This window comes from Urocampus carinirostris, chromosome 5, assembly GCF_059441175.1.
Source record: "Urocampus carinirostris isolate Australia breed hairy pipefish chromosome 5, RoL_Ucar_1.0, whole genome shotgun sequence".
NCBI classification, from domain to species: Eukaryota; Metazoa; Chordata; class Actinopteri; order Syngnathiformes; family Syngnathidae; genus Urocampus; species Urocampus carinirostris.
The window spans coordinates 43,086,317-43,157,255 of record NC_142353.1 but is presented as its reverse complement, the minus strand read 5'-3'; the positions used below and the strand labels follow the sequence as shown (position 1 = coordinate 43,157,255).

At 40.8% G+C, this 70,939-nt stretch overlaps 3 protein-coding genes across 4 annotated transcripts in view; all 3 read right to left on the bottom strand.

The window, feature by feature from the left end:
- rab35b (RAB35, member RAS oncogene family b) overlaps positions 1-5,765 on the bottom strand; it is a 16,207-nt gene extending 10,442 nt beyond the window's left edge. Inside the window, exons 1-2 of the mRNA XM_088336915.1 lie at positions 5,484-5,765; positions 74-124 (exon numbers count right to left, since the gene is read on the bottom strand). Of these exons, the coding sequence (XP_088193041.1) occupies positions 74-124; positions 5,484-5,535 (103 nt within the window). The 5' untranslated portion in view covers positions 5,536-5,765. The remainder of the gene's footprint in view (positions 1-73; positions 125-5,483) is intronic.
- Positions 5,766-10,216: 4,451 nt separating this feature from the next.
- On the bottom strand, positions 10,217-44,687 carry gcn1 (GCN1 activator of EIF2AK4). Its single transcript, XM_088336914.1, has 57 exons — positions 44,627-44,687; positions 41,004-41,106; positions 36,710-36,773; positions 36,499-36,630; positions 36,251-36,359; positions 35,330-35,428; positions 35,122-35,256; positions 34,867-35,044; positions 34,508-34,582; positions 34,269-34,397; positions 34,144-34,194; positions 33,968-34,066; positions 33,007-33,180; positions 32,761-32,913; positions 32,582-32,674; positions 32,423-32,498; positions 32,181-32,340; positions 31,903-32,092; positions 31,696-31,820; positions 31,388-31,566; positions 31,215-31,308; positions 31,025-31,138; positions 30,680-30,869; positions 30,467-30,619; positions 30,196-30,374; positions 30,006-30,086; positions 29,677-29,820; positions 29,404-29,528; positions 29,056-29,245; positions 28,895-28,965; positions 28,614-28,779; positions 28,345-28,539; positions 27,946-28,192; positions 27,656-27,777; positions 27,447-27,561; positions 27,180-27,359; positions 26,828-27,048; positions 26,653-26,721; positions 26,438-26,576; positions 26,162-26,358; positions 25,910-26,052; positions 25,712-25,829; positions 25,358-25,573; positions 25,039-25,203; positions 24,778-24,939; positions 24,600-24,692; positions 24,390-24,533; positions 24,034-24,303; positions 23,847-23,960; positions 23,385-23,615; positions 23,110-23,303; positions 19,860-19,974; positions 18,417-18,513; positions 16,870-17,018; positions 14,047-14,157; positions 11,931-12,152; positions 10,217-11,002 (listed from the first exon to the last, which is right to left on the bottom strand). Exons 1-57 carry the CDS (start codon positions 44,642-44,644, stop codon positions 10,877-10,879), a joined length of 8,004 nt encoding a protein of 2,667 aa, XP_088193040.1. The 5' UTR covers positions 44,645-44,687; the 3' UTR covers positions 10,217-10,876.
- Positions 44,688-49,645: 4,958 nt separating this feature from the next.
- vamp5 (vesicle-associated membrane protein 5) lies at positions 49,646-62,610 on the bottom strand. 2 transcript variants are annotated; one of them, XM_088335238.1, is made up of 3 exons: positions 62,356-62,610; positions 51,988-52,128; positions 49,646-50,157 (listed from the first exon to the last, which is right to left on the bottom strand). In XM_088335238.1, exons 1-3 carry the CDS (start codon positions 62,356-62,358, stop codon positions 50,017-50,019), a joined length of 285 nt encoding a protein of 94 aa, XP_088191364.1. In that variant the 5' UTR covers positions 62,359-62,610; the 3' UTR covers positions 49,646-50,016. The 2 variants fall into 2 exon arrangements, with proteins under 2 accessions (XP_088191364.1, XP_088191363.1); XM_088335237.1 differs by lacking the exon at positions 62,356-62,610 and having other exon boundaries at positions 51,988-52,134.
- Between the last annotated feature and the right edge of the window lie 8,329 nt (positions 62,611-70,939).

Below are 70,939 nucleotides of genomic sequence, written 5' to 3'. Positions count from 1 at the left end.
GGGTCACTATAGAATACACAGTGGATCTTTAACAGTCATCTTTGGATGTTTATCAAAAGTCAAAAATACCCACCTGAAAAAGTGTTGTCTGCAAAACGAAGCAGGAGACTGCTCTTCCCCACTCCTGCCAAAAACAGAAAGACAGCATTATGCTTGAGCCCGTCAACGGTGCCGTTTTTGCAAAGTAAAAACATCCATTTTAATTCCATTCGAATTTGCTGGGAATTAAAGCACGAGGCTCAAAAACAAACCCAACGCAGAATGTGAGTTTTCATCCCTTGGATTAATGCTATTCAAAAAAAAGGGTATTTTTATAGAGTTGTCGATTTTTTTTTTTGTAAATGATGAAAATCAGAATTATAAAAACAATTCAAACTAACACAACCAGTATAATCTTTTACTGGGTTTTGTACAGCCTATTCGTGGCCAAATTCAAGCACTTTTTAAGGACTTTCAAACTCTATTTTCCATTTTCTCCAGTACCATTAAAAGAAGAAATTCAGTGTGAATTGTGTATTTTGCAGAACCACAAAGATAACTGTGATTTGCACATGTGTTTTTTTTTTATCTTGCTTGTGGTGATTTTTTTTATCTTGAGTAAATATTTTTTTAAAGAGAAATCGGTGTTGGGTAAAAATGACACTAATATGTCGCTTACATTTTCAGCTGCAGGAAGTTCTTCCCATTACAATTTATTACAGGGAAAACACTACCTTAATGTCTTGCTTGGCCCGTATTAAATGTCTATAATTGATACATAATTACATCCACTACACAGCATCATCTCCAAACAGAAGAGCAGCTTCAGCGACAAACTGCTGTCACAGTCTTGTTCCACGGACAGACTGAGGAGATCATTTTTTCCTCATGCCATGAGGCTCTTTAACTCTACCCGGGGGAGTAAAAGCCCACATTAAACCCCACCCCCACATTTCCATATTACCCTATTTTTATTACAGTGTGTATTTTATGTAGCACTATTAAAATACTCTATAGCAAAACGTTATATTGAGTATTTTTGTATTCCATATCTTTATCTTATTATTTTATTTTTCAACACAAAGATACTGCTAAGTGTGAATTTCCCTACGGCGATGAATTAAGTGTCTATCCATCTAAAACTTGCAGTAGTCCACATTTCATAGTACCCTGCTCCGGTGTAGCATGCATCGGGGGCAACGACGCTTCATAGGACAATGCATTACAAACTAATGCCAGCTGCAGTACATCGCGAGGGAAGGATAAATGCAACGACAAAGCGAAGCCACCAGAGAGCAGTGTCGGGTGTCGTTTTTAAGCAGACTTGTTTGAGAAACGTGTCGACAATTTCAAGCATTTACAAGCACTTTTCAATCCTTGAAAACACAACTTTACATTTCAAGCACTTTCAAACTGATGTACAAACTGATGTACAAAATACAAATTGATTATGAGGCAAGGTCGTGATCTGTTGCAACCAAGGTAAGTTAGCGTACAAGTAAGTACGGAGTAGGACACTAGGATATCACCAATCAAACGCTATTGTTGAATTTTGGGTGGAGCCTTAACTATCTACTATGCACTGTCAGCTGGTGCTTTATTGCTCTGTTCTATAGAAAGGTATCAGCTTCCTTTATGGTCTCCAATTATTTGGCCAGTAAGAGCGGTTTTTGACTAGAGGCAGATTTTTGGGGGAGTAACGTCTCAAAATGTTTGACTAGGTGCCAATGAAAAATTCTCATATTTAAAAAGAAATACTTTACAACAATAAGTATTTAAACATACAAGACTGAAACTGAACATTCACCAATCACCAGTGATTTGTATGTCCTAAATCAACACTAGGATGCAGTTGAATAACCCCCTAGTATCTGGCAGACACTAACAAGCGTGTGTTTATGCATAGAAAATTGGCAGAAGTCATTGAATTTAGGTCTTTCAGTTGCACGCCATAGCGATAGTCACTCGTGGTTCTGAAGTGCAGCTGATGGAACACTGGCATCAGTGTGCTGATGGTTAGTGGGCTTGTGCCAGTTTCAGGATGGACAATGAATGTGGGGATCCCAGCCCACAAAACACTTCAGTACTGATTCTCTGTGGATTTTTTGTTGTGTCTTCCTAATTTAGATTTACTTGAGAGGTGCAAGGTATTATTTTGGGTGACTTACAGGAGAGGTAAAAACCGTATTTTAGTATATTTTACATCCCAGACCCTATATGGTGCTATGTTTTTTTTAGTTTGGGGAATAGAGATTAATGAAGAAAAAAATCAATACTTAAAACATGGTTTGGATGATATTTCTTACCTATTTGGAAATAAAAATCTACGACAAAAATAGTTATATATATATATATATATATAGTTTGTAAACACAAATCGAAAAACACCACACATGTCCTGAAACTGAAAATAATTCTGCTCTTCTGGCTGAGTCCAAAATAATTTAAGTAGTTTTCACTTTGAATATGAAACCGATATTGTTGCTCGGAGTATTGTCTGATACGGATATTATTCAATGCAACAATAGAGGAAAATATCCATTCTGTCATTTTTTTTGTTTTGTTTTGTTTTTAAACACGGACGCTCCCCTAACTTTTTTTTCGGGATGTCGAAAAATATCCGGACATTGCAGTAGATTTTGTATTGTGTGCTCCTTTTTCCGAGTACAGGATATTACTGTAGTGCTTCTTTCCACCACTACTGGCGTGTGGCGCTGTGAGAGGTCACCCAGCATCCACCCTGAAGAAGAAATCCGCTTCCTCTTCCTAGTTCGTGTGTAAACATTCTATACTGTATCTCCACAGCGCTAAGAACTTTGACATTTTTACTTTTTTTAATATCTTAATATGGTTGGTGTAAAGTGTAAAGAAGAGGCGAGCCGTTTCTTTTGAAATGAAAGTGAAATAAGAACGCTTGATGCGGTTGAGAAAATGCTTGGATCGCTTTTTTTGGCCATTTTTTACCACGGAGGAGGAAGTCGCCTAACTTTTGAAGCTCATCTTCCAAAAGTAAGTTAAACTAAATTTATTTATCTTTGAAATGTTTATTTTTTTCGTACAAAACAATATGTTACCTATAAAAGCCTAAACATGCTTATTTAAACCTTAAACTTACAAAATATAGCACTGAAGCAACTTACGAACGCTCGTAGGTACAGTATCTTGCAGGGAATACTTACAATACCCACTGAAAACTATATATTTCAGCCCAGAATCGGTTTCGCTAACACCTCCCATTAAATTAAAACTTAAAGAAACTCTTACTGTATTATTTTCTTTAGTCAAATTTCGGGTTCTCCATGTCCAACACAAAGAGTAAAGAATTCCTGCAGACCCAAGAGTTGTGTTGATCACACAAGCAAAGGAGGAAACAAGCTGCTTCTAAATAAGTGCCAGTATTGGAAATTGTGGCTGAAATCCAATAGCTTTGGGTGATAAGTTCAGGGTTGGGTAGGGTTACTTGAACTGGATTACTTTCAATTACTTTTGGATTACTCCAATACCAAATATGCTAATAAAAGACATAAGAAACTAAATATGAATAAAATGATGACTCACAACATGTGGTAAGCTTTCTCTCCTGGCTTTGATCGCCGGCAAAACGAACATAAAATGCGACAGAAACAAAATGAAAATAAATCCAAACAGTTTGACAACATCACTTTTGCCGTTCCATGTATTCCGTTACTCCCCAAGCCTGCACAAAATTTAGTAATTTTATTCGTATTTAGTTTCTTTAGTCTTTTATTAGCATATTTGGTATTGGAGTAATCCAAAAGTAATTGAAAGTAATCCAGGTAAAGTAACCCTACCCAACCTTGGATAAGTTACATTTGAAATATCGTTTAGAATCAATCTTAAAAACAAACTTTTTGATTTTCCACAATTCCCAAATCAATAACACGAATTAATAATTACTTGGAGGTGATTTTAACACAAGGGGCTTTTTTAAAATTTATTCTAATAATCAAAATTACAGGGCAGCAAAGCGGGGCAGTGGTTATCGCTTGTGCAGCACAGTTCTGAGGTCGTGAGATCGAACCTCCTGTGTGGAGTTTGCATGTTCTCCCCGTGTTTGCGTGGGTTTCCTCCCACATTCCAAAAACATGCATTTCAGGTTAACGGCCGCTAGCGGCGCTCGAGTGTTGCTACCATTAACTGCCCTGTCAAAGCTATATTATTATTATTAAAGCTTTGCAAACTCTCTCGGTGTACCGTCTTTCTTTGAAAATATGTGTAACCCATATATAATGTGTATTTGCATCTGTATATTTTTGTAATGTATTTATTTGTATTTATTTTAGACACTTATTCTGATATGTTTTGCACGGATGAACGAAAAATGAGGGGCGGAACGAACGCGGGGTGCCGAGTTTAAGTGGGGACCGCTAAAGGTGAGGGACGGACAAGGAAAGAAGAGGGGGTAAAAAGTTGGTTAAAGAAAAACGAGTTCCGTGAGTAAATGTGTTCATCTGATATATTTTTCCCACCCTTATCTTTGGAAATATACACTTTTTTCCTTGGATTACTTTCAACGGGACCCGGACTCTGCAGGTCCGCATCAAACCTTAAGTACCGGTATCATTTTCCGTTCATTTTGCCGGCTGTGGTTTTTGGACTGTGGACTTTAATGAAGGACATTTAATTTCAATCGCGGGACTTGAAGTGGGGTTTGGGTTAATTTTCTGTTTGTTGTTTAAATGTGGGCGCATGCAGCTTATTTACAGGTGGGGCTTGTGTATGTACAAAATCGGTTTTCCTCTTAAAATGTGGTGGGTGCGACTTATGATCAGGTGCGCTCTATAGTCCGGAATTTACGGTATTTGGAAAATCACCGACATATTGAACATGCACCCACCAGAAAATTAATCGACTGAAATGTAATTCAAAAGTTAAATCACGAAGTTAGTTAGTTTCCTTAATAGTGTATAGGAGACTTTCTTTGAATAGTACCTGCCTACAGATACTTAAGACTGCAATGCAGTATTCCTTTTCTAATCTACTTATTATTAGCAAATACTATTCCTGATGACAAAAAAATATAATAAATATCCTTGTTGTATTCTATTATGACTTGCTAGCTTCATGACCCAATGCAAAACATGCTAGCCTCAATTCATGCTAGCCACGGCTAACGACGCATAAAAAAAACAAGCTAAAACGCTTAAATTGGCTTTTAAAACATGTATTTGATACATTTAGTATCACTTTAACGTATTTAGGTTGTAAGCACGCAAATATTGGAGGGCCAAACGGGTCTGTTATGGAGGCGACATCCGGCCTCATCGACAGACATGCCCAGCCCGGACACTCAACCTCCGCCCTGTCACTAACATGGCGGCGGCCTGCTTAACACTCCATAAATTCAAACTAAAAGCTCTTCATAAAGGGTAGGGAACGATGAAGGTGGAATATATGGCCCGGGAGGTTTTTGTGGAGTATCCCCCCGCGTGTTCTAAGAGGAGAGGCCCACTTCCCGTGCCGCATCCCCGACGTCGCCTTACCGCTGTCACCGATGATGAGCAGCTTGAAGAGGTAATCGTAGTCCCTGGCCATGCCGGTGGTTCGAGGCTCGCTCCCGCCTCTTTTCCCGTTTTATCGTTCAAGTCCCTCGCTTGTTGAAAACACCACCCGGGCCCCCCAGTTTGGTAAGAAAACACGGTTACCCCCAGCCGGCCTTTTTGGTATTTTCTCGGGGGTTCGGTAGTCGCTGGCAGCGGCCGGAAACTCAGCTTCCTCCAATGCGCCCAAGCCGACAGCCCGCTCCGGTGCACACTGCGCAGGCTCACTAGCACCCCGGATCTCCCGACACTTTTCCGAAAAGAAGCAAATAAAAATCACGTTTTGAAAAACTGGATGAAATTATGAAATGTTTCTAATAATTTTGACCCAACATACTTTTTTTTTGTAAAAGAACAATTCAAGGCCAGGGGTTTTGAATTCGCGGCCCGGGGGGCCAAGTGCGGCCTCCAGGATAGTAGTTTGAGGTCCCCGCCTTAATATGAAAGTTAAAGGAACAGTGTGTATTATTTTCCCCACTGTGTGTCGCTGTGTTATGTCGTGCCACCGAAAACAGAAGAAGACAAAATATGGCGACTCAGTGACCAAAAGAAGAGAAGTAGGAAAATGAAATGATCTGCATTTATAAAGCGCTTTTCAATGTGCTTCACATTTACCCATTCACACACACTCACACACCAATAGCGACCGTGCAGCCATGCAAGGCGTCAACCTGCTCATTGGGGGCATTAGGGGTTCAGTGTCTTACCCAAGGACACTTCAACATGTAACACGGAGGAGCTGGGATTCAAACCTGCGATCTCTTGATCCCAAGAGGAGCGCTTTATCTCCTGAGCTAATGCCGCCCCAAGAAAAAAAGAAAAAAGAAGCAGAAAAGAATAGGATGAAAAACGAATAAGACAAAATTAAAACTCAGAAAGAAAATAGAAAAATCAAAAAATGTAAAGAAAAAAGAGAAAATTGCCTTTTCCCCTCTTTTTGTCTTTCTCTTTGATTCCTCTTTTTTCACCTTCTTTATTTTTTCTTTCGTTTTCATCAATTTTCCTTGTTTGCTCAATTTCCCTCACTTTTCTTTTTCACCCTGTTTTCCTCTTTTGCTTCCTTTTCTTCTTCCTTTCTTAACTATTTTTTGTTCCTTTATTAAAATTATTTCTTCACTTATTTTTGTCTTTCTTTGTGAAAGGCTGGGTAAAAAAGAAACCCAAAGGTTGCTTTTTGCTCTCACTTAGTATTTGTATTTTGTAGTCTTCCTTGGACTCAGTTTTGGTTGTCCTACACATTACAGCGACATCTAGTGGACAAATATCAAGCAGTGTCCCTTTAAGAACAGCAGGATGTTTTTCTTATCGTTGTTTATGTGGAAAACATTTGGCCCAACCTCACCTGGATTCTAGCTTCAGAGACCCCCAACTCAATTGAGTTAGAGGCCCCTACTTTAGGCACAATGTCCGATGAAAATGTAAAAAATATTTTTCAATATTTTTTAAAGGGACAGTGTGTAGTATTTGGGTGATTCTGTTTGGAGCGACATTTCCTGTCTGTATCTTCCTCTTACGCAATTTTTTCTCTAAAATCTGCAAAATGTATATAAAACTACTTTAATGATTTACTTTAAGTGCTTGCAATCATTTAACCCTCTTTGAAATGCATTTCAAATATTATTTAGTATTTTAGATAACTTTTGGGTGAGGCACACGCTCAATTTTATTGTGTCCGCAGTGCAATGTAATCAACTTCTTCAAGAGGTGTTTGGCCATGAAATGCCACCTTTCTTCAAGCATTCAGCAGTACAACCATCCAACCCAGGCGCCTTCCCCCTTTCATTTTGGTAATAATTTGATGAACAACAGTTAAGTTAATTTTATCATCTTATCAACAGTTAAGAATTGATATTTTTAACTGCTATTTTCATCAAATACTCCATGTCCCAGCAATAATTTTCCATCCTGTTAGAATGTGCTCAGTTCCCCCCCAAAAAGACTACAATTCCACAAAAGCCATTAACAGGAAGTGACATTATTTGATTTTGGTGGGATTTCAACTGTCCCAAGGACTAGGATTACCCTCCTTACTTTTTATTTTACTTTAAATGTGTTATAATTGTATCAGGCACTCTAAAATTTCTACCCTGTTATGGCAAATAATGGAAAATGTTTGAGTACAATTTTTTGAAAAAACATCAGATTTAGTCATTTAAATTTCGTTATTCTGTTAAATATTAACTGGCTATGAGGTTGATCCGCTAAAGCACTAATGCTAAACATTTTATTTTAAAATCTACCCCGATAGGTCTATTAACAGGTTCGAGTGGGGACTTAACAGAGGGAAATACGGTTGGAGATTGATAATATTCTGTATTATTAATAGAATAATTATGAACAAAATATTTTAACAAATTAGCTTTGTTGGTTCAATGATTTCATGTTTGTTAAGAAGTAACAGGGAGGAAAAAAAAAATCATAGAAAACAAATTTTAATAAAATAGTATCCATCCTGGAACTTGACCTCTATGTATTTCTAAGTGTAAAACACAGTGTTGTAATAAAATTATGAGACACTCCCCAAATTTTTGCTGGAAACAAAATATCACCAATTTACCACCGCACATTGGTACAATTTCTCTATTATGTATGTGTTAACAATGCCCACCCGTATAAGAGCCCTAATAATTTGTTTTCCGCCAAGCCTATCCACTTTTAGCAGAGCTGTTCGGGGCGGAACACATAACAATAGGAGGAACGAAGAATGGGGGATAGGGGGAGTGCTAAAGAGTAATCTCATGCTTGTCCCCGCTATTTTGTATTTGTCAGTCTACTCTAGCATGAAAATTGTGAAAGAAGAGGCTAGCTTCATGTTAAGTCCAAGTCTAAGAAATTCTCGTACTTGCACATGCATCACCAAGGCTGCAATGATGAGACGAGCCAGGAGATGGCGGCTGCGAGTGAAAAAATTTGCGAATTCCATATGTACGGCTTTTAAGCTAAAATGGTCATGTTTTAACCAGGGTTGGGTAGGGTTACTTTAACTGGATTACTTTTGGATTACTCCAATACCAAATATGCTAATAAAAGACAAAAGAAACTAAATATGAATAAAATGATGACTCACAACACGTGGTAAGCTTTCTCTCCTGGCTTTGATCTCCGGCAAAACGAACATCAAATGCGACAGAAACAAAATGAAAATAAATCCAAACAGCTTGCCAACATCCTTTTTGCCGTTCCATGTATTCCGTTACTCCCCAAGCCTGCACAAAATTCAGTCATTTTATTCATATTTAGTTTCTTTTGTCTTTTATTGGCATATTAGATATTGGAGTAATCCAAAAGTATTAGAAAGTAATCAAGTTAAAGTAACCCTACCCAACTCTGGTTTTGACGCTATAAAGGTATCATGTTTTGTTGTCACTGTGGATCAGGAGGTAATATATGGAGGGCTGATCATGTCACAGTAGAAATAAATGTATACATACTTACAAATATAAGCCATATAAATAAACACACACACAAAATCACAATATGGTACCTATATATTACATAAATGCAATGTACTTCTATATCAATGCCTCTTGATTTAATTATTTTGCTGTGACAAAAAAAGTACACAAAAAAAGTAAATGGCAAAATAAGTACCAAGATAAATCCGATGAATAAATGAAAAAAAAATGCATTAAAAAGGATCGCGTTCATGCCATATATTTCGGTTTTACACAATGTGTTGAATTATAAGGCCCACGGACTGGTTCTAAAAATATCACATGGGTCATTGTGATTTTCTAGGGAATTGATTTCCACCTGGTATGATGTTTAGGTTAACTAAGCCTATTTTAACCTCTAATAATTACAACATGGAAATAACAGTAACATAGTAATAGAGCTGTTGTTAACAACTGAAATAAATTATATTGAAATGCATATACAAATGCATATGATAAATGTTTTTGGTCATTATTATTAGTTAACTGCAGTGTCTGAAAGTCATGACAAAAAGTTACCGGAAACCAGGCCATAAAGTTGCCTGCCCCATTTTTCACAACTTGAAACACAATAAGACGACTCATCACAAAAAAAACCATTGTTGCAAAGGATTAAAGATTGATAATCAGAATATGTAACAGAACAACACTTTAAGTTTATTATAAATCTACTTATAACATTCATTGCATGTATATGACATCGCTGTTTTCCATCTTCTTTCCACGATACTTTTAATGTACGTTTACGTTTTGTAGCGTCATCAATTTTGTTAGCTTCTTTTGAATCTTTCTTCTGGGGCTCAGGTTTTGGATCGATTCCTAACCACTTATCCTTTTCTTGTGTTCTCTGTGCGTCTACTTTGGAAAATGATAGGCAAATGCACAACCTTATAACGCTTGGGAGAGCCCGGAAGCACTAAGTTATCCGATGCAGGCTTCTGATAGGCAAATGCCAAACGCAATTCCCAAACCGAACAAAGATTTCAAAATCGGAATAAAGCAGACGTTTGATTTGGGGAAAAAAAAGGTAAAAATTGAAAACATTTTTTTCTTGTCTGTCACCCGGGCGGACACGTTTCGTAAGTTGTACGCCCGACGTAAAAGATGCACGCCCTGGGCGTCCGGGCAGACGTTTATTTCAGACTTTTTACTGCTCTGGTTAAAAAGGCAATCTCCTGTTGTAATGTTTTCAATTTTTTTGTGCACTCATCCACAAGAGCTTAAAAAAACTTAAAAAATAGGTTGACTCAATCCCCAAAGGGGTTTTATTTGCATTAAACAGAGACTACCAATTTGTACTAACAAAAATGTACCAAAATTCATTGTACAGTATGAAATCAAGCCGTTTATTTTGGATCGCATTTTTACATCAACATGATAAGAATCTTTGCCGACATGAACCCCCCGCTCACGATGTCTAACACAAATCAAGATCTCCAAAGTCATACTGTTAATGTGTATAATATCCCAATCGCAAATAATTACGGGTAAAAAAAAAATTTGGGACAAGAAGCAAAAAAATCTGAACGTAATCTGTAATACTGAAATAAAAATGATAAATTAAAACGTTTGACTTTAGAGTTTTAAAAAAAGGGATGCAAATTGCTGGGGTGGGGGTGGGGGTGATTGATCAGGATATGAACCTGTAGCATATTTAAAAAACGTCCATATATGGATGGCACTGGCTGGAAAATATGAGCAGTTGCACGGCACGAAAGCTATGCTACCAAATTGTGACACATTTTGAAAGCTAAATAACAGCGCTTGAGAACAGAAAACAAAAAGTGAGAGAAAATTGAGGCCGTTGTAAAATAATGTTTTGGAATTGTAAATTTAGGGAGGCGCTAAAACGACGGTGTGAAATACACGTCCGACATTATCCAATAGCTGGGTCCGGATCCATCACGTGAGTATGGTATCATCGATTTCTTCATTGGAGTCTTGCTGACTGGCAATCTTCTTCAAAGAACGGCGATGACACTCCGACAGGAGGTCTTTACTGGCGGTGTCCAAAATGGCCGTCATGGTCTGAAACGTGATACATACAAGATGAGCGTCAATGTATTCCATAGATAGATATTTTATTCACCCCCGTAGGGATATTCACACTTCCGGCAGTCTTCTTTGTTGTTTATTAACAGATTAACAGGATGGCCTCGGGGTGCTGTGTTGTAGTTTAGCCACAGTTATCACTTAAGTGTAGCTTAAGATGTGATTTTAAGGTTCTGTTGGTAGTATAACAAAATCATGCATGGACTTGCTCCCTCATATCATTCAGATTTAATTTCCCCCTATGTTCCTGTCCGGAGCCTTCGCTCTGAAAACGCTGGTCTAATAGTGATCCCAAGATCCAAGAAGAAATCAGCTGGTTCCAGAGCATTCTCCAATTGGGCTCCGGTGCTCTTCCCATGAGATTCCATCTGCAACCTCAATGCAAATGGTTAAATCTAAGCTTAAACCACACTTCTACTCTATAGCATATGAATAACCTATATTTTATGTTGACAATATGTGTATCATTTGCCCTCTTGTAAGTTTTAGATCAGGGGATGGTGTCATAATAGTCTGTAGTTTGCAATAATCTGTAGTCTGTGCAGCCCTTTGAGACTTCTTGTGATTAAGAGCGTCACAAATAATCATGACTTGACTTGAGGTGTTTGAGTTTTTCCTTGCCCTCATGTAGGTTTTAGATCAGGGGATGCTGTCATAATAGTGTGTGGTTTGCAATAATCTGTGCAGCCCTTTGAGACTCTTTGTGATTAAGGGCGTCACAAATAAACATGACTTGACATGAGGTGTTTGAGTTTTTCCTTGCCCTCATGTAAGATTTAGATCAGGGGATGCTGTCATAATAGTGTGTGGTTTGCAATAATCTGTGCAGCCCTTTGAGACTCTTTGTGATTAAGAGCTATACAAATAAACATGACTTGACATATCCTGTCAGTTGGGGTCTGACCTGCAAGCATTCGTCTCCCTGGCGGAGTCGTAAAAGGTTGACGATGGTGTGCTCGCTTTGGGCTCGGACGCTGGTGTTTTTGTCTTTGGTGTTATCCAAGAGCGCCTTCAACAAAGGCTTCATGTGATTTGGTTCCATGGTAGGTGCCGCTGGCTCTTTGAAGACCCACCACAGCACTTGTTCGGACACCAGTCGAATGTCGCTGGACTGGTTCTGAAGACACTGTGGAAGGGCGGAGAAGACAAATCTTAGTGTTTCCAAAACCAGATCAAAACTGGTATTAAAAAATAAATAAAAAGAGAATAATTAAAAAAAAAACGGTGGATGGGGGAGGGGGTTGATATCTTCTCATTCACTTTTGGGGAATTGGTTAATATGAGTGGTTTTGTTCCCTGAGCAAAGGAGGGATGGGGTTCTGCTGCAGCAGCACATTGAGCACAGGAACGGTTCGAGAAATTGCAATACAGAGGGACGAAAAATAGTTTGTTTAATAATACTTTTAAATTATTGATGATGTGTTGTTGTTTCAGGGATTCTTTGTTGCTTGACTTTAGTTTTAGCAGTGTCTGAAATAACGATGCCCGGACGCCCGGGGCGTGCATCTTTTACGTCGGGCGTACAACTTACAAAACGTCTACGCCCGGGTGGCCGAACACTTTTTCAAGAAACAAAACCCGACATTTTTTTATTTAAACATTTGTATTAAGATTTCAAAATCTTCGTTCGGTTAGGAAATTTCGGAATTTCGGTCCGTTTGGCAATATGCATGCTCAGCAGCCAATCAGGAGACAAGAAAAATAAAAAACTTTTGGGGGCGGCAGTAGCTCAGGAGGTAGAGCGCTCGTCTTGGGATCAAGGGAACCCAGTTCGAATCCCGGCTCGTCCGTGTTACATGTCGAAGTGTCCTTGGGTAAGACACTGATACCCCCAATAAGCAGCAGGTTATCGCCTTACATGGCTCCAAGGCCGCTATTGGGAAATGTGGAGCACATTGTAAAGCGCTTTGGGAAGTCATTGACTTGAAAAGCGCTATATAAATGCAAATCATTTCATTTTATTTCATTATTTTTTAAGTTTTCTTTCAAATCAAACGCTTGCTTCATTCCGATTTCGAAATCTTGGTTTAGTTTGGAAATTTCGGAATTTCGTTTGGCAATGTGCATACTCTGCAGCCAATCAGAAGCCTGCATCGAATAACTTCGTGCTTCCGTACTTTCTCGAGCCTTATAAGGTCGTGCATTTGCATATCATTTTCCAAAGTAGACGCACAGAGAACACAAGAAAAATGGAGAAGTGGTTAGGGATCAAGCCAAAACCTCAGCCCCAGAAGAAAGATTCAAAAGAAGCTAACAAAATGTATGACGCTACAAAACGTAAACATAGATTAAAAGCATTGTGGAAAGAGGAGTTCACGTGTCTTGTAGCAGAAGACGCAACGCAAACATTGCATGAATGAAGATGAGTAAATAAAGGTACATACAGATGGAAAACAGCGATGTCATATACATGCAATGGGTGTTATAAGTAGATTTATAATAAACTTCATTTTAAAGTCTTCTTCTGTTATATATTCCGATTATCAATCCTTAATACTTTGCAACAATGTTTTTTTGCGATTAGTTGCCTTATTGTGTTTCAAGTTGTGAAAAATGGGGCAGGCAACTAATGTCCGTTAACTTTTTGTCACAAATTTCAGACACTTATCAGTTGTAGTATATCGGTTAAAGCAACAAAAAGTCTGAAGAACCGTTTGGAAGCTGTGCTGGAAAAAGCCTGTTCTCTAAAAAGAACTGGAATTCCAATCAGTGATAGGTTGCAATTTACAATTACATACCAGTCAACTTATACAATTTCCCCCGGTTTGATGTATTTTAATCATTTCAAATTATGTACGTCGTATAACAACTTTTGTTGTATGCACCGCCCCCTGACATGCCACCCGACCCCCCTGGACCCTCCAGACTGTCCATCCACCAGGGTCTCACAAAATTCTAAGGGAAACACTGCTACTACAATTACATACCGTCACTTCTTTTCATTTAGTGAGTGAATTTTAAGACTGGAATCATGACTTCATTGCCGGTTCATTATCTTTCAATTGTGATGCATCACAAACCTTGACGAACTGTGTTATAAGGCGCTGGCAAACATTGCTGCCCCCATCCTTGCCGAGTTGATGTCGCATTAGGAATCCCATTCCTCTGATTCCACTGCTTGCAATGGGGATCTGCAAGAGGAGCCAGATTAAAATCACCTACTCACTCCTTAGAGTTGGATGTAAAACAATTCAGATTTACAATATTTTCAAAATGGGGTTTGCACACTTTAAAAGGGACACCAGATGTCACTGTATTGCAAATTAAAACGTGCGCTACTGTAAAGTAGGCTTAATCGTATTTGCTCAAGGTGTGTATTTCTAATCAGTTTGATGTTCACTTTTGGCGTCTCACTCAGTCTCCCTGTCTTTGTTTGATGGTAACTTTCCAGGGAGGGGAGTGATCTTTTATCTTTTTTCTTTTGTCTTGGGATCTCAATAAAACACAAAGGCAGGCAGAGGGGGGGCTGTGTTATAGTCAGAAGGAGGGTGGCCAGCGAGTAAATTATCCATTCCTTTCGGTCCTTTTCCAACTGCAGTTGTAAAAATCCAAAACAAGTCTTTGCCTGAATTTCCTTCTACGGTTAGCCAATCTTTCTTTTTTTTTTTTTAGCCCTCCCACACTTCAGTGGTCGTTTTACACCCAACAGCTGCAAAGGAAGAATACAAGTACAAAACACGCATCGTTTTACTCTTTTTTTGTTTAGCAAGGTTTTTCGAAGTACTCTTAGCAGGAAGATAGAAGACAATCATCTCATCTGTGTAAAATACAAACAAACAAGGTTTTTAAAGCACCTTTATATACTAATTCATGTATTTGTGCTTATCATTTAAATTACTATTGTTTTTTGAATGACGGTTTTTATCACTAATACACACTGTCCTTTAAGCATTGATGATGAATGTAAGTCAGAGCTAGCAATACTGGTGAATGGTACAACACTGACATTTGTACATCACACATGTATGCTTAAATCTCAATCCGGAACAGGCTTTTGTTCCGGGCCTTTATAAATGGATTGACGGGCTAAGGATTGCAAAGTCTGACTCCAGGAAAATGCACCATCTGGAGTTAACTTGTTGTTAAATATGTCATACTTGCAATCAACTGATTTTTTTGATTCCATAAGCCAGTGGTCAAAGTTTTGTTTTTATTTATTTATTTGAGGACCACGGATGAGAGGGTGAGTTCACACCAGGGCTCCACAATCCATCCCTACTCCAGTCCATCATACATCATTTTTCGAGTCTGGAAAACACTAAGTGCCGTGAGCCGCTGAAAAATGTATTGCATCAGTGCCAGAAAATGTCTTAAACCCTGTAATCTCGCACACAATTAAAACAAGACAATCAACATGCCGTATTCCTCATTTATGATAGTAACACATCTGCCAAAGACAATATGAAATGAGCCCGAATGGGTGTCTTTACTCACATGTTACGACAGTTCTTGCCTTATAGGCAGCTGCTGGTTGCATTACACAATTACCGTAAATTCCGGACTATAAGCCGCTACTTTTTTCCCAAACTTTCAACTCTGCGGCTTATTCAGTGATGCGGCCAATTTATGTAATTTTTCTAACGGCCGCCAGCGGCGCTCGAGTACAAAAGGTAAGACTTAGAACGGTGGAATATATGCGCCGAGGAAGACTGCAACTTCTTGGCTTGTGCATAAATTAAATTAGCGTAAACATACCCTCATCAAGCAAAATGCAAAAAGAAAGGCACATGACGCAGCTTTCAAGCTAAAACCAATCGAGCAGTCCGGACGGTTTACCGTGATTTTTACAAGTACGCTATGTTTTTTTTACAAGACCCGTTTACTGTGTTGCGAGCATGTTGCTAGCGTGTTTTGGAATAAGGGAGCGTGGGACTATGTCTATATGACAAAGTTTCTTTCCGACACTGAGGAAGATGACTTTGATGGCTTCAGTTCTAAGGAGGAAGATGAGGACGGTTTACCGTGATTTTTACAAGTACGGTATTTTTTTTTTTTTTTTTTTTACCAGACCCTTTTACTGTGTTGCGAGCGTGTTGCTACCATTAATTGCCCTGTCACAGGCACGGTTTGGGATGAAAGTTATTTTTTTATTATGAAAGCTTTGAAAACTCTCTCGGTGTACCGTCTTTCTCTGTAAATATGTATAACCCATGTATAATATCTATTTGCAACTGTATATTTTTGTAATGTATTTATTTTAGACACTTATTCTGATGTTTTGCACGGGCGAATGAAAAAGGAGGGGCGGAAAAAACGGGGGGGTGGCGGGAAGTGGGGTAAAGGTGAGGAATAGACAGACCTGTTTGTGGACGCGGCGGACAATAGTGGATAGATATTTTTCCCAGCCTTACCTTTGGAAATATACACTTTTTTCCTTGGATTACTTTCAACGGGACCCGGACTCTGCAGGTCTTCATCAAACCTTAAGTACCGTTATCATTTTCCGTTTATTTTGCCGGCTGTGATTTTTGGACTGTGTACTTTAATGAAGGACATTTAGTTTCAATCGCGGGACTTAAAGTTGGTTTTGGGTTCGCATGCCGCTTATATACAGGTGCGGCTTGTGTAAGTACAAAATCGGTTTTCCTCTTAAAATGTGGTGGGTGCGGCTTATAATCAGGTGCGCTCTATAGTCCAGAATTTACGGTACATAAGGAGCAAAATGCTAATGAGTCAAATTTAAATGCAAAAATATACTTATTTCGAGTCTTAAAAAAGACTTAACTCGATATAAGATAAAAAAAGATATTACTGTTTTACTGATGACACAAAAAAAACATATCAGCAATAAGCAAAGAGCTTAAGTCCAGTAAATATCAAAATGCAGCAAAACGTCTGCTCACCCTATCAGCCGTGGCGTTGGCCAAAATGGTCTCTGTCACATTGCTGCAGTATTCCTTCCCACACAGCTTTTCAGGCGCAGACTTAACAGCTATGGCTAAAGCCAAGCTCCGGCCGTGACGCACCATCCAGTCCACACCCGACATATCCGCTGAATCCAAAGACAAACAGTTATTCATTTGCTTGAACAACAGATTCCTGATTAAGACACCAAAAATTCATACACGCACGCCTATTGGCATCAGATAAGGTAAGGTAGAATCGGTATTCTTGAAGAGAAAGCTGGCTTAAGTGGAAAGACCAATAGCTCATTCAGTGCCATAACATATAAATGTTTTCAGAAGCATTAGTTCTAAAAGTCAAAACATTTTGCTTTTGTTTTATTTTAGAAAACTATTACAAAGGTTTTGGTGCTGCTCATCAGTCAGTATCAAGCCTTTGGGAATGATTTCAGTATGATAAATCACCACTAGATGACGGGAATGACTTTGATGGGATTTCAATGTAGCCCAACTGCCTAGTTATTCAGCATATTTGTCAGCTCATATGGAGAGTACGGGCAGCAAAGCACTGTAGTGAGCAACGCGAAGCTATAAGTACAGATAGTTAACGCTTCAATGCTTATTCTTTCTAAAAATGATGACCTTCGTCCTCGTATGGGGCGGGGAAGGAAAACGTTCAGTGTATGTCCACAAATCATGCGATCACTTTGCCGGAAACATCAGGCGCTGGAAAATTCTTGCAAAGTTAATGCATAAGTTCAGTCTTGCAATACAATTTATTTTTGCAGGCAAAGTTCCCTTGTGTGTATGGAAAGTATTGTTTAGATAATGGGCAGCACGGCGGCGCGTGTGCGGCACAGTTCTGAGGTCATGAGATTGAACCTCCTGTGTGGAGTTTGCATGTTCTCCCCGTGCTTGCCTGAGTGTCCTCCGGTTTCCTCCCACATTCCAAAAACATGCATGTTAAGTTAATTGGCCAGTCCAAATCGTCCCTAGGTGCGGATGAGCAGGTGAATTGTCTGTCTCTGTGTGCCCTGCGACTGGCTGGCAACCAGTTCAGGGTGTCCCCTGCCCACTGCCCGAAGATGGCTGGGATAAGCGGTGCAGATAATGGATGAATGGATGGCTGTTTAGATAATGGAGGCATCACAAAACAAAAAAATATTCGGTGAAAGATTTGCCTGAAATGCACCTTTTTACCAAAATACATTTTTCTCTAAAGTTTTTTTGTTATGAAATAAGTATTTTCAAGAAACTTAGTATGGTTCTACCTGTTACAATTTTTTAGTAAACAGTTGAACATTGCAATTTTTTCTAATGAAATGTGAGAGTTCAAGCTTTCTTTTGATATGTCCGATGCCCATATAGCTACACAACGAAATTTTCTGTAGGCCTTCAAAAATTAGTCGGCAACGACCCTTCCCATTTGAGGGAAACATCTGTCACTGATTAAGATGATAGCAAGAAATATCTAACACACTTAAATGGATACAATACAGAGGAAGTGAAGTGGTGAATATGCATTCAAATTTGTATAAGAAACCAACCTAAGATGTGTTGAAGTAAAACACATTTCAACTCCTCCTCAGACAGAAAAGGGCAGAGCACTCCGATACAGCCGGCTGAAGCCATCCGAGTAGCATCCTATTTTAAAGATGAGAAGGGACACAGGCAAGCAGGTTAAACATATGCTAAGCTTAACTCAACAAACATGACATTATAATCCACCTATTCTGCATTGTATCTGATTTCCGCACACTTCTAGTGATAGCTTCTTCAAGATGGCATGTGAGAGGTCAGGATGATGTGGTGCAAAGGGTGACCAGATCCCTGAGCACAAATAATCTCCGCGGGTTCCACATCCTTGCACCCTTTAAACTTAAGATAAGGTGCTCCTTTACACTCATTGACAGATACTTAAAACCTTTTTGCTGTAAAACACAATCTTAATAGACTCTCAGGGTTCATACACCTTTTTAATGGCCAAATTCAAGTACTTTTCTTGGACTTTGAAAGACCATCCATCCATTGTCTTCCGCTTATCCGAGGTCGGGTCGCGGGGGCAGCAGCGTTAAAAGGGAAACCCAGACGTCCCTATCCCCAGCCACCTCCTCCAGCTCATCCGACGGGACCCCGAGGCGTTCCCAAGCCAGCCGAGAGACATAGTCTCTCCAACGTGTCCTGGGTCGCCCCCGGGGCCTCCTGCCGGTGGGACATGCCCGGAACACCACCCGAGGGAGGCGTCCAGGAGGCATCCTTATTAGATGCCCGAGCCACCTCAACTGGCTCCTCTCAACGCGGAGGAGCAGTGGCTCTACACCGAGTCCCTCCCGGATGACTGAGCTTCTCACCTTATCTCTAAGGTAGAACTTTCAAAGACCATTTTCTAATTTTCTCAGTACCAGTAAAAGAATTTCAGTGCCGATCAAAAGAATGGTAGCCTAAACCTTTGTTATAAACCCTAACTCTAGCCCCAACCTTATTTCAGAACCCTAAAATGGGTTTAAAACCCTAACTTACAGACAAACTCTAGCTCCTAACCCTGCTTCGAACCATAACCCTAGCTCTAAACCTATCTTGGGACAGTTTAGAACCCCAACATGGAGCCCAAACTCTAGTTCCTAACCCTAAACCTACACTTTACTCCAGCTGCAACACTCGCCCCAACCCCATTTCAGACATTAAATTCAGTTTAATACACCAATAAAAGGCCTAAACCTTCGTTTATAACTCTAGCACCAAATCCATTTTGGAGCCATGAAACATAGGAACAATTTCAAGCACTTCACCTAAATTTCTAGCATTTATTCAAACCTTGAAACACAACAGTAAAATTCAAGCTTTTTCAAGTATTCCAAGCACCTGAACGAACCCTGCAGATGATAAAAACATACTGTTCTGAAAACAGTCCAGTTGTTAGAAAGAAAAGACTTGTCATGATAGAAAGATATTCTCAACCCCGGTAAAGTTTTCCGCTCTCAATGTCATACCTCGTCATGTCCCAGCATGCCGAGTAATGCAGTGGTGATGTTCTTGCGGATGTTTGGGTCTACCTTGGACCCGGCCCCTTGAATGACAAACCTTAACGCTTGAAGCATAGTCTCCCTGTCAAAGAAAAAGTGAGAGTGATATAGAACATACTATCAGAATATTAAAAAACACAAAGTTAGTTGGTTGTGACGGTTAGTGTGGAATGCAGTTGTATTCATTCATTCATTCATTCAATTAATCCATGTAAGAGAGAAGGGGGGGAAAAAAAACCAAAATGTCAGCTCATGGGCTCATTCGAGTTTTAAATCTCAGTTTAATGCGCTGTTGTATTAAGTGCTGAGTGCTTTCCAAGTGTCTACAACAAGTACTTGTTGTCATTGCTGAATAATCCAGCAGCGTGTAGCAGCATTGCAGCACAAAACATGCAAAGACATTTACTGACTGAATGGTAATCCAAGTATTGTAAGAGTTCAAATAATAAAATAAAGGTCAGATGTGAGCGTTGATGACAAATTTGTACTGTTACAGATTATATTAAACAGTAGTTGGGGATGTCAATGTTCTCCTTGAAATAAAAGGGTTTTAAGTGTTTTTAATAGACATGAACACTGTCACTAATCCATTTACTTGTGCCAATTTAATATTCTATCGATCCATCTACCTTGGTCATATCCCTCAAGAGGGGTGACCGACAGTAAGACAAACACATACAATAAGAAAACAAATAAAAAAAAGGAAAAAATAGCAAAAATAAATAAATAAAAACAACACACATGGACCATGGCCAACCCAAATGCCCAAACACCCAAACAAGTTAGGCACCTCGGCATCCAAATTGGTCATGCTTTCCCTCCAGATGAAACGGGACACAACAAAACGGCCATGTCACTCGGGTCAGGGTGACACAATACACTCTTCTCTTCAACAGCAGGGCCCAACAGCTTTCACTGGTTTACCCCTGCCGCATCATACAGGTCCCCAGCCCATCCTTAGAACGCATCCAAACATCCCACTATCCTTTTACAACATCTCTCCACACATTCCTTTCACCAACAAGAGCTCTAGCTTCCACTAGATTTAGACCTCTTTCCTGCAGTGCACTCATAACACAATCCATCCGCGTCAATCGCAGTCTTCCTCTTGGTCTCCTTCCATTTACTTCTGCTCAATTTATTAAAAAAAAAACAAAATATGATACAACTTTCTGATTAGAGCCTCATGTTCCTTTAAGTTCATAGAGCAATAAAACAATAATCCTCACAAAAAGTTTCATATCAGCAGTGTTGGGAATAACACCATTCTAAAAACGTAGACGTTACATAACGGTGTAATTTGTTTAGTAACAGGCTAATCTAAATTTTCCCGGCTCTACCGCGCAGTTACCATTATTGATGGTCAAAAGCTGTGCATTACTTTGGCTGCTGAATGCCACTGGCGGTGCACTCACCAACCCGACGGCGTGTACAGCGACGCGGTTTTCCGCTTGCCTCAGAGTAGTATTACGTCACGTATTTTTGGACCATGTCACCATTTAAAATAGCGACGACCACATAGTTAGATAACAATTACAAATATAGTACTTACTAATCAATCTATAAGGGGACCAGTGCGCCAAGGACCCCTACTTTGCCTGCTACCCAGCACTCTACGCGCTAGAACCCTTTGGCCTCTTCCACAAGTGGTGAGTCCATGGGAAGAGGGACCCACGTCGTTCCCTTGAGCTTTGCCCGGCCGGACACCATTAGCAAAGACCAGGCACTCGCCAGTGGACCCCACTTCCAGGCCTGGCTCCAGAAGGGGGCCCCAGTCACACTCGTCCGGGAGAGGGAAATCGCGAACCAAAGTTTTTTGTCGTCATAAGTAGGTGGCATTAGCTCAGGTAAAGCACTCGTCTTGGGATCAAGACGTTGCAGGTTCGATTCCCGACTCATCCGTGTTATATGTCAAAGTGTCCTTGGGCAAGACACTGAATCCCTAATGCCCTCGATAGCAGGTAGTTGCCTTGCATGTCTGATCCTGCTATCAGTTAGTTAATGTGTAAATGGGAAAAGTGTGAAGCACATTGTAAAGCGCTTTGGGAGGTCTTCATTGATTTGAAAAGCGCTATATAAAATGCAGACCATTTACATTTAGTCTATGATCTGCGCTTTGTCTGGCCCCTCACCTAGAAACTGTTAGGCTTCTGGTAGGGTCATGGGTGACCCTACCAGGGGCTTAAAGCCCCCAGACAACATAGCTCCTAGGATCATTTGAACCCACAAACTCTTCACCACAGTAAGGTAGCAAATCGGGAGGAACAGTGTAATATGTTTACATAAAAATGTGAAGTTTATTCTTTTCTCTCTATGTTTTTGTATTTTTATTTTTTCCTTTGTTGTATTTTATTTATCCCCCTTTAAGTCATTCATACATACATAATAATTGGTAATGTCGGAAATAAAGCAACAAAAAAAAAAAAAAACACCAAGAAACGTCTGGGACCATAAAGAGCCCAGATGAAAAACACGGTTGCTAAAAATAGTCAGAATTCTCACCTCTACAAGAAAAAGCTGTGTTTTTTATTTGCTCAGAAAATTTCTAATTATTTGACATACAACTTTTTTTAAAAGTAACAGAAATAGTTACTCTTCCTGTAACTAGTTACTTTTGCCATTGAGTGATTCAACACATTTTTTGAAGAAGTATTGAGTAACTTTAACATATTACTTTTTAAAAGTAACGTGCCCAACACTGCATACCAGTAAAATTATTATTATTGAGGTGCGTGGGCCAGTGAAAACAGTTATGATTAATTAGAATATTTTTGTTATGCCTCCACAAGTCTGAACAAGACATTCGGTAGCTCTGGTGACAAAGAATCATGGCTCAGGTGGTTGACAGTGACCCTAAACAGGTGTAGAGTTTACTACTTTACATATTTATTAGAACTGCAGTTGGAAGAGCACGTAAAACAATCTCGTAAAACTAAAATTAGGGTGACGTTTAGCTATTGTTCATGCTGCACCGTGCTTTAATACTTTCTGAAATATTTTGAAAGGTTGATATCAGTGAAGCAGTGCCACCTGGCGGGCAGGCCAAAGAATTATTTTAAATTTACCTATCATTTTTGGTCAAGATCTTTTCTTACGATCCTGGTATCCAAAATACTTATGAACACATCTTACATTGTAGCTTGAAAACATGAATTAATTAATAGAACATTACCATCACAATCAAAATCAAAGCATAGTTTAGTCAGCAATAACAAACCTGACTCCAGAGTCCTCAGCATTGCGAATGGCGGATAGTTGTTCTGTGAAAAGTGGATCAACCTTGCTGTGTATAGAAACCAGTTGGCCCAAGGCTTCAGCAGCCCTTAACCTCACTGCACGGCTTGAGTCTTGCAAGGCCTTTAGAAAGGTGGTCTGCAGCTGTGGCAGGAAAGGCTTCAGTGCGATACCCACCTGAGAAATGGAACACCGTGTTTTTGAACATCCCTCTGCAATTCAACCTGGCAAAGCGATTTAAAAAAAAAAATCACAGACCTTGGCCAGCAGAAGGGTAAGAGTCTCCAACAGAGCAGTCTTCACTGTCCAGGCAAAGCGGTCACCTAAGATACGAATGAGGGGCCCGGTGATGTTGATCACGGATGGCCGCAGAGCCTCTGGTGATGTCAATTTAATAACCCCTCCTAATGCTTTGGCTGCTTCCTCTTTCTGCTCGGGACTACCAGTAAGAACGCCTTCTCTCAAGACAGGCAGGATGCAGGTTACACCCTGTGTGGCAAGTATTGTATCATTTCTAAGTAACTGTTCCCTTAATCAGTCATATATATATATGAAAACTACTTGTTCTTAAGACAGTATTTTTCTTTAACATATTCAAAATGTTTTAATCAATAAATTATTGTGTCTTGGAAGCATAGGAACAAAGTATTACAATACAATTTGAAACATCAACCAACTAATCTACTTGATAATTATTCCAAGAACACAAATCAGTCTTACCTTTTTGGGCAGACAGAAACCTGGTAGGTGTTGACCCTTCACATCAGCAGCTGCGGATCTAATATCTCGATGGAGGTCATCAATTAAAGCCAGCTGGCTGCATGCATCCAATTTCTTTAGGGAAAACGATATAAAATCAGTCTCTAGATAACTAGTAGCAGAATATACCGCAAAATATCACTCCGACCTTGGTAATGGAGTTAATTGTGTCCCAACTCTGAGACAAAACCTCTGTGTTGGTGTCATTCAGGAGGTGGATGAGGCCTGACAGCAAGTCTCGTGTATGTGCACCATAGTCCAAGCGTGTGCGAGCAAAGTAGGCATTGAGCATAGTAACCGCCGCCTGCCTGAGCCTAGTGTCTGTGCTTCTAGTTGCCTCCAAGAGATCATCTATTATGATGCGCTGGCCCACTTCGTCATCCACAGAGAGGATCACTGTTTGACAATTGCACAATTCCTGATGCAAAGTATATGACATTCATCAGCGATGAGGGAAGCAATAAACATCAGCATCACCAGATAAAACATTACATAAAGAGTTACCTGTGGTTCATCCTCTGTTCCTAATTTTCCTTTGAGTGAAGACAGAAGGGCAGGTAGAATGACGCCTAAGTGGCGGGTGAGGGCGTCACCAGCCACAGCTGACAGGAAGGCCAATACACGAGTGTTCACAGGAGGAGCAGTAAGCTGAAAACACAGGATTGATTTTAGTAAAGCAAAATAATGTACTAATGTATTATTTTCAATTGTTACCTTTGGCACCAAATAAGGCAGCACAGATCGACTCTTCACTGCCATGACTTGCTTCAAGCCATCTAAAGCAAACTCTGCAGTCTCTTCATCATCCTGGGAAAATATTTAACACAGCTTTTGTTTTAAAACAAATCTTTCAGAGCAAGTCAACTTTAGAGAAAAAAATACATCAACTTACAAGCTGTTTTAGTAAAGTGGGCAGGATGTCATCCAGTGCCTGGTGACCAATAGTGGCATGGAGCTGCTCAAATGTTTTGGCAGCAGCCTCTCTGACTTCTTCCAGTGGGTCACAAAGAGCCTTCCTAACAGTGGGCACTAAAGACTCAGAAAAGACCAGAACCTATGCAAAGAAAATAACATAAGCAGTCAGAAATAATAGTAATAGTCAACCAAAAGAGGGGTAACTTGTTTTGTGGAAAAAAACATTAGCATGACTGACCGCATCTTTGCTGGTAGACTTCATGATTTCGCTGAGGCCAATGCAGACCCCCTGCCTTTCATCACTTTTGTCAGAGCGCAGACCTTGTTCCAGGATGGGAATGATCTCGGGAAGAATTTTCTCACCTAACTTTCTCACCAAATCACCCAGTGTCCGGGCAGCGATCTGAAATCACATAGAGGCATTGAGTTGAAAAATGAACAAGAATACAAGTCCCTTTTGCATATCAGATTCAGATTCAGATCTACTTTATTGTCATTCTAGTACACGTGTATACAGAACGAAATGTCGAAAATAAGAGTCATCATCGAGGACGTACTGTTCTCTTGTCAGGACAGGTGGATGCCAAGAAGCCGAGCAGGAGACTGAAGAGAGTTGGGAGTATTTCTCTGAGAGTTCTTGGGGTATTGGACACCACAATCTTCCAAACGTGGAGAGATGCTTGTCGAACTACAAGCTGGGTGTCAGAGCGTCCCATGTAGAGGCCGGAAAGTACACGGTTACGACGCTCAGCCCCGAGAGCTGAAATGATAGCCTGTAACAGACAACTAGGATCATCTCATGTCAAAGAAAAAGATGGTCCCCTTTTTGTCCAAAACACATTACTGTGCTTTGAATATTTCTCAAGAGGGCTATTATCAGAAGAAAAATCTCAATAAACACGTGGTCTTACTCTATTCGATGCAGCGGTTCCAAAGTTGTCATCCTCTGATGCAGTCTCTGTAGTCATCTTCCCTGTCACTCCAGAGATATGGAACAAGAGATCACCAAGAAGCTGGACAGAACTGAACCTGTAAATCCACACAGTCAAACAGGTATTAAAGACACAAACATCGAATCTACACTTTGAATAATAGTAAGTTTTGCTGACCTGATTCTCCAGAGGTCATCAAACAACCCCTGCTCGAGTTCAGGAAGCAAGAGTGCAATCGCAGTCTCTGCATACATGCTGATGATGCGCTGGCCAGCTCGCAGTGCCGTATCTCTCACATATTCATTTTCATCAGCCAAAGCCTGAAAGGCAAGGCCAAAAACGTTGATTGACTCCAATAACAATATCAGGTAGCAGAACATAGACAGGTGAACGTATAAGGGAGGTGGTTTGAACCATATAATTGATTACCTTCAGGATACAAGGGATGATGGGCCCAACATAGGGGGTAAATTTGTCTCCGAATGTGAGAGGCAAGTAGATGAACATCATGATGTAGCCATCTCTCACATGAGATGCTATATCCACTTTACTCGCAGTCTGCACCACATCAGGCATCAGTTTGTCAAGCTTTTCAACTCCAAGCCCAGCCATTACTTCAGCCAGTCCTGAATACATCCAAAAATAAAATTTGTCAGCAGTCGAGCCACCTTTACTAACAACCAAATAATCAGCAATGTTAGCGACCTTGGGCTGCTCCAGAACGATCTACTGAGCTCTGCTCAGAGGCTAGTGTCTCCATGAGCCAAGGCAAAAGATCGTCAAAGCAGGATTCACCCATTCCTTTGACCATGGCGCCCAGAGCCTTGGCTGACACTGTACGAACCTGGGGAGAAGGCGCATCAGCATGAACTTTGAACATTCAAACATGTGAAGCTCAGTTTCTTTATCATTGAACCCACCTCTGGAACTGGGTCCAACAAGGAACTCTTCAGTCCAGGAATGACACTTGGCAGGTATGGTGATAGGTCCTACAACACAACATTAACAGATTAAATCGGTTAGTTGCTTCACAGAATATAGTACTCAACATATATTAAGTGTTATGCATGGTTTTTGTGTGGCTAGAGATGATACCTTCTGGTCTGTAAGAGAGTACATATTGCCAATAATCTGAGCGGCCATCTTGCGAGTGTCAGTGGAACGATCCTGGAAAGCTCTCTGAACGATCGGCATGATCAGAGCTAAGGAAGGGGCATCAATAAAGTGAACGAACTTGGTCTCCAGAAGGTTTTGGAGACATGTGTGGGTCCTTCGGGATGGATCAGTGAGAGCATCCAGCAGGACAGGCGTTATAGCTGGTAAAAGAAAAATACCAGTCATCGGAAACGTAAAGAAAATATTTTAATATGATGCTGCAAAACAACAGGCGTCAATTCTGAAATGAGAACTGAATTAACTAAAGTAAATTTGAATGCTTCATTCTTACCCAAAATTTCAGGGTTTCGGATGACTGAGCCAATTTGCCGTAAAGCCTGCTGACCAGCTTTCTGCACCTTCACATGGGAGTCAGTCAATACTTCAGTAAGTTTGGGAACAATGCTTGGCAGACAGGAAGACAACTGCTTTGGTGCACAGAAAGCCATAGCGCCAAGTAACTCCACAGACCCTGAAAGGGCAAAGCAGGAAGATAAAAAAGGATGACATTAGTCACTTTCATTACACTCATGGCTGGTTTTTGGGTTGCAGTACAGACCTGCTTTAGTCCGCCACGACTCCTCTTCCAAGGCCACAAGCAGTGAAGGTAGTACTAGTTTCACACCATGAGCACTCAGGTTCCTCATCACTGCCTTAGCACAATCATCAGCAGCCTGGAAAATTGATGAGGAAATTTCAAACACATTCACCAAAAAAGCATTTGAAATGGGTCGAGAAAGTTAGGAAAAATAATAAACTTTTTTTTACCTCTCTTACATATTGATTTCCATCTCCAAAGCACAACAGCAGGTGTGGCAGTACATGGACTACATAAGGCTCAAAGAGTTTACCTAACATGTTGCACAGCATCTCAAAGGCAAAAAGTGCCCCTGGAAGAGATAGAATATACATGTTCAGAAAGGTGCAACAATACATATTGATTATTTGACAACTAACCTATCAACAAGTACTCTAGTCATTTTTGTGAAGAACATCTTAAGTTTTATTGAGGTTTTAGCGGTTTGAGTAGCAAGGTTGATTCAGTGCTTTCTACTGACCTTCCCTCCGCCTGAAGTTTTTCTTGTCCTGAATAGCATCAGTTAACGTTGCCATGATCTCCTGCTGCTTGAGAGCCAAAATCCCAAGCCCTTTGACCAGGCCAGCAAGTCCGTATGCAGCACCCTTCCTCTCAGCATACTTGTCACTCTCCAGCAAAAGCTGCAACAGATTTCTTACTATCCCTGCAGCGTCTTCTTTGATGGCAGGCACTAGAGGAGGCAAACAGCTGGCCACGGACTCTTGAACCTACGCAAGGAAAGACAGCAAAAACATTTTGTCCTTGAAGCAAGTAAAAGGAGGCAAACGATCAGTCACTCTGGTTAAATTCTTAACATAACAGCAATACAAAATGTTGATCAAAACTTAATTAAGATTTATTTAAGCCACAAGTTTCTTACCTGCTGTGCTGGTGTAGAAAGCGCCGTGATGAGCTTTGCCACAATAGGTTTGACCTTGGGATCATTTTTATCCAAATGTTTGGCCAACGAGCCCATGAGAATAACCACACTCTGGCGGACGGCATCGTAGCTGGCATCCTGGGGTGCATTTCTCAGAAACTCCTCAAACACAGGCAGCAGGGAGTTCACATTTTCCTGCAACAAGCATTACATACAGACACATAAGAACTTTAAAAAAATTTGATATCATAAACAAAACCAGCACGCACCTTTCCATGTGTGTTGAGGGCTGAGAGGGCAGCTTCCAACATACAGCGCCGCACATCATCATGACGATCGTTCAGAGCATCAGGTACAAAGAAGAGGAATAGCGGAGTCACTTGGGATGTGTCCAAATATTGGGACATCTTGTTGAGAGTGAGAGCAATGCCACATCTAGAGACAAAAATTACAATCTCAATACAAAATGGCTGAAATGTTCTGGACTGTTTGATCAATTTTCATTTCTACACACTGCACAAATACATCATTAAATTCATTTATCTCCTACCTTGCTTCCCATTGATCTGGTGGAGCTTCAGAGATAACTCTGCCCAAGGTATCCAGCACGGGGGGTGGTCTCTTCAACAAAAAAGACGATAAATGCCCATTAGTTTGATTTTGTTTGGACTATCGGTAAAATGTAGAGACTACACTACTATTGGCCCTCACATAAAGTTTTTGATGATAGAGCTCAGTTAGCTGTCCCAGGACTGGCCCAGATTGGTCTCTATAGTGAGAAACGGCAGTTGAGAGAGCTTCAGCTGCAGCAGAACGAACAGCCTCTTCATGGTGAGTGATGTCTCCGATAAGTAGGGAGCAGAGCTCCGGAACCAATTCCAAATCCAGAGACTGCCAGAGTCTGAAGGGGAGATATTAGTTCAAGTTTCTACAAACTGCAAGCTTAAAACAATGCTGAATTTGTTTTAATGGTAACTATACATTATTATTTATATTTCTCTCTTTGTTAAGTACCCCACTAAGATACTATGAATAAATACATAAACTTAATGTGCATACTTTTCAGCAAAGGCTCGTCCCTCTTCTTCAACATCAAACCTGGCGACCCAAAGCCTGCGCAGCAAACTCAGTCCACTCTGCTCTGTACTGTCGGTCGACAAAGCAAACTCCATCTCTGACAAACCCTGCATCAAGGAAACATAATATACATAAATAGTGTATTAAATTTAAAAACACGTCCAACAAATGTAGGATTTTCTGAAAATGAAGTAATTTACTTAAAGTGATAGACTGAAAATTGCTTTAAAAAAAAAAAAACTCTCCAGAACTCACTCTGAGAGCAGCATCACGGACAGAGAAGCAAGGTGAAAGGAGGGCAGTGAGCAGGACATCAATCTCAGACTGTTCTGCCACGGTGCAACCTTCGCCTCCTCCAGCGCTGTCACACAGCGCTGTTAGACACTGAGATGCCAACACCTGATAAGATAAATTAACAAATCAGATTAAGATTCATGACAAACATGTAAAAATAAACCAATGCAGAAGAATCAATGTTAGCACTTGTGACAAAAATGTTCTATTGATGTCATGAATTAGACTACTGAAATGTTACATTCACAATTTAACATCATTGAATGGCTTTATTTATCAGAAGAGGTTGCCTGAATTCTTGGGGTGGCGGTGGAAATTATTCTGATCAGCAGTATCAGCATGTTGACACGTGGAAGAAGCTCAGGGCCATTCTGAAAAGGTTAACAAAAACAAGCAAAAAAAACTGTTGTTTTAAAGATGCATGTAAGACTAACCTTAATACAGAAAAGGTTGAACTTCAAGATGAAAAGCTATGGGTACCTCGTCTACAACGGTGGCGTCATCTGTCTGAGCTCGAAGCTGACAGTGCTCATAGATAACTTGCAAAGCTTTAGTCATCAAATTCTCAGTCTCCTCTGTATTCCCAGAGGACTCCCTGAGAGTAGCGTTGAGGAAAGGAAAGCAGAAACAAAAGGCAGGGGCTGGAAGTGGAGCCATTGCTGGACAAAGGGGCGAAACGTGAAACATCAGAGATTAAAAACACTTTACACCTGGAAGGTATTTGACAAGTATAGCCTATGCCCATCCTTACCACCACCTTTGCTGGCTCTCTGAGGGACAGTGTGTTGATGTAGTAGTTGTACAGTGCGGTTAACTGCTTTGCTCAGGTCCTCCTGCTCCCAGGCCTCATCCAGTTCACACTCAGGCTTCAGCAATCGTAAAGTCACATGTCCCACGAGAACACCTTAAAGAAGTAATACATTAGAATACAGTTACCGATATATCTACGAAGCAAGTTGAGTACCGAGATGATGGGGTAGGAGGCAGGCTCCAATGTCCAAGAAAATCTGCTGGATGCGTGGAGCTGTCAGCGGTGAGTGCAACAGGGGCAACAGAACCTGGAGGACCGAAGGGAGCTCTCTGGTGATATGAGCTGGCTTCTCTTTTAGAATAGCCCCTAGGAGGCCTGTCAGGCTTTGGAACTCGACATCGAGCTGTGGAAAATAGGAGTCAACAGCAAAAAAGTTACAACTTATTTGTAGGCTTTATATGAATGATCTCCTTAGAAATGAGAATGTGCTCCCAAGGGGTTATCCTTTAAAGCAATAAACAACATATGGTCTAATTAGCAATTAGTTTTCCATCTTACCCCTTGTAGTCTCTTGCGAATAGAGTGCTCTTTCTCCCGTTGCATTTCAATCATCTCCTTCTGTTTGCTGGTGAGCTGCACTTCATTTTTTATCCCTCGTTTCTTCTTAATCTCCTTTGAATCAGATAATTATTTTTTAAGACTGCGATACGGCATTAAGTAACTACAGGGGAAATTCACTGTAAATTACCTCCTCTAACTCAAGTCCAATTATCTGTTCCTTGTACGAGTACGCTTTGTTCTCTTTCTTGATATTGCTCTTCTTGGTGCTGTCTTTCTGTGCACTAGTAAGAGTGAAGGAAAGTGGAAGGATAATGAAATATTCCACACAAATGAGATGGCAGACCAAATGTAATGTTTTACCTCTCAATGATGGAGTTGTCATAAAGTTCCCCTTCGGGTGTCAGCATGATAGCGTACTCCTCCCTTGTGACCTGAACTAGAGCAGGTAGGGAAAGCTCTTTGGTTACGTGAGTGATGACGCGGGGTAAAAGCTTGTCAGGAGAAAGGCCGCAGAGGGCACCAACGGCATTTTTCACTGCCTGGGGGAAAAAAAAAGAAATTTTTCCTCAGAAAATATATTTTAACTTATTTTTTATGAAGATTTTTCTGGACAATAGTTTTGAATACAAAACAAATAATGGGAAATAAGAGTAATATTACATTTTTACCTGGTTATCAGTGTTGACCTCTAACAGATGAGGCAGAATGGCCTCCAGATTTTTTTCTATGAATTCTTCTGCTTTTACATTCATGGAGGACAGCAGGAATGGCCATAGACCACTGCGAGCTTCAACTTTGTGAGATACACAAAGAACAAGCAGGATGTAAAAAACAACAAATACTTCAGAGTACAACAAAATGTTCCTTCCTTGTACCTAATGATGGGTGATGAGCAACAATAAGGACTTCCATGGCCAATTCCTCAGATTCATTTTGGTCACCCCACTGTCCAGCTGAGGAGCATATCACATGTAACGCATCCAACAGGACACGGGGGCGCGTGTAGTTGCGACCGAGATCAGTCATCTCTCCGGATTCCAACACTAGGGCATCCTGGGGTAGAGCCTGACAGAACAAAACAAAAATAATGCCACATCTCTTCAATGGCAAGAAAATATATGACAATAATGCATTTAAAATCGCAACCCCGCACTTTGTGTTTGTTGATAACAGCTCGGAGTTCTCCTAAAAGGCCCTTGGCAAGATTGGAGCCACCCAAGGAAGAAAGCAGTTTTCGGACTGTCTGCTTCGCCCGTTTCCTCACACGCCAGCTCTGAGACAACAGGACCGCCACAGTTGCGCTGTGGTACATCCTAGAAAAAGGTCATGACGTGTAACTGTAATCTCCTCTCAGAAATGAGCTCCAGCAAAACTCAAACGTTTTTTTGCACTCACTGAAATTTGCTGGTGTTGAGCCTGTGGGCATGATCCAAAAATAGTCTTTCGCAAAGCATTAGAACCGTCAGCTGAGCTAAGGACAAACCATTGGCAAAAAAACGATTGGTTGACATGTTCATTCTACTCATGACTAATAATTAGAACAGATTTCCTCACTTTCATTATTGGCCTGGGAGATGAACTTCTCAGTTGTAAAAAGAGGTTTCTTATCATCCAAAATCAAGTTCCAAAAGGTAGAAAATTTTGCTTCTGTGGAAAGTGCATCAACAGTCAATTATAAAGCCTATAGTTTTTAGCAGTCTTAATGATTAACACTACTAAATCTTAAACATCACCTGTCATTGCTTCAAGCAGGGATAGCCGACACAAAAGAACCGAAGCTGCCACGCCTTCATTGAGCAAAGCATGCTGGGTGTTTTGTGCTGCAGCTTTTTCCACTGTTTGAAGCAGTAAGGGGACCAGGCAGGAGGCTTGGGACAGAGCATCGCCTAAAAAGGTGAGTAAAATAAAGAGAAATAAAAGTTTACAATTGAACGTGATCACAAAATGTCTTGCTTTTAAAGGCTTTAGTAAGAACAGACCTTTGAAGGCCCCTAGCATGGCCTGGATGTAGGCATGGCGAACCAAAGTGGTGGATGTTTTGAGGGTGAAAGCCTTCTGGAACCAATCCAGCAAAGTACTGGGAATCTGCACCGTCAGGCGACTGCTCCATTGGGAAAGAACAGAAACCCCGTGCACCAATGTGCCCTCATGCACTATAATGAAAAGGTAGTAAAAAACAAATAAAAAACAAAAACTGTAATAAGTGTTGAGGTAAGTTACATTTCAATTAAATCAGTATGTATTTCAAAGGAAGTGTCAGGGTGGTACAGGTTCTCCCACTAGTTTTAAACTTATATCACAAATAAAAAGTCAAACATTAATGAGAAGAGAAAGGTCAATAAAGATATCTAATTGTCCACTGCCATTATTTCATTAATATACATTAGAATTCAGGGCAGCACGGCGGTGCAGTGGTTGGTGCATGTGCAGCACAGTTCTGAGGTCATGAGATCGAACCTCCTGTGTGGAGATTGCATGTTCTCCCCGTGCTAGTGTGGGTTTCCTCCGGGCACTCCTGTTTCCTCCCATATTCCAAAAACATGCACGTCAGGTTAATTGGCCGGTCCAAATCGTCTCGAGGTGTGAATGAGTGAGCGAATAGTGTGCCCGGCGACTGGCTGGCAACCAGTTCAGGGTGTCCCCTGCCCACCGCCCGAAGATAGCTGAGATGGGCTCCAGCACCCCCCCGACCCTACTGAGGATAAGTGGTGCAGATGATGGATGGAATGACATTAGAATTCAGTCCAGTTCTAGCTTATTTCTTAAAGTCTAAGGATAGAAAACCGATCTTTGCAACGTTTTAAAATTGTTATCTTTCCCATTTGGGATTTTGATTTGTTATTTGGAAATAAAAAAAAAAAAGTAAATTCTATCTGGAACACTTCCCAATAACAATCAAGCAAAGGAACAAAGAAGTGTGGAGAGAAAAACAGTCAATACCTTCCTGCTGCAAAAAAGGGATGAACATCCCTGTGACAGCCGCATTCAGAGATTGGCCTGAGCTCCCCGACACGACATGGTTGCTGCAGCTGCCAATTCCTGCAAGTAGTTTATACACCGCAGGTTAATCATCACTGCCGTACATAATCGGGTAAACTTCCCAAGATGTCTCATACCTGATAAAACACTCATCTTTTGGGTGACAACTGTGAGCTTTCCTTCAGACCCTAAACAGTGTAAATATAGACATTGCAGCATGAGGTAATACAAGGAAATTGGTTGGATGGCAAACTTTTTTCACCTCCAAGAATCTTGAAAAGATGTGTGACTATGTCCTGTACAGCAGTGGAGTCACTACACTGCTGTGCCAAGTTCTTCAGTGCCTGGATCGCTTCCTCCATGAGATGGGTGTTGTTGGCTTTAAGTTGGCCTGAACAAATATAAAATAAAACATTGATGGTGTGTCCCTGCTTTTTTGTGTATAAAATACAGCTAGGTAAATTCTAAATAGACAAAACACAAATAAGTTTCATTACTTACTTGCTACAGCCTTTCCAATATCCATTGCATACTGACTGAGATCAATAGTCAGTGCAGACAGCAAGCAGGAAATAGCTGTTTAGAAGTTTTAGAAGAAATGGATGAATCAGTTTATTTTGATCAATCAGTAACAAAAAAATAAAACAGCACACTGAATAATCATCAAAATATTAAACAGATCAAAGGGGTATACGCTGAAAGTTATGCTTTTTTACTAACTACCCTATATTTTAAGCATTTTTCACATAAATTACGGAACAGTGGATTGTTCTCTTTAATGTGACAGATGCCTTATTAGAAATTGACAAAGAACAAATGTGACATAATTCCCGCTGATGGGAATCCAGAAAGCCCCTCACCTTGCATGGCGTTCTCTGGACTTCGAAGCATTGTCTTCTGAATACTGGGGAGAAGCTGTTCCTTGAACTCAGAATGAGAGACGTGGCGCAACAGGGAGCCACTTTTGTCCAGAATGTGCTGATGTGTTTTTGTTTTGCTCATCAATACTGATTTTATGTAGAGGTCCAACATGGCGCTCTAAAAAACAGAATAGTTCAGTTTTTCTTACTACAAAGCACTTACTTTACATTGCAGAATGACATAAACCGAATCACCTTATGTTTTTCAATTGTAGCTTTGTCTTTCTGAGCTGTGCAGAAGTCCAAACACACACCCAGCATTGCCAATGTTGTAGGGCTTTGGTCCAGGCTCAACAAAGCGCCGATGTATTGATCAACCAAACCCGGATTCTGGGACAAAGATGTCAAATATTCATAAGCCGGTGGTAACATGCCAACATGAATCATGATTTCCAAAACTCACACTTTCACAGAGATGACTGATATTCTTTAAGCTTGACTTCTGAGCGGTAGATTTGGCACCACCAACAACCTCTGCCACAAGCAGACTCTGGACGTGAACCTGAGTGATAACAGCCCAACATCATATTATGATTAAGTGACTTTTTAAGTTAGTGAAACGTAAATTCCTTCACAAATATCACAGAAAACTACTGTTTCAACATGGTTGTTCAGGATAAACTTCAGGAACCGTCCTCTTATGGTTCAGATCATACCTCTCAGGTAGGTCGCACTGTGTTAAATATGGTGAAATGACATCGGAGATGATAATTCACGCCTTTTACACTTCCCGTCTCGATGACTGTAATGCACTACTCTCCGGTCTCCCCAAGTCCAAAATTAAGAGCCTTCAGCTGGTACAAAATGCTGCAGCGAGGCTTTTAACTAAGACAAGAAAATTTGATCCCATGACCTCGATTTTAGCTAACCTGCATTGGCTCCCTGCTCTTTCCCCTGAGATTCGATCTGCAACCTCAGTGGAAATGTTTAAATCTAAGCTTAAAACACTCTCTATTCTATAGCATATGAATAACCTATATTTCATGTTGACAATATATATATCTGTGTATTATTTGCCCTCATGTAGGTTTTAGATCAGGGGATGGAGTCTTAATAGTCTGTGGTTTGCAATAATCTGTGGTCTGTGCAGCCCTTTGAGACTCTTAGAGGTTAAGCTCGTCACAAATAAACATGACTTGACTTGAATTGTCTGTTTTGGTGAAAGTAAATGTGTTTCTTTACAATATTTAAGTGTTTCCAGAGATCTAACCATTCTAAATAGCTGGATGCACTCTTTACAAGAAAAGCGGAAATGTATCACTCATGATGAAATGAAAAAACAAAAAATCAAAACTTTACAAAGGTAAAAATTTCAGTTAGTCACCATTTTATTCCAAGCTGGTCCCTGTCTTTTCTCCGGAACAGAAAAAACAGCGGGAACTAACAGGCAGGTCCAAGACAGGCCGATGAAGGCAGCGGAGCCTGTACTTTTCCTGAAAAACGATTTGTTGAGTTTAAAGAAAAAAACTTGCCATAATTCAATCATCAAACCTACATGTTTACATCATCTAGCTAATATTTCTGCCTTCACTAGTTGAAACAATAAAAACAATTGTGACATGAAATACATACCCCGGCTCTCCATTTTTATTGACAAGTCCACTGTTAAGAAGGCAATGGAGGAGGCTCGTTACGAGAACATCGGGCTGCCGTTCAGCCAGTTGAGCAATGGCGGAGAGGATCTCTCTGCGGGATGCAGCATCCCTTACAAGTACAAAGGTGAAAAAAAACGAAATTAATGAAACCAACATAAAAAATGTCGTCGACATTGGCACAAGCTTACCTGTATCTGTGGGGGGTGAGGCAGAACAGCTTGCATAGGCCTTTGATAGCAGGCTCAGGTAATTCTAAAACAAAGTAGACACACAAACCATTATTACCAGACACACTTACAGGGATCCTCACAGGATTTTGCCATCCAACTTCAAGACGTTTTAAGACCACATCCAATGAAATTTAAGACCAAGAATGAGGAAAATATTGCATACCTTAGGGTTCCTATAACTGAAGGCAAGTAAAATTTAAGACTTTGAGACTTTAATGCCTTTTGAAATCAAATTTAAGACTAAGTAAATGAATTGAATGAAACGGTGTAGTCAAACCTGGGCTGTTCAATTCTATCCGGCACATTTTGACTAGATGTGATCTTGCACCAATAGCGGACGTGCAGCTCAAGCCGTTATGTTTTTGTGGTGTGGTTGGGTTCTCAAACATTAAAATAAATATGTCCTTGTTAGCATTCGCAACGAGCTGATCCAAAATGTACCGGGCTACTCCAAACGTGCTAATGTAGGCTATCTTGTTAAAACTTCATAGAAACGAGTGGGCAATGTCAGAGTCAGGGAACATTGCACGGAATAAGTCTCCAAATCGCTCAGTTGACTTAAATGATAGGTGTTTTCGTCAGCGTGTTCTAACACCACAGAACCTTCGCTTTCACTGCAGGTGTACTTCCCAAAGTGCAAAGATGTGATGCAAATGCCGTCCCGGTTGTCATCAGATGTCCGGGTGGGGGCACAGTGGAAACAAAAGATGAAGTGAACCGGAAAAATACCTGGCATCTGTTGGCAACTCAATTATGAAGCCATGTGTTTCACGCTTGGTGTAACAGAGTTGAAATTTGATTGTTTTGAATGTTTTTTTGAATTCTCACAAAATCTGTGTTTTTGTTGTATTACTGTTAATATTCTGGTACCTCATTCAATTGTTAAGTCATGGGCGTCTGCGATTGCCTTTTTCGTTTGGCACTTTATGGGCTTCGGCGCTTGCCGTAGCTTCAGCTAATTTAAATCGCGCTGAAGGTAAGATGTGCCCAATATCAGTCGGATAAAAAAAATGCATATTTTGCTAGATATAGGAGCTGCTTTCACAAATTATTTTTGTATTTAAAGATACATAAGTTGTGCTAAATGATGTATATTAAAAAAGCACTAAATATGAAGTAAAGTAATACAGCTTGAAACAATGACGCAACATGTTTTGATGCAAACACGCCACGAGGTGCGGCCTGTTGAGTGATGACCCGTTTTTTGTATCTTTAATGTTTTAGATAATTGTAGTCGTGAACAGATTGTTTTGTTTACTGAATGCAGGTACGTGGGAAAGTTATGTTCATTGTTATTATTAAAGTTTCACTATTAATGTGCTCGCATGTTGTCTGCTTGCCGTAGCGTCAGCTAATTTGCATCGCGCTGAAGATTAATGCAGTCGTGAACAGATGCCCTGACTTTTGTATTGTTTTGTTTACTGAATGCAGGCAATAAACCGAGTGACTGTGAAACCTTGTGTCGCGCATGATTGAGGGTCGTTACATTTGCATATGCGACTCTAATGCATTGACTCCTGTGGTGTCCAGTTTAAAATACTTCTTGCGCACAATACATAGTGCCTCGTATACATTACCTGGCACAAGCTTTTAGCCATGGCAAAAAACGTTTGTCGGACAGCCACTTCTCATTAAATGTACTTTCCCATGCTCCAAAGTAAATTCAAAGTGTTTGCAGTCATATGCACAGTAAAGAACCACAATTCCCTGTAACAGAGTTGAAATTGGATTGTTTTGAGTTTTTGGGATTCTCACAAAAACTGTGTTTTTGTTGCATTATTGTTAAAACTCGGGTACCGCATTCATTTGTTAAGTTATGGGCGTGTGTGCGACTGTCTTTTTCGTTTGGCACTTTATGGGCTTCTGCGCTTGCCGTACCTTCAGCTATATTACCTCGTGCTGAAGGTAAGCTGTGCCCAATATCAGTTTGAGTAAAAGGTCATATTTTGCTAAATATGGGAGCTGCTTTCATGAACTATTTTTGTATATAAATGTATACAAGTTGTGCTAAAAGATGCATAAAAAAGCACTAATTAAAAGTAAAGTAATGCAGCCTGAAACGATGATTACTGTGATGCAACATGTTTCAATGCAACCACGCCACGAGGTGCGGCATGTTGAGTGATGTACCGTTTTTGTATTTTTGTTGATGTTTTAGTTGTATGCAGTCGTGCACAGACGCCCTGACTTCTTTGTATTGTTCCTCCGATGGAGGAATCTGCCACACTAAACTGTGCAAATTTGGAGACTTGCCTTACTGAGATAAAAGAGTGGATGTCACTCAATTTCTTGCGTCTTAACTCTGAAAAGACCGAAATGTTAGTTATTGGTCCATCTAAATGCCGCGACTTATTCTCTAAAACTGCTGTGAACATTGACAAATGTCACATCACACAGAGTGACTCACTTAAAAATGTAGGTGTCACATTTGACCCCGATCTGTCCTTTAAAACACATGTGAAGAAAATTACTAGAACCGCTTTCTTCCATCTTCGTAACATTGCTAGAATTCGTCCTATACTGTCTCAGTCGGATGTGGAGATTATAATTCACGCGTTTGTTACTTCACGTCTCGATTACTGTAATGCACTACACTCCAGTCTTCCGATGACCAGACTCAAGAGTCTTCAGCTGGTACAAAATGCTGCAGCGAGGCTTTTAACTAGGACAAAAAAGTCAGACCACATCACCCCAATTTTGGCTAACCTGCATTGGCTCCCTGTTAGCCTAAGATGTGATTTCAAGGTTCTCTTATTATTATACAAAATCATACATGAACTTTCCCCCTCATATCTTTCAGATCTGATTTCCCCCTATGTTCCGGCCCGAAGCCCTCGTTCTGAGAGCGCCGGTCTTCTGGTGATCTCAAGAGCCAAGAAGTGTTCCGCAGGTTCGAGAGCGTTCTCCATCCGGGCACCGGTGTTGTGGAATGCTCTTCCCCGAGATCCGATCTGCAACCTCAGACTACAGCTTAAAACTCACTTCTACTCTATAGCATATGAATAACCTAAACTGCTTATGTGTAATAACCTGTGAAACCCTTTGAGACTCTTTGTGGTTAAGGGCTATACAAATAAAAATGACTTGACTTGACTTTTGTTTACTGAATACAGTCAATAAAATGAGTGACTGTGAACCCTTGTGTCATGCATGATTGAGGGTCGTTACACCTGCGCAATGAAATTCTTACTTTGCTGTCCACACAGTTGCCAGCATAATATAACTAAAACTATGTACAGTACACGTATACATAAAAGGATATTATGAATATTAAAACTCAAAAGGAGTTGAGGCAATAAGATAAAAATAGGATAAAACAGAGTTGAAACGTCTCAGTCTGAAGTTGCTGTGTGTTGTGGGTAGACCTAAGATCTGCTTTGAAAGGCCTTACAGAAACCAAATCACGGTTTTGATAGTTTCATGATTGTGGTAATGCAGTGTTGTCATAAAGGTAAATCATGAAATTATAAAAAAAGACAGTTGATTAATGATACTAAATTCTTAGTTCCAACAAATACAATTCTTAATAATGTGTTCACATTTTAAGACCTTCAAAAATTGAGTTTAATGTTAATGCCAACTGAAGCCTTAGTTTTTAGAATAATGCCTTTGAGGCCGTTTCAAGGATCCACAGGAACCCTGTATTAAGTCTATCACAAAGATAAGACAGAAATATTAAGACATTTGAGAGTTACATGTCAAGTCATGTTTATTTGTGACACCCTTAATCACAAAGAGTCTCAAAGGGCTGCACAGACCACAGATTATTGCAAACCATAGACTATTATTACACCATCCCCTGATCTAAAGCCTACATGAGGTTATGGAAAAACTCAAAAACCTCAGGATGAGGAAAGTGAAGAAACTTTGAGAAGGGACCGCACATGAGGTTATCCGCTGTTGCAATGACAAATAATACACAGATATTGTCGACATAAAATATAGGTTATTCATATGCTATAGAATACAAGTGTGTTTGAGGTTTAGATTTAAACATTTCCACTGAGGTTGGAGATTGAATCTCAGGGGGAAGAGCATTCCACAGTACCGGGGCCCGAATGGAGAATGCTCTCAACAAACCTGCGGATCTCTTCTCTCTTTGACTCTTGGGATCACTAGTAGACCAGGATTTTCAGAGCGAAGAATGCGTTTAGGGCTTTAATTCTCAGTATTCAAATTGAAGTTTTACGACCTTGCGGGAACCTTGACTAAGCACAATTTAAAAATGAATAAAAAGCACGCACAAACTCACCTTTACCCTTTAAACATTGTTTCAGCTCTCCAAAAATCTCCTTACGCTCTTTCACACTGGCTGTGGTGACATTAAGAGCAAATTTCTTAAGCGTCTCGGAGACCTGGAGAAGAAACATGAGGCATTTGTTACACTAGACCAGGGGTCGGCAACCTACGACACGCGTGCCAGCAGTGGCACGCAAGCACACAGCAAAATAATACTGATCTTTTTTTAAATGCGCATTTTTAACTGAAATTTAGTCATTTTCAGTTCTGCATCGTGTTTTTTAAAGGCTTTACGGTCGCGCCGCTCCTCCTCTGCTCCGTCTGTGAGTGGTTCAGAGGGGAGGAGGAGATCCGTGTTTTAACCCTGCCACAGAAACACCGGCGCGCGATTAACGAATGAATCAGGACCGCTCCTCCAGCGAAAAAAATGGTCTTTTCCATCCAGAGTGGCAGATGACTGCGGCAAAAAAAAATGTCCGTGCTGTTTGTGCATTGTGTTTCGAGAGCGTTGTACCTCGCACATCAAGTGTTAAACGATATTACGAGACGAAACATAAACAAGGATGAGTCTTACAAGGCGCAGACATTAAAACGTCCAGATACGGCAAACAAACACAGACCCTGAAAACTGTTGACACTGCTAAAAACACAAGCTATCACATTGCTTACTGCATAGTGAGGTTATATACTATTTTAGTATATATATTTGGTTTTAGTGTATAAAATAGTATATAACTTCAATAGCAAAGCATGGAAAAACCTTTACTGATGGCGAATATATTAAAAAAGCGTCTGTGCGTTTCAAGTTATGATATTTTCTGCAATAAGATTTCATTGATGAATGGTATGGTAGCTGTCTATAGCACTTTTTTTTTTATTGTAGTTCATTGTTGCTAAAGAATGGTGGAGTGTTGTGGTAAAAAGTTGAAGTCATGGACGTCTACAGGCCTTTCCACATGTTGCTCACGTTGATTTTTTTTAGTTTATTAATGAACAAGAATAGTCAGTGCACTGGTTTGCCCGCGTCCCTGCGTCCTAGACGCATCATTTTTGCTGGGGACGCATGGTCTCAAATCAACCTGCGTCCCCGGGACGCAACTTTTTTTGCCCTAAAATTGTCGTTATTAGCCGATTACTTTTCTTTAACAAAGATTTACTGCACTCCAAACTTTTCGTCAGGCAGATCTGCCATTGTTGTTTTTATCTCGCGGTTCGAGTTTTCGTCTGCACGCCGATCTCTGCCAACGAGATCTCGTTGCTTCAAGATTACGTCATTGTTGTGGTGCTTGCCGTCGAGCATAGGTTAAGTATGCCTCCGAAAAAACAGTATTAGGTGAAAATCAACACAAAATTGGTAATTTCTTCAGTGTCAGTAATAAGTCGAAAAATAATCCGAAAGTGATAACGGCAATAATTACGGCACAAAAAACGGCGGAGAAATTCATACCTGTCAACTTGTGCGTTTTTGCTGTACAAAGTACGTTTATTATGCATTTTAAGACGTGTACGACGTACAAGAAAATCTGTACGGAAAAACGCAAATTTCTCAATGATGGGTACCATCCGGTATACACCGACTATCACGAAACGGCAAATCAATCAAGTCAAACGCTTTTGAGTTGTATAGTGAAAGGAAGGCCGTCTTTTTTTATAGAACCGGCTTTTTTGGCTCAACTCATTAAAGAGAGCCGGCTCTCAAACGGCTCACTTGCTTTGATGATTGATATTACGAATTATGTTGTATAAAGAAGTTAAGAAATAAAGGAAGGAGAAAATGAAAAAAAAGACAGGTTTGTGGTTATCGCTTTACAATAATTTGATGCAGAAAATGAATTCATAATTTGATGATTAAAACTAAATGAATATATAAATGTATATTATATATTTGTCACAGATTTACAATTTCAACCTCGATAACACTAAATTTTGGGGACCCATAGATCTCTGTTGGGACCCATAGATTTTTGAGCATGCGAGTCCCCGGGACCCATCACTTTTCACAGCTAAAATGAACACTGAATAGTGGAAGATAAATTGGTCAATTATACGATTTCAATGTATATTCATGTTGTATATTTGGACTAGTGTAAAATGACAGCTCTGATGGATATAAAAAAAAATATTATCGAGTCATTAATCTTAGTGTGGCACATTGATTTACAAGGAAATTTGAAAGTAGCACTCCACACCAAAAAGGTTGCTGACCCTTGCACTAGACCAAAAGTGTGTACATTTGAAAAATGATCTTAGTAGGATAGTGGAGTGGGTGTCGATTATATGAGCTTTAATGATGGTAAATGGGATTCTGGACACATGGAGAGGATGGATGAGGTGCTAATGTTGAAGAGGATCTACAAAGCAGAAGTAAATACCAGCTCGGTAGCCTAGATAGTAGGGCGCCCGCTCTGAGACTGGGAGGTCGCTGGTTCAAGCGACTTACAACATTGGTACTCATTGCCTCCCTGCTTGGCGCTCGGCATTAAGGGCTGGAATTGGGGGGGTTTGGTCACCTAACGACTAAAATGGCTGCGCCCCGTTTGGCTGGGGCTGCATCGGCTCGCTACAGTTTAACTGTACGGGTCAGGTGTATTGACATTTCGTTCTGTGTGCATTGTTACAAAGAATGACAATAAAAGTAAATTCTATTCTATTCTAAATGGAAGGAGACCAAGAGGAAGGTCGCGATTGACGTGGATGGTGTTATGAGTGCACTGCAGGAAAGAGGTCTAAATATAATGGAAGCTAGAGCTCTTGTTGGTGATAGAACGGAGTGGAGAGGTGTTGTGAAAGGATAGTGGGATTGTGGACGCGTTCTTAAGGATGGGCTGGGCACCTGTATGACGCGGCAGGGGTAAACCAGTGAAAGCTGTCGGGCCCTGCTCTTGAACAAAAGAGAGTGTTGTGTCATCCTGACCCGAGTGACTTTCTGGTGTCCTATTTCATCTGGAGGGACGAAAGCATGACCAACTTAGGTGCCGAACTTGTTTGGGTGTTTGGGCAATTGGGTTGGCCATGGTCCAAAACTTTTTGTGAGTGTTTTTTTGCTATTTTTTTCTCCTTTTATTTTCTTTGTTATTGTATTGGTTTGTCTTGCTGTCGGTCACCCCTTTTGAGGGATATGACCATGGTAGATAGATAGAAATGGGATGTAGCGCCTTAAGGCCTCAGTGGAAAATCAACTAGTGATCACTCTCAAGAAAAGGACTGATAATAAACTGCGCAAATCATTACAGTCACTAGCAAATATCCGGGAGCACGTTTTATATAATTATCTTATAGACTTCACGACAATGGTGTGATTTACACATGTTTAAGAAAACTGATTTCAAAGTATTTAATAATCCAGGAAAATAATATTGGTGTGTTTATATTCGTTAAAACACGTTTATTCGCCGACAATGTCATTCTTTCCACGCAACTTTGCAAGGCTTGTTGTTGGAAAGCCATTTTTGGCTACGTAGCACTTCGCTACTAGCCATTTAGCTAAATAAATTCAGGACACGTGACTTCTTGGGTGTTGAAAAATTCGTTTGAGTTTAACTGGAATTTCGGGACTTTTTATAATACAGAGGTAAAATACAATGAACTCCCTGTACAATTGGGATTGGTGTAGCAAAAAAAGCCAGCCACACATACCTGCATGTCCGCTGCCATGTTGCCGGTCTTAGAGGCGGAAGCTGTAGATGACGTCACTTCCGGGCCAGGCCCGGGTGTGTTATGGCTGATTTTTCTTATAATACTAATAATGTAATGCAAAATCATATCATAGGTTATTGGTGAAAATTTTGTGTGTGCTATGTATGCTAAAATATTTTACCAAAGTAAACGAACATTTTTACTTCATACTTGTCAACTTGAACGTTCATCCATCCATTATCTGCACCGCTTATCCTCAGTAGGGTCACTGGGGTGCTGGAGCCCTTCCCAGCTATCTTTGGGCAGTGGACAGGGGACACCCTGAACTGGTTGCCAGCCAGTCACAGGGCACACAGGGACAGACAATTCGTTCGCTCATTCTCACCTAGGGACAGTTTGGACCAGCCGATTAACCCAACATGCAGGTTTTTGGAATGTGGGAGGAAACCAGAGTGCCCGGAGGAAACCCACGCAAGCACGGGGAGAACATGCAAACTCCACACATGAGGTTTGATCTCATGACCTCAGAATTAACCTGACATGCATGTTTTTGGAACGTGGGAGGAAACCGGAGTGCCCGGAGGAAACCCACAAAGGCACGGGGAGAACATGCAAACTTCACACAGGAGGTTTGATCTCATGACCTCAGAACTGTGCCGCACACGAGCTAACCACTGCATCGCCGTGCTGCCCACACAAGTTATCCTTGTTCTTATTTTACATAGTCTGTCTTGCTGTATGTAGGTTCTGCGTTGTGTTATTAAGGTTGATTATCACTTAAAAGAGAAATTCTAATCATTAATAATTGCTAACATACAAAAGTTCGCGAGGACTCGCCCCTTCTTATCTTTGTAATTTAACTTCCCCCTATGTTTCTGCTCAGACCTTCCATTTTGAAAATGCTGGTCTACTTGTGACTCCAAGAGCCAAGATGAAATCTGCAGGGTCGAGAGCGTTGTCCATTCGGGCCCTGGTGCTGTGGAATGCTCTGCCCCTCGCACTGATGTTGCAGATCTTGACTTAAGACACAGTTCTGTTCTATCATTTATGAGTGGTGCCAAACTCTTACTGTCCTGTCCTTCCCGGCTGCCTGGCTGGTGGCGAAGTGAGGGAGAAGGATAAATCTGGATGAGTCAGCGGACCAGAAAAAAAAACCTGGACCTGAAACATGGCATCATCTGCATTGACCAGCTGGCCGATATGGGAAGCTGCGTCGTGGCGGTCTTGGACTTCTTGATGTCGTGATTACTGATGCGAGGTACCTGTGCCCGTGCCTTGGCGCCAACAGCCCTGGGCGCTGATTGGCTCTCTGGTATTTTTCAAACACCCCGGTTCCCGGTTACCAGCTTCAGACCGTCTGCTACTCTCGGCTCCTGCGAGGCCAGCCTTCAGACTCTGACTCCCTCCTGTTTTTGGCTCTCGTATGTTTCCCGGCTTTAACCCGTTTCTGTTTGACCACGTCTCTGCTCCTCCGTCCCAGACACCGACCTATTTTCCCTGCCTTCGACACCGCCATCCCTCGCCACAGAAGTGCCACTTCTGCGTTCCGAGCGATCTGCTCCCCGGGACCGACGATCACCCGATCGTGGGTACCAGGCTTTGCCTCCTTCTCAATAAAACTAAGAGAAACGAACACAATTGGGTCCTCACTCCGTTTCTGGATCCTGACACTTGAACAATTTTAGTTATAATCTATAATTGTTATTGATGTTGACTATATTTTGTGTATTGTTTCCTAATGGAGCCCGGTCATCCTAGAAGAGGCATTACCTCTTGTGTAGCGCTTCTCAAGGTTTTTTAATAGCCACATGATAAGTGTTTCCTTTTCCACATGCAGGTTTCAGATCAGGTAATGTTGTAGTACATGAGATTTTTTGTGTTTAAGTGCTATGCAAAAAAAATGTGACATGACCAATTGGCTGAGGTTGACAGCTAGGTTACAAGTAAATCTCCACTTAACAAAATAAAACCTTGAATCCGGAGCATAAGGTAAGAAAATATAGTTACATAAACATGCCCATTCTGAAATTGATTAGGAAGTTAGGATATATTGAAGCATTAAACCTCTTTGGGTGGGGTATAGTCTATCATAGATTGATGCCAAAATTCTTATATTTGTCAAAAATCTGCAGTTTCTTTGCTCTAGATACATGCAAAAAATGTCACGACCAGCACACAGGGTAGACCCAATCGTGTAACGTTTTCTCACAATTTTATTGAAAGAAAGAGGAAGGGGCTGATGTAAATTCATAATCCCAAAGGTGAGAACAACCAGGAAAAGTATGTGTGTGTCTGTGTGTGGAGTCAAACTTTGGAACAATTTACAAGACAAGATCAAACAATGACCAAATATTCACCTGTTCAAATTCAAATACAAAAAAACATTGGTGGCGGAAAACAGAGATGAGGAAAATAGGGTATGAGTGATTCGAGAGATTGGGAATAGTGCGTCTACAACTATGGTTAACTTTGTGTTATTGTTGCTATTGTTATTTCATAACTCATCTCATCTCATTAGCCGTACCGCTTATCCTCATTAGGGTCGCGGGGGGCTGGAGCCCATCCCAGCCATCTCCGGGCAGTGGGCAGGGGACACCCTGAACTGGTTGCCAGCCAGTCGCAGGGCACACAGGGACAGACAGCTCATTCGCTCATTCACACCTAGGGACAATTTAGACCGGCCAAGTCACCTGAAATGCATGTTTTTGGAACGTGGGAGGAAACCGGAGTGCCCGGAGGAAACCCACGCAAGCACGGGGAGAACATACAAACTCCGCACAGGAAGTCTGGAGCTGGATTTGAACCCACGACAGGTTCCCGAGACATGAACTGTGCCACACAAGCGCTAACCACTGCGCCGCCGTGCTGCCTATTTCATAACTGTTATTATTAATATTATTACAATTGTTGTTATATCATTGGTGTATTTAATAGGGAAGATGAAGGGGTAGGGAATATAAGCATTTGCTTCTTACTACCCCTTTTTGAACATATTATATAACATTATTTTGTTGTTGAGTTATGTTTTTGTTCTGTTTTTATTTTAATGTTCGAATAAAGTTTTCAGTCATTCATTCAAGGGCAGCGCCCGCGATCCGATGCTCACTGGAAGCAAGTCGTTCTCGCACTCGGATTGTGATCCGAATACGGAAGTGGATCTTTCGTAGCGAGCGATGGCGGTGTCAGGGACGAAAAAACAGGTCAGTAGCCGGGAAAGGGAGAGTAAAAGCGTGGACGGGGTCGGAAACGAGTCGTAAGCCAGGACGGGAGAGTAGACGAAGTCGGGATCAAAAATGGGTCGTAAACCGGGATGGGAGAGCAGATGTGGTCGGGACCAAAACAGGTCGTAGTCTGAGACAAACGGGAGCAAAAACGGGACAGGCGGGAGTCGAAAAAGGCTTGCCTTGTATAAACAGAGGTTGGCAGACGGACTGACAACAGGGGATTGACAGGACTGGGTTTGAATAAGGACAGGGAGCCAATCAGAGCCCGCAGCGGTTGGCGCCAAATGAGCAGGCACAGGTGAGTCACATTGGTAATCATGACAAAAAATGGTTATTGTCAATCAGAAAATATACCAACATGTTCTTCTGATTAAGTCATTATTTTGTATATCTGGATCTTTACAGTATATTTACACGTTGAAAAGGAATTCCACATTGTGATCAGCTTTTCGCAGAAGCCTGAACATTTTGTGGCAATATTGTGCCATCATAGGAGCTGCCGCGAGCGGCAGCTTTTCCAGCGGCTCCGTGTTATTTCGCTCTTTTTGTGATTTATTGTTTTAAGTGTCTGCTTCTATCTTCCGTGTTTTTCGTCCCGTTTGAAAACTACACTTTGGATGACTTTCTGTCTTATCGTTATGGGTTTTAACACACAAAAATGCGTTTATACGAGGAATCAACTCCTTGCCCTGAAGAATTCTCGTGCCGGCGTGATGAGGGGGCCCTATCATGGGTGCAGAGCCGGAGCTAAGGCTAAGGGGCTAGCGGCGTTATAAGTCTACCGTACCGTTCATAATCATGGTAAAAGTGAATTCTCTACCAAATAAGACTGACAAACTGGCTGTGCTGGTGAAAAACATCAAAGCACTCAGGAAGTGTAGTTTGCGGTGTTTTACGGAAACGTGGCTCACGTCTAGCATCCCGGACGCTAACGTGGATAGACGTTAATAGAATGATTGGTTCAAATATGTTTTCTAACAAAAAATAACTCACAGAGAAATGTCATGATTGGCTCCCTGTCCCTACTTAAACCCACTCCTGTCAATCCCATGTTGTCAGTCCGTCTGCGAACCTCAGTGAACACTAGGCAAGCCTTTTTCGACCCTGACTCCCACCTGTCCCGTTTTTTTGCTCCCGTCTGTTCCCGGCTTCGACCCATTTTTGATCCTGATCAGGTCTGCTCTCCCGTCCCGGGTTCCGACCTCTTTTTTCCCCCGACTACGTCTTCTCTCCTATTCTGGCTTACGACTCGCTTCCGACCCCGACCACGTTTTTGCTCTCCTGTCCCGGCTACCGACCCGCTCTTTCCGTACCTGACACCGCCAGTCCTGTATTTGCTCTCGTTTGTTTCCGGCTACGACCCGTAATCCCAACCACGTATGCTCTCCCGTCCCGGCTTTCGACCTTTTTTGTCCCCGACTACGTCTTCTCTCCTATTCTGGCTCACGACTCGCTTCCGACCACGTTTTTGCTCTTCTGTCCCGACTATCGACCCGCTTTTTCCGTCCCTGACACCGCCATTGCTCGCCACGGATGATCCACTTCTGCAGTCGGAGCACAACCCGAGTACCAGACTTGCTTCCCGCGTCCAGCGAACACCGGATCGTGGGCGTAGCCCTTTCTCTTTCTTCCAATAAAACTTGTAAGAAACGCAATGCAAGTGGGTCCTGTCTCCGTCTTGGTCTTGACAAGAAAGAGCAATTAAGCAGAGGTCCCTGTAAAAGTGTCCTTAAATATTTGTCCCCCAGAAGGGCAAAAATAGAATGATAAAAACGAAACAGAAAAACAACATAGGGAAAGGGGCCTCAGTATTTTATACAAACACTTGGTAAATTACAAAAATTTACAAAGTGTTTTTAATTCAAAACACATTTTTGTTTTTCTTGGTGCAGACGAGTGATACAGATCCAACACAAACTGGCAACTTGTCATCATTCTTTTCAATGACAACTTAATACAACAAAATCAGAAAAAAATTATGGACAAAAAGAAAAAGCAGCTATGAATTGTACCATAATCTCTTAACAATGAGCGAGACTGATAAAGAAGTCCCATAAATAATTCTAAACTAAAATAAGCACAGACTTCACCTTCCAAGCAAAATATTTCTGGAGGTCCGTTTGTCCAGTCCCAATGTCCCACTTTGAAACAATCCTTGCCAGTGTGCTATTGCGTAGCATATATGATGATTCCGATGATGATGCAGAGCACCACAACTCCTACTGCAATGAGCACAATTTTCACCTTTTTGTTTTGCCACCTTGTTTTTTCTTTCACTTGGTTGGATTTCTTTTCAAAGGTGCGACTCTGGGAAAAAAAGAAAGACAGAAATCCAAGTAGATAAGTGACATTTGTATTATTTCACATCGTCAAATTTTGTATGCAAGTCGGCCGTTGCTGGAACAGTTGTGTAAGTACAAACAGTGGGAATTGGACCCAAAAAGGCTTCATGGTGCAACATCTTAGCAGAAACAGTCTGAGACAATCAAAAACAAGCTGTAAGTTCATTGAAACAAGTGTTTAGCAGTTAAAAAAACAGATTGTGATTTATCAATGCAGACGTCAGTGGATCAGTTTTTCAATAACTGCAATCCAAAAAGCTATACGAGTATCATTCAGGGCAGCACGGCGGCGCAGTTCTGAGGTCGTGGGTTCAAATCCAGCTACCAGTTCCTGTGCGGAGTTTGTATGTTATCGCCGTGCTTGCTTGGATTTCCTCCGGGCACTCCGGTTTCCTCCCACATTCCAAAAACATGCATTTCAGGTGAATTGGCCGGTCCAATTTGTCCCTAGGTGTGAATGAGCGAGCGGATTGTCTGTCTCTGTGTCAACCAGTTCAGGGTGTCCCCTGCCCACTGCCCGAAGACAGCTGGGATGGGCTCCAGCACCCCCGCGACGCTACTGAGGATAAGCGGTGCAGATAATGGATGGATGGATGTTCAATGTGCATTCATAACTTATGCCCGGCTAAAAGAACGGAATAGACAGATTGAATAGTCTAGGTAGAATGATTATGAGCTTGTGTGCTGGCTACTCAGATCTCCAGATCTCACACAATCTTTTCGTGGGGATTTGTGTAAGAATTGGTCTATGCCGCCAATATTCTGGGACTTGACTATCGGCTTGATGTGGATTGTGTGACCCATGGTGCTTATGTTCAACATTAAGAAAATTCCAAGTAAAAACTGAGACGACAAAAAGAAAATACCTGATGGGTTTTTGTATTCTAATATTTTCTGTAATATTCAATGTCAAAATGCACCCAAGACTTTGAGCACACCCTGTATTTTTCACAGTCATGTCGCCTTGACTTGAAGGAAATGTCTCTGAGCCTGTTAGTCCTTGTTTTAAAGGAACTTTAGCACCTACCAGAGGGCAAAGATAAAGTGGCTGGGGTGAGAAGAGTCCTTTATAATGTTCTTGACTCTGTTGCCTTTTTTTGGGGGCTATGAGTTTATTCTGTCCGCTGCCATGCTTTCAGCATACACACCGTGACGCCGTATGCCAGAATGATCTCCACTGAGGTTTTGTAGAAGGACACAAGCAGATCCTGTTCCAGGTTGTTCTCCCTGAACACTCTCAGGAAATGTAGTCACAGCTGGGCCTACCCCATCACAGTTCTGGTGTTGGCAGACCAGGATAGAACGAAGGAGATGTGCATGCCCAGGAGTTTGAAGGAACTTTTAACTTTAGTGTAGCTGTTCTTATATTCTTCATGTCATCTGAAGAAAGTTTAAGTGTGAACCGTGATCTCGCCTTTCCGGAATAGTGACCTAATACCTTCTATCGTCAGGTGTGGGAATGAAGTGACCCCCATCTAGACCCCGGGACAAACATCTGCCTCGTGGCACGTCCTGCACTCTCTCACCTTATACCCAGGGAGACCCGCTTACTTCATTTGTCTCAACAATAGGAAATACCTCTCCAAAAATAGCCACATAAAGCACAATCAGGATGTAAATTGTACATTTGTTTTCTTCCTCAGCTCCACCGAAGGTGTATTTATAAACAATCAATTTGCCATGTCTCTTTTTAGATCTCTGTCGAAGGGGGCCAGTATGTCACAAAGCGGGAGGAAACCGAAAACAAAACCTAAAAACCTAAATAATATTAAAAGTGATATCACGGTATTCCAACCTTTCTTAGCAGCTCATCAGCTCTGTCTTCGAGGTCCCCGAGTTTGCCAGATCGCTCATCCGCCTTGTTCAGGTTTTCCAGCATAATGTCCTTCACCTCCTCTGCGTCCTCTTGGGCCTGCTGTAGCCGGCTTTTTCCGTTCTGCATTGCAACAACGTAAAACACACGGTGGGTTAGCCAGTTCTCTTGACAAATTAAGGAAAATGGTCGAGCGGATCACAGATTTTGTGATTGGTAAAAGACAAAACCATAGCATTCGTTTTCTGTCAAAAAAAGGAAAATAGTCAAGTCATGTTTACTTGTATAGCCCTTTATCACAAAGAGTCTCAAAGGGCTGCACAGAACACAGATTATTGCAAACCACAGACAATTATGATACCATCCCCTGATCTAAAACCTACATGAGGGCAAGGAAAAACGCAAAAACCTCAAGTCAAGTCAAGTCATGATTATTTGTGACGCCCTTAATCACTTGGAGTCTCAGAGGGCTGCAAAGAACATAGATTATTGCAAACCTCAGATTATTATTACACCATCCCCTGATCTAAAACTTACATGAAGGCAAGGAAAACCCAAAGACCTCAACATGAGGTAAATGAAGTAACCTTGATAATTAAGTATTTTTCCCAGTTCAAGATGTTTTTCTAGTTTTTTAAATAAAATAGGATTTTTTTAAAAAAAAAGCTAAATTGTCTTGTCTAGCAGGTAGCAAATCATCTTGCTAATTAAGAATATCCAAAGTTGGTCTTCTACCTTGTGCTTTGTAGCACTCCTCTTAGGTTGTATACACAATAATACGCAGATATTGTCAAAATAAAATATAGGTAATTCATATGCTATAGAATAAAAGTGTGTTTTAAGCTTAGATTTAAACATTTCCACTGAGGTTGCAGATCGCATCTCAGGGGGAAGAGCATTCCACAGCACCGGGGCCCGAATGGAGAATGCTCTCGAACGTGTGGATCTCTTCTTGGCTCTTGGGATCACGAGTAGATCAGCATTTTCAGAGCAATGGCTCCGGACCGGAACATAGGGGGAAATTGAATCTGAAAGATACGAGGGAGCAAGTCCATGCATGATTTTGTATAATACCAACAGAACCTTAAAATCGCGTCTTAAGCTAACAGGGAGCCAATGCAGGTGAGCTAAAATCGGGATCATGGTATCAAACTTCCTTGTCTTCGTTAAAAGCCTTGCTGCAGCATTTTGTACCACCTGAAGGCTCTTGATTTTGGACTTCGGGAGACCGGAGAGTAGTGCATTACAGTAATAATTAATGATAAACAAATAATATAATATTGCCACAACAGTCATGCTAAATTGGCACTGAGGTGCAGAATTCAAACAAAAGATTTGTTCACATGCATAATTTCTATTGAGTAAAATATATAGTCTGCTCAAACGTATTGGGAAAGCAAAGTCAACACATTAGGGCGGCATTAGCTCAGGAGGTAGAGTGCTCGTCTTGGGATCAAAAGGTCGCAGGTTCTATTCCCGGCCCCTCCGTCTGTCAAAGTGTCCTTGGGCAAGACACTGAATCCTTAATGCCCCCAATAAGCAGGTAGGCGCCTTGCATGGCTGACTACCTATTGGTGTGTGAGTGCGTGTGTGTGAATGGGTAAGTGTGAAGCACATTGTAAAGCGCTTTGGGAGGTCTTCATTGACTTGAAATGCGCTATATAAATGCAGACCATTTACCATTTGAAACTTCATGATGATAAGTTATGCTATAGCCACGGGGCCTTGACTTTTACGTAGGTGGTTTACACGGCAGCTGGGTGGTTAGTGCGCAGCCCCACGACGCAGAAGATCAGGGTTCAAGTCCAGCTACCGCAGCCTCCCCGTGTGCAGTTTGCATGTTCTCCCCGTGCCTGCGTGGGTTTCCTCAAGGCCAATTAACCTGCGTGTCAAATTGTCCCTAGGTGAGAATGAGCGAGTGAGTTGTCTGTCTCTGTGTGCCCTGCGACTGGCTGGCAACCAGTTCATGGTCCCCCCTGCCCACTGCCCAAAGATGGCTGGTATGGGCTCCAGCACCCCTGGGACCCTACTGAGGATAAGCAGTGCAAATAATGGTTGGTTTTTCAAGGGAAAACATTGGGGAAAAACAGGGAGCTGAAAAGATCCAAGGTTGTGTAAAAATATATATATAAAATGGTATCATGCTGTCCTCTTGGAACGGTTGTTAGCTAGGACGCAAGTGAAAAACCAACAACCTCTGTAGCATAAGCCACACTGCAATTTGTAATGTTTCATCCACTGACCATTTAAACAGATTGTGTAAAATGGAATAATTCTGAATCATCATCAAATGTTTTGACGGTAGGTTTCAAATTTCAGTGAGTTCTTGAGTCAGCAGTCAGGCACAGGGCACAAAGAGTCCCAGACAAGCAAGCATTCTCAGTCCTCAATTGTCATGCATGTTTTCGATACCCACACAAGCACGCAGAGAACATGCATACACTTTACACAATACAGCTCGCCCTGAGATTAAAACGTGGACTTTAGGATTTTGAGGCACATATCTACCACATCAAAGTGTAAATTAATGACCCTGTAAGAACATAGTTCTGTGCATTGGCTAATCCAACCTGCCAATTAATTGTTGACGTAAGAAATTAGAAATTCCGTTCATACATCAACAAAAAGTATAAAGCTTAAAGTTTGAAGTTTTTGTTGACTGATTTTTAGAGCTTAAATTAGGAGGCCACGTGGTAAAAAAGCCTCTTCTTTTGGGGGCCGGACTAGTACATTAATGGCATAAATAATGTGCCTTAACTAAAGGGCTGGGCTGTTTTTGTAGGCTCACAATTGAATTATGATTCAGGGATGTAAGGTTTTGTTACAAAACTATTATTGAGGGGGATTTTTTTCTCAAGATTTGTTTTTCTTCCACTCATATTTAATCTCTTGTAGTGTTTAGCAACTATATCTATAAAAAAAGCAAAACAGCAGTTTGTTTTAGGCTTATATTTAAACATTTCCACTGAGGTTGCAGATCGAATCTCAGGGGGAAGAGCATTCCACAGCACAGGGACAGATTCCTCCATCGGGTGATATAGTTAAGTGTCATCTGAGTAGCAATGAAAACTGATATTATACCTGTGAATAATATCACCTCATGGAAGCATGTAAATGCTGAAAAGAAGGGGGCCAAGTACTGAACCCTGCGGAACACCACAGGTAACACTAAAGGGCACACTGCAGTTTATTTAACTTGGGGAAACTCATGCAGACTGGAAAGTGACAAAAATCGCACACAAACTGATAAAATGATTGATTTAAGGATTTAAAAGTCTTTCTACTTCTTTTTTTAAATAAAAACATTTACTTGAATAAGGGAACTTTGCAGTCAGATTTAATATATATTAGAAAAAGAAGCTTCTTTAAACTTTTGCAAAGACAACCAGGTGGCATTTTTTTAAATGTAGCATTTTTTGAAATGTAGCATTTTTTGTGTTGCGCGTCTGTGACTTTATTTTAAGAACAATATTGCTTGGATGGGTTTCCTCAATGTATGGTTGATTAATGGTCGTCAGCAAATACAGTTACAAAGGGTGCTTAACGAGTGGTGTCTGGCTTTGGCCACATGCTTTGGACACATTTAAAACTGCAGGTCATTTTTTGACGTAATATAGCTGTAAAGTTGACTGTTTTTGGTTGTGTATTTCTCAGACTTCCATGCTATGAAATTAACCTGTTTTTATATTCCTAAATATAAAAACAATCATCACACACACACACACATAGTCACGTTTCAAAGATCAGTCTAAATCCATTTTTTGTAAATACGTTTCTCAATTTTATTTCATTTAAATGTGAAGTCGCGCTTATGTGTGACTTCATTTCCTGTTTCTGTGTGACATCAATAAACCACGCCTACTGACCGAATGTTGTCAGTACGGCCCGGGCAACCTGGAAAGATGGCGGCTGGGCCGTGCTCACTCCATTTGCGAGGGAGGTCAAACCTCAATAAGTGTTTTTATCTGAATAATTCTGCCAACAGAGAATTTATATCTTGAATATCTCTCACAATAGCTCATTTTTCTCTTGTGCTTTCCTCAGCATTCTTACGGGCTACATAAAATGATGTGGTGGGCCACTTTTGGCCTGAAGGGTCCTGAGTTTGAGGCATGTGACTTAAACCATTCTCTAGCATTTACAGTTGTTAAGAACCCTTTTTGACTGGTCCGGCAGCGAATGAGTCAAAGGAAAAGAGTACTTTGGAGGACAAAAAAAATAATGTCCAACTGGTTTTCTGACTCCACATGCAGTATACAAGCGACGATGGGCAAGCGCCTCTTCCCAAACGTATGTTTTCAGAGCACATAAAGCTTAATTAGTCCGACGACCCTCTGACATCTGCATTGTGAGAAAGACAGGATGCCGACATCTTAGAAGTTGACGGTGACAGGAAACCAGAGCAGCAAAACAGTTCATAATTCAGTGTCATTTCCTGCCACGGACCAACAGCCAACTGAGCAAACGCGATGACGGTAAAACGCCAGGATGAACTGAATCGGTGCCTACGTGGTGGCGTTTCTTCCCCTCCGTTTTGCAGGCCCTAAAAAAATGGCATCCATAAAAGAACAATAGCCTGTTTTAATTGGAGCTGGCAAATGTTTAACCCGGGAACGAATGGCCTGCCAGTCCAGTTCCCCTTCTTCCTTCCTTCCTTTCCTCCCTCCTGCCAATATTACCTGCCATAATGCTATGTATCCAAGGAAACCACACCCACGTCAAGTTGTTTCATGCCCGTGAGAGAGTGTGGCATGTTACTATGCTAGTAGCACGAATATCCCCGATGTTAGTATCAAGTATATGAGAACTTAATGGTCAACACAATTCATTCTTCCGGAACAACATAAAGAAGACGAAATAAAAATCAAGCACTTCATTTAAATATAACAAAAAGACCCTGAAATATGCATCATATTGTCAACGCAATTCATAACATGGAAATATTTCCTGGTCCATAACATTTCTTTTTTTTCAACTTTTAAAGAAAAAAACAAGGGGGGAAATTACTTTAAAGGATGGGTGTGTCATTTCAGGTGTCCTTAAAAAGTTGAACATAGAACGTAATTGAAAGTAGACTATTTTCTCTACCAAGTATGTGTTAACAATGCCCAACTGAGTTCAAAGAGACCTTATCATTTTTTTCCCACTAGCTTATTTTTCATCTTACTTTAAGCAAAGCTGTTCAGGGCAGAACAGATTAGGTAAGAGGGATGGGGGTGAGGGTGGGTTGGCGAGTAACTTCACCCTCATCCCTGCATTTTTTGTTTTTATTTGTTAGTGTAGCATGAAGAACTGTGACCTGCAGTTTTATATTAATATTCAAGTATTTATTCAATAGCGTTGTAGCGTCCACTCACCAACCCAAACCCAATGAAAGATTTCAAAAAATAAAACAAGAAGAGTTTATACGAGGGGCAGGACGGCAGCGCAGTGGTTAGAGCGTGTGTGGCACAGTTCTGAGGTCATGAGATCGAACCTCCTGTGTGGAGTTTGCATGTTCTCCTCCTTCAACATTCCAAAAACATGCATGTCAGGTTAATTGGCCGGTCCAAATTGTCCCTAGGTGTGAATGAGCAGGGAAATTGTCGGTCCCTGTGTGCCCTGCGACTGGCTGGCAACCAGTTCAGGGTGTCCCCTGCTCACTGCCCGGAGATAGCTGGGATGGACTCCAGCACCCCCGCAACCCTACTGAGGATAAGCGGTGCAGATAATGGATGGATGGATTTATGGATTTATACGAGCATGTCTGAGAAATGCACCCACTTCCATGCACAATTTAAGGAGCTAGACAGAGGCTGCAATGATGACACGAGCCAGGAGATGGCGGCTGCAAGTAAAAGGGTTTCAAATTCCGTACAGCTTCTTTAATGTTTTAAAGTAAAAATGTTCATTTATCTAATGTTTTGCATTGAGTAACAGAAAACCCCAAGATTTGGAAGATTTTGTTAAGGTAAGAGAATCTATGGTTGTGGATCGACATAAAAATCTTATTCATGAGTCAAGTCAAGACACATTTATTTGACACCCTTAATCACAAAATGTCTCCAAGACTGTACAGGTTAAAATTACACCATCCCCTGATCTAGAACCAACATGCGGGCAAGGAAAAACTCAAAAATCCCAACATGAGAAAAGGAAGAAACCTTGAGAAGGGGCCTCACAAGTGGTAATCCCACTCTCAGGATAACAAGGCTGTAATATAGTTTGCTTCTCCAAGTCGGTTGCCTTTTATTACTACAACCACTCGATTACTTTATGGCCCTCTTCATTTATGGCCCTTTTACGCCATTTCAGTTGAAGAGTGCAAGAAGGTTATAAAAAAAAAAAAAAAAAAGTCCAAAAAGGTGGTTCAAAGTAGTGCTCTCACTCTCCCTTTGTCAGTCTGTCTGAAGAGGGGAAACATCAATAAATGCCATTTAGCACGTATTGTGAAATTTGGGTTGTGGTGCGCTCTCTATATTTCAGGGCAGTCAGTCATATTTTAACTGGACATTAATTTCTTATTCATCGCCTTAGTTGGAATTCATATTGCTGCTAAATGTCATCGTTCTGATGCATTTACAACTAAGACCCATCTCCAAGTGCTGTACAACTCTGTAAATATGTCTGCCAATTTCTCTTATTTTTCTCTTTTAAGTCTTTTTTTCGTGTTGATCCTGAATCTAATCTCGCCTCAAACAATGTTGACTATGTTGTTATCAATGATAATAAAGATACATCTGATTCCATGTGATAAAATCATTGAATTAATCCGAGTGCATTTTGTCAGGACCAGAACGGAAACAGGACCCACTCGCGTAGCGTTTTTCACAGTTTTAATGGGAAGAAGGGGAAAGAATTGTACGCACGATCCGGTGATCGTTGGTCGCGGGAAGCAGGTCGCTCCGAACGCGCAAGTGGCACTTCTGTGGCGAGCGATGGCGGTGTCGGGAACGGAAAAAAACGGGTCAGTAGCCGGGATATTTGAGCTCAGTGCTCTCACTCTCCCTTTGTCAGTCTGTCAACGAACCTCTGCCCCGCAGGACGTGGGTTTTGCCTTGGTCCTGTTTCCTGTTGGTATTTCCTGTCCTGTTTAATATCGGTTTCCAGTTTCGTTCCCGTCTAGTTTGTCCAGCGAGCATCGGATCGCGGGCGCTACCCTTTCTCTTTCTTTCAATAAAAGTGTGAGAAAACGTTACGCTATTGGGTGCTGGTCGTGACATCATGAGCTTTGGTTCTTTTATGACTTTATTATGGGTTAACAGAAAAAGTGATCAGATCTGCTGGGTCAAAAATATACATACAGCAGCGCTAATATTTGGTAAGCATGTTAGCATGTTTCGTCTGGCATTGCCTCTTCATATCATATCCTTTGAAAACAGCCACTGTCTCTTGGTGAATTCGGCACCAGCAGTTGTTTTGGATTTTGGTGAAAAAAATTCTCCAATTTCCGCTTGTCCTGAAAATGGCAGCCCGTGTCGTGGAACTAAAAACGAGTGCTTTTGAACACAAGGAAGAATACAAACTCTGGAAGCTCAGATTGACCAAACTGCGGCATTTTCTTTTAATTTTTTTGCCCAGCCTTCCGTAAGGTTTTTGTGTAGCAGGTCCACCCGGTCTCAAACCCAGGACCTTTCAGGTGTTAGACGAATATGCTAACCACTGCACTACAGAAACACTAATTCCCATTTCCAGCTGCTTTATTTTGCGCCCTAACCCTTGTACCTAACCATTATTCCTAACCCTTGTTCCTAACCCTCGTTCCTAACCCTTATGCCTAACCCTTGTACCTAACCCTTGTACCTAACCCTAACCCTCTCAAACCCATGACCTTTCAGGTGTTAGACGAATATGCTAACCACTGCACTACAGAAACACTAATTCCCATCTACAGCTGCTTTATTTTGCGCCCTAACCCTTGTACCTAACCATTGTTTCAAACCCTTGTTCCTAACCCTCGTTCCTAACCCTCATGCCTAACCCTTGTACCTAACCCTAACCCTAAGTGAGACCATTTTTTTGTGGATGAATAAACCACTCCAACGTTTGCATTAGATTCGGATTAGGTAAAAGTTTGGTACTTTTAGTTTTAAACAAGCACAATTTTTTTTTTTTTAGTATTATGGAGACATATTGTGTTTCACGCGCAAAAATAAAGAGCATTTTAACCTTTACCGCTTTTTACGTCAAAAGGTTAACATGCACGCAACTCCCTCAAGGTGAGGATTATGTTATGTACACTAAAAACACATTTTTCTGACTAAAAAAAATGGTAGTTTATGTATTTTTGCTTATTCAGGTCCAGTCATGTTTATCTGGATAGCCCTTAATCACAAGTCTTAAAGGTCTGTAAGGATTACAGACTACTATTACAACATCCCCTGATCCAAAACCTAAATGAGGGCAAGGAAAAACTCAAAAACTTCAGCATGAGAACAATGAAGAAATCTTGAGAATGTGCCGCACATTATTGTTAAAGCCCCAGTGTGTAATATTTAACCACTAGATTTCACTAATTGTCTAATGCAGTGTGTCACGGTTGCCGTGGCGCCCAATAGGCCCCGCCCATGTGGCACCAGCTGCAGCTTGTTGACAGATTGGCTCCCTGTCAGTATTTAAACTCTGTCCTGTCAGTCCCCTTTTGTCAGTCCGTCTACAAAACTCTGTTTTTACCCGGCAATCCCTTTTTCGCCTGTGCTGTTTTTTGCTCCTGTTTGTCTCCCGCTACGATCTGTTTTTATCTCGACCACATCTGCTCTCCCGTCCCGAATTACGACCTGTTTTGATCTCGACCACGTCTGCTCTCCCGTCCCGAATAACGATACGTTTTTGATCTCGACCAAGTCTTCTCTCCTCTCCTGGCTTTTGACTTGTTTCCGAGCCGAACACGTTTTTGCTCTTCTATCCCGGCCACTGACCCCTTTTTTCCGTTCCCGACAACGCCATCGCTCACCATGGAAGTCCCACTTCCGCGTTCAGAGCGACCTGCTTCCCGTGTCCAGCAATCCCCGGATCATGGGCGCAACCCTCTCCCTTTCTTCTAATAAAATTTGTGAGAGTGGGTCCTGTTTTCGTTCTGGTCCTGACAGTGTTTTCAACCCTTTTTGAACGAAGGTACACTTTAATTTATAAAAAACTTTCCGAAAATGTTTGAAAATGAAGTTATGTCAATTATTTCACTGTACTACCTCATAAGTAGGTAATTAATATATAAAAAGAAGAAAATAATACTTTAAATAAAAAAGAATGATCATTGGTATATTTGATGTATTTATACCTAGTATTCAAATCAATGTTTTTTTCCCCTGAATGACAGTATTTTGTACTCTTTAATATTATTATTATCATGAAAATATTCTATATTCAATCATATTGCTTTTATTTTTTATTGTTCTTAACCACTAGGAGACGCTAAACGGTACATACAGTCCCTTTAAAGTTAGTCAATGAGCAATAAAGTTTTTTCCCTGAATGAAAGTATTTTGTATCACTTAATACAACTCATTGTCTCTTTAATATAATTATGATATATTCCTTATTCAATCATATTGTTTTTATTCTAATATTGTTCTTAACCACTAGGAGACGCTAAACGGTACATACTGTCCCTTTAAAGTTACAGTCAATGAGCAATAAAGTTTTTTTCCTGAATGAAAGTATTTTGTACCACTTAATACAAATCATTGTCTCTTTATTATTATTATAATTATGATATATTCCATATTCAATCATATTGTTTTTATTTTAATTGTGTTTTTAACCACTAGGAGACGCTAGACGGTACATACTGTCCCTTTAAAGTTACAGTCAATGAGCAATAAAGTTTATTTTTCCTGAATGAAAGTATTTTGTACCACTTAATACAACTCATTGTCTCTTTAATATTATAATTATGATATATTCCATATTCAATCATATTGTTTTTATTTTAATATTGTTCTTAACCACTAGGAGACGCTAAACGGTACACACTGTCCCTTTAAAGTTACAGTATATGACCAATAAAGTTTTTTTCCTGAATGAAAGTATTTTGTACCACTTAATACAAATCATTGTCTCTTTATTATTATTATAATTATGATATATTCCATATTCAATCATATTGTTTTTATTTTAATTGTGTTCTTAACAACTAGGAGACGCTAAACGGTACATACTGTCCCTTTAAAGTTACAGTCAATGAGCAATAAAGTTTTTTTTCTTGAATGAAAGTATTTTGTACCACTTAATAATAAGTTTTTCTTTTTAAATATTAACCCACGACTTGAATTCTAAAAATGTTAAGTGACGCTTGTCAAATTACAACCTTGTTACGAGTATTTTTTATAAAATAAAAGTAAAACTAGCTGGAAACTATTGACAGTCACTCACCATTTTGGAAGCGTCCGTGTCTTTCTGTCCCGTGCGGCAGTTGACGCTGGCTTCTCCGCATTGACTTGCTCGCGAGCACTTTTATACCAGCTCCGAGTACAGGAAGCGACGCGCAATTGACGAAGGGCGTTTGTGGACTTTCCCTTGGTTTCGTCGACTTTCTTTTTTAACTTCTCGTCTTCTTCTTTCGAACAGTGCGCAATGGTGTTAAAAACTTGACACTCAAGAAAGTTATGCACTTACTTGATAGTGATAGAGGCGTTTACGTTCCCTCGGAAATGGTGGTATGATCACGTGACTAAACAAACCCCTTGAACTGAATACATTTGTGGTTTATTTTCGTTGTTTTTATTAGTGTTATTATTTTCTTATTATTTATTATTTTATGAGGACCTTATTTTGACAACCCAAAAACGGAAGTACGTTTTTTTTAGACGTTGCCGAGGTTGCCGGGACGCATTTTGCATTCGAATGCACTGACGACGCTATTTAATGAATACATAAATAATTCTATAAAACTGCAGGTCATAGTTTTTGATTTCAGAACTCGCTGATTATGCACATTGTACGATTTTACATTAATCTAAAATCACGTTAGATAATTTTTTTAGGGTTTATTATCGTAAAGCCGATATTTCCAGGGGTACATGAATGCATCAATAGACACTACGAAATGTACAGTATTTAAGAGAATGCTTTTAAAATAAGGGTCTGGGGCCCACATATGGGGCCCGACAGGGGCGATTGTAGGTCCAGAGCTTTGGCTGGTTACTTCTTTTTTTTTTCATTAAAAAAAGTAATACAAAATAAAATAATAAGTAAAGAATCTAACTCTGTGTTCACAAGCTTTTTTATAACCAAAAAGATAATAATTCAGCATTGGAAAATCTGTATCAATTCTCAACTGTTTTAATAGTAAAGATATATAGATTATTAATCAAAATGTTAAAGGAAAATGCATTAGAATTTATTCCATCTTCACACATTTAATCACAATGCCACATTTTACTGAGTTGTAGTGAAGCATTATGGGAAATAGTTCAGCCAAAACAGCATTGCATAACTCAGTTGGTTGGTTGGATCCCTTAACCACTAGGATTGTAGGGGCACCATTACTTGTAGTGGTGCCCATCCCTCTCCAGGCCTACATATGTTTTCACCGGGTCTTGAGCTTTTTAGCACTCAATTTTGGTCACACTACACAATACTGCGACATCTAGTGGATAAATATTACCCAGCGTCTCTTTTGAGCACAGGTGTCAAACAGGCGGCCCGCGGGCCGGATCAGGCCCGCTAAGGGATTGAATCCGGCCCGCGAGACAACACTGAAGGAAGCGCAAGAGAAAAACGAGCTGCAGTGAGAAATATGTCCACTTGATTTCGCCAAAGCCAGGCGCCTCTCACAGTGACACTGTACTGTATTTCTTTCTTTCTTTCTCTCTCTTTTCCCCTCTCTCTCTCTCTTCCTCCATTTTCTTTCACTTTCTATCCCTCTCTCTTCCACTCGCTCTGTCTCTCTTTTTCTTTCTTTGTTCCTTTTTGTCTCGTTCTCTATCTGTGTCTTTTTACCTTCTTTTGCTCTCTCTTCCATTTTTCCTTTTCTTTGTATTTTCTCTCTCTCTCTTGTGTCCCCTTCCCCTTTCTCCCCTTCTCTCTTTCATTCCTTTCCTCTTTCTCTCTCTCTATTTTCGTTTGGATTTCTTTTTCTCTCTCTTTTTTCCCCCTCTCTCACTATTTGTCTTTTTATCTCTTTTGTTTCTCACATTCTCTCTCTCTTACTCTCTTTTATCTCTCTTTCTTTCTCTCTTGCTTTGTCCCACCCTGTCTCTTTTTCTCTCCCTCTTTCTCTCTTTTTCTTTCTCCTCAATCTACTAGTCTTTCTTTCTTTGTTTCTTTCTTTCTCTCCATTGTTCCTTTTCATGCCTTTTTTCTTTCTTTCTTTCGTTCTTTCTTAGTTTCTTTTTTTCTCTCCATCTTTCCTTTTCATTCTTCCTTTTTCTTTCTTTTGTTATTTCATTCTTTCTTTCCCCCATCTTTCCTTTTCATTCTTCTTTTTTACTTTCTTTCCGTCCATCTCTCCATTTCATTCTTCCATCCTCATTAGTCCGGCCCCCGACAGAATGTTTGTTCTATCGTGTGGCCCCCGAGTTAAAATGAGTTTGACACCCCTGCTTTAGAGAGTGCAATTAACCTTCAGTTATTTTTATTCTTTGATTTTTTTTTTTGCCAAAGTGGAGGCCAGCGAGCCACTGAAAATTGGTATGTGACCCACTTTAGGGTTGCGACCCACCGGTTGAGAAACACTGCACTAAAAAAATAAATAAATATCCCCTTCTAATTGATTTATCAAGTATATCAAACGATGCAACGAAATATGACACCTGATTTTACCTTAAAACGCTTTTTAGCTTTAATGTTTATTTCTCACATTCAGTCCTCGATTAACATATCGGTTAGCGCCTTCTAATGGTAAAAAATATAATTTATTAAAAACAATTGATTTTAACATTATGAAATGAAATGATTTGCATTTCTACAGCGCTTTTCAAGTCAATGACTTCCCAAAGGGCTTTACAATGTGCTCCACATTTCCCAATAGCGGCCTTGCAGCCATGTGAGGCGCTAACCCTGCTTATTGGGGGTATTAGGGGTTCAGTGTCTTACCCAAGGACACTTCGACATGTAACACGGACGAGCCGGGATTCGAACTGGGATCCCAAGACGAGCGTTCTACCTCCTGAACTACTGCCGCTCCTTCAGATCGATAATTCTTATTAGAATTAATGAACAATACTGATAACTAAAGTAAAATAACAAATATGTTTTTAGGATTTTCCCTTTAAGATTTAACATCTGATATTTACATAAAGAAAAATAAGAGACTAAACACTAACTTTTGTGGGAGACCTCTAATGCAAACAGTTGGTGAGCCTCAAAATCGAAATAAATTAAAAATTAAGCAAAAATAAATGAACTATTGTATAAAAGTGCATGTGTCAGGAACAGAACAGAGACAGGACCCACTTGCGTGACGTTTCTCTCAATTTTATTGGGAAGAAAGGAAAGGATTGCACACACGATCCGGTGATCGCAGGTCGCTCTGAACGCGGAAGTGGGACTTCCGTGGCGAGCGAAGGCGGTGTCGGGACAGACAAAAGAAACTAAATATGAATAAAATGACTACATTTTGTGCAGGTTTGGGGAGTAACGGAATACATGGAACGGCAAAAATGATCTTGGCAGGCTGTTTGGATTTGCTCTCACACACCCTTTGTTAGTCCGTCAACAAACCTCTGCACACGCAACACGTGGGCTTTGACTCTGTCTGGTTTCCTGCCTGTGTTTCCTGTCCGGTATAAACTAATGAGTGGCATAATCGTCTTTACAGTACAAATATTTATTGATCTATTTACTCAAAATAAGAGTAAAAACTACAGAATGGACAGTCTTCTTTTGCTGATGTTTACATCACGATGATGTCATGTGTGATCTGAAGATGATTCCAGGCAGGAACTCTGAATGATCACTAAACCGCTAAAACTAAACCGCTAAAACAACAATTGGTTTACTAGATTCTACTCGGGAACAGATTGTTTATCGAAATGTTCATCTAAATCCAGGGTTGGGTAGGGTTACTTTAACTGGATTACTTTCAATTACTTTTGGATTACTCCAATTACAAATATGCTAATAAAATACCAAAGAAACGAAATATGAATAAAATGACTCAATTTTGTGCAAAAATGATGTCGGCAAGCTGTTTGGATTTATTTTCATTTTGTTTCTGTCGCATTTTATGTTCGTTTTGCCGGAGATCAAAGCCAGGAGAGAAAGCTTACCACATGTTGTGAGTCATCATTTTATTCATATTTAGTTTATTTTGTCTTTTATGAGCATATATCCAAAAGTAATTGAAAGTAATCAAGTTAAAGTAACCCTACCCAACCCTGGTGCTTTATCAGTTATGCCTTATGTGTGTGTAACTGAGACTGCGCACATCAGTATGGTGTGCCGTAGTTTTAAAAATACAGTTGACAAAAAATGTTGCTTATAAGTAAGCATCTTTTCTTCTGTGTTTAAATGTTAGAGCTACCTTTAACAAGACATTGAAGAGTATACAATCAAAGAGATCAAAGCCAGGAGAGAAAGCTTACCACGTGTTGTGAGTCATCATTTTATTCATATCTAGTTTCTTTTGTCTTTTATTAGCATATTTGGTATTGGAGTCATCCGAAAGTCATTGAAAGTTCTCCAGTTCAAGTAACCCTACCCAACCCTGGACTGACGAAACCTACATCAGGATATGTTTTCATTAGCCCACGTCATTTTTAAAAATCACAAAAATAAAGCTCTAAACTTGAAATATAGCAGACGGGTGTCGAACTTAGTGTAGAATATGGCATGATGAGTGAGCGCTGATGGGTGTTCCCCATTTATGTGCTGTTTGGGTTGCCAAAGGGGGGGCTGCCTCCCCTCCCTCAAGCGTCATTGGAAATCTCTGTCCAAACACCCGATTGTGTCAAATGTAGAAGAATCATGACTTCACTTTGACCTGACTGCCATATTTTAAAGAAACTGTATCATGCATTTTTCGAGTAATAACTCAACTGTCTTGAATAATGCTCAGAAAAATTAAAATGATTTGAGACAAACCTTATTTTCAAAGTAACAGAAATGGTTACTTTTTCTGGTATTTCATTCTTTTTATCATAGAGTAACTCAGTTACTAACTCGGTTACTCTTTGGAAGAAGTAGTGAGTAGCTACAACGAATTACTTTTTCAAAGTAACGTGCCCAACACTTCTGAGAACACTATGCACACTTTCGACTTTTGTCAATTTGTATACAGTGTAAGATAAATAACCATCTCGGTGGCCTTGGGGATGGGGCATCCGCCCCGAGTTTGTGATGTCATTGGTACTAGGCTCGGCTGAGTCATAAGTAAGAATGACACCTGTGGCCTCCCTGCTTGGGCATTAGGGTTTGGAATTGGGGGGTTTATTCACCTAATGGTGTTGTGACACATTAGTTGGTTTGAGTGTTTAATCTCCCAGAAAGAGGCAAAAATGTAAGTGTCTTCTTGACTCTACTCCCACTTGTTGGGTATGGCTGTGGTACAAACATACACAGCCCTGCCCTAATTGTTTAATTCTTACATGAACTTTTCCCAACATATACTTATTGAACACGTCTGACTACAATTTATGTTGAGTCATCTTCTATCATAAAACTCTATCATAAAACGGTGGTGGCTGAGGGGGGAAACAATTTCCACGTCAACTTTGCCCTTGATGGTGCCCGTGGATGCAAAAGCCGTAAAACTTCAACGAAGGAATAGTCTTTCAACAATTCTTTGATTCTTAGATTAACCATCTTGAGAAAAAAGTTAATTTTTTTATTAAAATACACAACTTGGTTTCAAAATGATGGCCCTCTTAACGCAAACTTTCTTGTTTAGGTCAATAACACATCAGACAATAAGAACATACTGCACGTTAGGTGTCTTTTAATGAGCGTGTGGAAATGACGCCAACAGGCCTGCTCCCAAGTCATTATGGTGTTGTCATGTGAAGCCTTACGGCTCCCACTTGCTCAAACCCAATAGGACAGTTCTATTTAGAAAACAGTTTTTTTTGCCTTCCAAGCGGCTCCTGAGATTTTTTTATTTTTTATGCTATATTATCAGTAATATCTTCATTACGATTTTTGAGAAGGGACTGCACAATACACAAAGAGGTAAATATTAGTTTCAGGAGCGAGCAGCAGCAAGTCAACTGCAGGAGAGAGAGTGGGAAAGGTGAGAGGAGAGAGAGTGGGAAAGGTGAGATGGCACAACATTCATTTGGACAGGTAACTTAAAATTAGTTTTACCTGGTTATATCAGTATCAGAAATTATTTTCCCCCCATTTTATTAACACTCCACTTATTGAAACATGAATATTTTGTTTGTTTGTTTGTTTGTACATGATTCAAATTGAATCTTTTCTTCCGGCGCCGTCACGAATGGCAGCCACTCCAGCAGCTCCCGTGTTATTTTCGATTGTTCTCGATTGTTCTCAGCTCAGGGATGCTGCTGGAAATGTGAATTTCCCTTCGGGGATGAACAAAGTATCTATCTATCTATCTATCTATCTATCTATCTAATAGTTTGTATATCTGTGTGAATCCAGGTAAACTGATTTGTGTGTGTGTTTTAATGATGAAAGCTAAAAATGATGCAATTTGTATGGTACTATGATTATCTGCACCCGTATTTAGGAATTTGACAGATTCATATTTAAGCTCAGATGCAGCAGAGCCTCGCTCTCCCTCTCCCCTACTTCTCTTTCTCCTCAGACGCCACCCACCATGCACCTTCTGATTAGCTAAGTGACCGGAGGCTCAGCAGGGACAATAACGTTAGAGCGGCAGCTTTGCTAACTCCTCCCGACATTCCATTGATAATATGAAAATTTGAAAAAGGTAGAAAAGCGTGTTTGTGATTAACAGATAGCGTAAAAAGTGTCATTAACTTGTTTTAGGGAAGGAATGTTAAGGTGGAGACTGATATATTAGCTCTTATCATAACATTAGTTCAATTGAGCGTGTGTGTTTGTGGTTGAGAGAGAGCATAAAAAGCACACTGAAGCAGAAGGCTAAGTGATTAGCTGTTACCATAACATTAGTTCGTCAATCCACTAGCTGTGTTGAAACCTTGATGCCTTTTCTGTTTAAGTTCATTTAAGTCAGGCTAATTGTATTGACATTTTTATATATTTATTGGAAAAACTACCTGGTAGTTATTCAAGTTTTTATGTACCTTTTTACAAATTTCCGCTGAGCCTAATTTCTTTTAGATTTAGTTTTTGGTTTTAGTTACAGATTAGTCATGTTAGTTGTGAAATTCTAATTTGTTAACTGTAGAAAAGTATCAGAAAGCTGTTTAAGATTTGTTTAAATTTATAACAAATATTTTTACGCCTGTTTATGAGCTTTTACAACAAATAAATATCGGCTCCAAATATCGGGTATCGGCCTCTTCCTAATGCTAATAATTCGTATCGAAATCGGTCATTAAAAAACGATATCGGTTGATACTTAAAATTCCGGACCCAGTGATTTGAGACCTAGAATCAGTTTTGACACCAAAATGCTGCTTCCCCGATCATCTCTGAAGAGCGGGATGACGCTGTACACCGGAAAAACAACGCCGACCAAATGATGAAGGTGCTGTATCTGAGTCAGATCACGAGGCTTGTCCTGCTACTGGTAACCATGGAAACCAGTATTATCTGTTACATGTGGGGGAGAAAACCCTCACCCTGAAGAGCAGTCTGGAGAGGGATGGGCGCCACTAGGCTGTACTTGCCCGAGACACACCACAGCAAATTTTTAAGGGGTCCGTGAGCCGTGATCGGGATTAGAGGTTAGAACTAATTACAGTACAGTGATCATGAAGAAAGGGCAGCACGGCAGCGCAGTGTTCAGCGCGTGTGCGGCACAGTTCTGAGGTCAAACCTCCTGTGTGGAGTTTGCACGGTCTCCCCGTGCTTGCGTGGGTTTCCTCCGGGCACTCCGGTTTCCTCCCACATTCCAAAGACATGCATTTCAGGTGGATTTGCAGGTCCAAATTGTCCCGAGGTGTGATTGAGCGAGCGAGTTGTCTGTCCCCGTGTGCCCTGCGATTGGCTGGCAACCAGTTCAGGGTGTCCCCTGCCCACTGCCCGAAGATAGCTGGGATGGGCTCCATCACCCCCGCGACCCTACTGAGGATAAGCGGCGCAGATAATGGATGGTTGGATGGATGATGATGAAGAAAACTTGGTGTCTTGTCACTACTTGCTACCAAATGCATCCATTATCCAAACTGCTTATCCTCACTCCACTCTAATAACGTTTTATAAATGCTAGCGATGCTAAATCCTTTCATAACATAGCATAGTTGGGCATTTTTAACGTATGGCCGAGGAGTTGCCCTACTTTTTGTCTTAAACCCACTTGGCAGCGCCCCTGTTCCTCATATAAGCAGTTCAAATGATTTCCTGATGTCTGATTCGTCCAACGTGGGCTGGTGGAAAAGCAGAAACACATGCCGTGAAGGACACATTTGGTTATGGAATATCATTGAAAGCCCTAAACATCTTTATTTGACAATATTAACAACCTTAACCAGTGTCTGAAACTCATGAGAAAAAGTTAGCTGACACTCTGAAAAGTTGCCAGCCCCATTTTTCATAACTTGAAACACAATAAGATGATTAATTATCTCATCTCATCTCATTAGCTGCACCGCTTATCCTCAGTCGGGTCGCGGGGGTGCTGGAGTCCATCCCAGCAATCACCGGGCAGTGGGCAGGGGACACCCTGAACTAGTTGCCAGCCAATCGCAGGGCACACGGGGACAGACAACTCGCTCGCTCATTCACACCTAAGGACAATTTGGACCGGCCAATCCACCTGAAATGCATGTCTTTGGAATGTGGGAGGAAACCCACGCAAGCACGGGGAGAACATACAAACTCCACACAGGAAGTCCGGTAGCTGGATTTGAACCCACACAGGAGGTTCCCAAGACCTTAGAACTGTGCCGCACACGCGCTAACC

Excerpts from the sequence above, each read along its gene's own strand:
- vamp5 (XM_088335237.1), bottom strand. The coding sequence starts at position 52,134 with ATGCAGAACGGAAAAAGCCGGCTACAGCAGGCCCAAGAGGACGCAGAG. Across the intron at positions 50,158-51,987 it reads CTGATGAGCTGCTAAGAAAG|AGTCGCACCTTTGAAAAGAA; the intron begins GTTGGAATACCG and ends TTTTTTTCCCAG.
- gcn1 (XM_088336914.1), bottom strand. Across the intron at positions 34,583-34,866 it reads TCCAGAGAACGCCATGCAAG|CTATTTCCTGCTTGCTGTCT; the intron begins GTGAGGGGCTTT and ends ACTTCTAAACAG. Across the intron at positions 30,375-30,466 it reads GAGAGCCAGCAAAGGTGGTG|CAATGGCTCCACTTCCAGCC; the intron begins GTAAGGATGGGC and ends CCCTTTGTCCAG.